This window comes from Mytilus edulis, chromosome 6, assembly GCF_963676685.1.
Source record: "Mytilus edulis chromosome 6, xbMytEdul2.2, whole genome shotgun sequence".
NCBI lineage: Eukaryota > Metazoa > Mollusca > Bivalvia > Mytilida > Mytilidae > Mytilus > Mytilus edulis.
In genome coordinates this window covers 11,200,186-11,272,274 of record NC_092349.1, presented here as the reverse complement: position 1 = coordinate 11,272,274, position 72,089 = coordinate 11,200,186, and the positions used below count along the sequence as shown (strand labels likewise).

General features: G+C 34.4%; 1 protein-coding gene across 1 annotated transcript; it reads left to right on the top strand.

Moving 5' to 3' along the window:
• Positions 1-41,702: 41,702 nt before the first annotated feature.
• LOC139526198 (uncharacterized) lies at positions 41,703-70,130 on the top strand. Its single transcript, XM_071321324.1, has 6 exons — positions 41,703-41,924; positions 44,504-44,919; positions 45,988-46,153; positions 51,608-51,717; positions 60,033-60,238; positions 69,895-70,130. The coding sequence occupies exons 1-5, from the start codon at positions 41,822-41,824 to the stop codon at positions 60,078-60,080; spliced, it is 843 nt and encodes a 280-aa protein (XP_071177425.1). The 5' UTR covers positions 41,703-41,821; the 3' UTR covers positions 60,081-60,238; positions 69,895-70,130.
• Positions 70,131-72,089: the final 1,959 nt, after the last annotated feature.

Below are 72,089 nucleotides of genomic sequence, written 5' to 3'. Positions count from 1 at the left end.
TCGCCTGTTTCTTCTCTTTAAGACGTGTACAGTCATACCCCGTGACACCCCTCATTATTTTTCTCTAGAAGTCCTAGAATAGGCCGACCCCCCTAATTTTTTGACATTTTTTTCAAATTTTGAGCTCTAGTTTCAGATTTTTGAACATAGCGCCCTTCGATACCTAGTGCAAAAGAAGCGCCTGTTTCTCCTCTACAAGACCTATATAGTCATATCCCGTGACACCCCCCATTATTTTTCTCTAGAACTCCTGGAATAGGCCGACCCTACACCCATTTTTTTGACATTTTTTTCGATTTTTGAGCTCTAGTTTCAGATTTTTGAACATAGCACCCTTCGATATCTAGCGCAAAAGAAGCGCCTGTTTCTCTTCTACAAGACCTTTATACTCATATCCCGTGACACCCCCCATTATTTTTCTTTAGAACTCCTGGAATTGGCCGACCCTACCCCCATTTTTTGGACATTTTTTCGAATTTTGAGCTCTAGTTTCAGATTTTTGAACATAGCGCCCTTCGATACCTAGTGCAAAAGAAGCGCCTGTTTCTCCTCTACAAGACCTATATAGTCATTCCCCGTGACACTCCTCATTATTTTTCTCTAGAAGTCCTAGAATAGGCCGACCCCCCTTATTTTTTGACATTTTTTCAAATTTTGAGCGCTAGTTTCAGATTTTTGAACATAGCGCCCTTCGATACCTAGCACAAAAGAAGCGCCTGTTTCTCTTCTACAAGACTTATATATTCATATCCCGTGACACCCCCCATTATTTTTCTTTAGAACTCCTGGAATTGGCCGACCCTACCCCCATTTTTTGGACATTTTTTCGAATTTTGAGCTCTAGTTTCAGATTTTTGAAAATAGCGCCCTTCGATACCTAGCGCAAAAGAAGCGCCTGTTTCTCCTCTACAAGACCTATATAGTCATATCCCGTGACACCCCCCATTATTTTTCTCTAGAAGTCCTAGAATAGGCCGACCCCCCTAATTTTTTGACATTTTTTTCAAATTTTGAGCTCTAGTTTCAGATATTTGAACATAGCGCCCTTCGATACCTAGCGCAAAAGAAGCGCCTGTTTCTCTTCTACAAGACCTATATAGTCATTCCCCGTGAAACCCCTCAATTTTTTTCTCTAGAAGCCCTGGAATAGGCCGACCCCCCTAATTTTTTGACTTTTTTTCGATTTTTGAGCTCTAGTTTCAGATTTTTGATCATAGCGCCCTTTGATACCTAGCGCAAAAGAAGTGCCTGTTCTTCCTCTACAAGACCTATATAGTCATACCCCGTGACACCCCTCATTATTTTTCTCTAGAACTCCTGGAATAGGCCGACCCGACCCCCCTAATTTTTTAATATTTTTTTTCGAATTTTGAGCTCTAGTTTCAGATTTTTGAACATAGCGCCCTTCGATACCTGGCGCAAAAGAAGCGCCTGTTTCTCTTCTACAAGACCTATATAGCCATATCCCGTGACAACCCCCATTATTTTTCTCTAGAACTCCTGGAATAGGCCGACCCTACCCCCATTTTTTTGACATTTTTTTCAAATTTTGAGCTCTAGTTTCAGATTTTTGAACATAGCGCCCTTCGATACCTAGCGCAAAAGAAGCGCCTGGTTCTCCTCTACAAGACCTATATAGTCATTCCCCGTGACACTCCTCATTATTTTTCTCTAGAAGCCCTGGAATAGGCCGACCCCCTAATTTTTTGACTTTTTTTTCGATTTTTGAGCTCTAGTTTCAGATTTTTGAACATAGCGCCCTTCGATACCTAGTACAGATGAAGCGCCTGTTTCTCTTCTACAAGACCTTTATAGCCATATTCCGTGACATCTCTCATTATTTTTCTCTAGAACTCCTGGAATAGGCCGACCCTTCCCCCATTTTTTGACATTTTTTTCAAATTTTGAGCTCTAGTTTCAGATTTTTGAACATAGCGCCCTTCGATACCTAGCGCAAAAGAAGCGCCTGGTTCTCCTCTACAAGACCTATATAGTCATACCCCGTGACACCCCTCATTATTTTTCCCTAGAAGTCCTAGAATAGGCCGACCCCCCTTATTTTTTGACATTTTTTTCAAATTTTGAGCTCTAGTTTCAGATTTTTTAACATAGCGTCCTTCGATACCTAGCACAAAAGAAGCGCCTGTTTCTCTTCTACAAGACCTATATAGTCATATCCCGTGACACCCCCCATTATTTTTCTTTAGAACTCCTGGAATTGGCCGACCCTACCCCCATTTTTTGGACATTTTTTCGAATTTTGAGCTCTAGTTTCAGATTTTTGAACATAGCGCCCTTCGATACCTAGCGCAAAAGAAGCGCCTGTTTCTCCTCTACAAGACCTATATAGTCATATCCCGTGACACCCCCCATTATTTTTCTCTAGAAGTCCTAGAATAGGCCGACCCCCCTAATTTTTTGACATTTTTTTCAAATTTTGAGCTCTAGTTTCAGATATTTGAACATAGCGCCCTTCGATACCTAGCGCAAAAGAAGCGCCTGTTTCTCTTCTACAAGACCTATATAGTCATTCCCCGTGAAACCCCTCAATTTTTTTCTCTAGAAGCCCTGGAATAGGCCGACCCCCCTAATTTTTTGACTTTTTTTCGATTTTTGAGCTCTTGTTTCAGATTTTTGATCATAGCGCCCTTTGATACCTAGCGCAAAAGAAGTGCCTGTTTTTCCTCTACAAGACCTATATAGTCATACCCCGTGACACCCCTCATTATTTTTCTCTAGAACTCCTGGAATAGGCCGACCCGACCCCCCTAATTTTTTAATATTTTTTTTCGAATTTTGAGCTCTAGTTTCAGATTTTTGAACATAGCGCCCTTCGATACCTGGCGCAAAAGAAGCGCCTGTTTCTCTTCTACAAGACCTATATAGCCATATCCCGTGACAACCCCCATTATTTTTCTCTAGAACTCCTGGAATAGGCCGACCCTACCCCCATTTTTTTGACATTTTTTTCAAATTTTGAGCTCTAGTTTCAGATTTTTGAACATAGCGCCCTTCGATACCTAGCGCAAAAGAAGCGCCTGGTTCTCCTCTACAAGACCTATATAGTCATTCCCCGTGACACTCCTCATTATTTTTCTCTAGAAGCCCTGGAATAGGCCGACCCCCTAATTTTTTGACTTTTTTTTCGATTTTTGAGCTCTAGTTTCAGATTTTTGAACATAGCGCCCTTCGATACCTAGTACAGATGAAGCGCCTGTTTCTCTTCTACAAGACCTTTATAGCCATATTCCGTGACATCTCTCATTATTTTTCTCTAGAACTCCTGGAATAGGCCGACCCTTCCCCCATTTTTTGACATTTTTTTCAAATTTTGAGCTCTAGTTTCAGATTTTTGAACATAGCGCCCTTCGATACCTAGCGCAAAAGAAGCGCCTGGTTCTCCTCTACAAGACCTATATAGTCATACCCCGTGACACCCCTCATTATTTTTCCCTAGAAGTCCTAGAATAGGCCGACCCCCCTTATTTTTTGACATTTTTTTCAAATTTTGAGCTCTAGTTTCAGATTTTTTAACATAGCGTCCTTCGATACCTAGCACAAAAGAAGCGCCTGTTTCTCTTCTACAAGACCTATATAGTCATATCCCGTGACACCCCCCATTATTTTTCTTTAGAACTCCTGGAATTGGCCGACCCTACCCCCATTTTTTGGACATTTTTTCGAATTTTGAGCTCTAGTTTCAGATTTTTGAACATAGCGCCCTTCGATACCTAGCGCAAAAGAAGCGCCTGTTTCTCCTCTACAAGACCTATATAGTCATATCCCGTGACACCCCCCATTATTTTTCTCTAGAAGTCCTAGAATAGGCCAACCCCCCTAATTTTTTGACATTTTTTTCAAATTTTGAGCTCTAGTTTCAGATATTTGAACATAGCGCCCTTCGATACCTAGCGCAAAAGAAGCGCCTGTTTCTCTTCTACAAGACCTATATAGTCATTCCCCGTGAAACCCCTCAATTTTTTTCTCTAGAAGCCCTGGAATAGGCCGACCCCCCTAATTTTTTGACTTTTTTTCGATTTTTGAGCTCTTGTTTCAGATTTTTGATCATAGCGCCCTTTGATACCTAGCGCAAAAGAAGTGCCTGTTTTTCCTCTACAAGACCTATATAGTCATACCCCGTGACACCCCTCATTATTTTTCTCTAGAACTCCTGGAATAGGCCGACCCTACCCCCATTTTTGACATTTTTTTCAAATTTTGAGCTCTTGTTTCAGATTTTTGAACATAGCGCCCTTCGATACCTGGCGCAAAAGAAGCGCCTGTTTCTCTTTTACAAGACCTATATAGCCATATCCCGTGACACCCCCCATTATTTTTCTCTAGAACTCCTGGAATAGGCCGACCCTACCCCCATTTTTTTGACATTTTTTCGAATTTTGAGCTCTAGTTTCAGATTTTTGAACATAGCGCCCTTCGATACCTAGCGCAAAAGAAGCGCCTGTTTCTCCTCTACAAGACCTATATAGTCATATCCCGTGACACCCCCCATTATTTTTCTCTAGAAGTCCTAGAATAGGCCGACCCCCCTAATTTTTTGAAATTTTTTTCAAATTTTGAGCTCTAGTTACAGATTTTTGAACATAGCGCCCTTCGATACCTAGCGCAAAAGAAGCGCCTGTTTCTTTTCTACAAGACCTATATAGTCATTCCCCGTGAAATCCCTCATTATTTTTCTCTAGAAGCCCTGGAATAGGCCGACCCCCCTAATTTTTTGACTTTTTTTTCGATTTTTGAGCTCTAGTTACAGATTTTTGATTATAGCACCCTTTGATACCTAGCGCAAAAGAAGTGCCTGTTTCTCCTCTACAAGACCTATATAGTCATACCCCGTGACACCCCTCATTTTTTTTCTCTAGAACTCCTGGAATAGGCCGACCCTACCCCCATTTTTTGACATTTTTTTCAAATTTTGAGCTCTAGTTTCAGATTTTTGAACATAGCGCCCTTTGATACCTAGCGCAAAAGAAGCGCCTGTTTCTCCTCTACAGGACCTATATAGTCATACCCCGTGACATCCCTCATTATTTTTCTCTAGAAGTCCTAGAATAGGCCGACCCCCCTAATTTTTTGACATTTTTTTCCAATTTTGAGCTCTAGTTTCAGATTTTTGAACATAGCGCCCTTCGATACCTAGCGTAAAAAGAGCGCCTGTTTCTCCTCTACAAGACCTATATAGTCATATCCCGTGACACCCCTCATTATTTTTCTCTAGAAGTCCTAGAATAGGCCGCCCCCCCTAATTTTTTGACATTTTTTTCAAATTATGAGCTCTAGTTTCAGATTTTTGAACATAGCGCCCTTCGATACCTAGCGCAAAAGAAGCGCCTGTTTCTCCTCTACAAGACCTATATAGTCCTTTCCCGTGACACCCCTCATTATTTTTCTCTAGAAGTCCTAGAATAGGCCAACCCCCCTAATTTTTTGACATTTTTTTCACATTTTGAGCTCTAGTTTCAGATTTGTGAACATAGCGCCCTTTGATACCTAGCGTAAAAAGAGCGCCTGTTTCTCCTCTACAAGACCTATATAGTCATATCCCGTGACACCCCTCATTATTTTTTTCTAGAAGTCTTAGAATAGGCCGACCCCCCTAATTTTTTGATATTTTTTTCTAATTTTGAGCTCTAGTTTCAGATTTTTGAACATAGCGCCCTTCGATACCTAGTGCAAAAGAAGCGCCTGTTTCTCCTCTACAAGACCTATATAGTCCTTTCCCGTGACACCCCTAATTATTTTTCTCTAGAAGTCCTAGAATAGGCCGACCCCCCTTATTTTTTGACATTTTTTCAAATTTTGAGCTCTAGTTTCAGATTTTTGAACATAGCGCCCTTCGATACCTGGCGCAAAAGAAGCGCCTGTTTCTCCTCTACAAGACCTATATAGTCATATCCCGTGACACCCCCCATTATTTTTCTTTAGAACTCCTGGAATTGGCCGACCCTACCCCCATTTTTTGGACATTTTTTCGAATTTTGAGCTCTAGTTTCAGATTTTTGAAAATAGCGCCCTTCGATACCTAGCGCAAAAGAAGCGCCTGTTTCTCCTCTACAAGACCTATATAGTCATATCCCGTGACACCCCCCATTATTTTTCTCTAGAAGTCCTAGAATAGGCCGACCCCCCTAATTTTTTGACATTTTTTTCAAATTTTGAGCTCTAGTTTCAGATATTTGAACATAGCACCCTTCGATACCTAGCGCAAAAGAAGCGCCTGTTTCTCTTCTACAAGACCTATATAGTCATTCCCCGTGAAACCCCTCAATTTTTTTCTCTAGAAGCCCTGGAATAGGCCGACCCCCCTAATTTTTTGACTTTTTTTCGATTTTTGAGCTCTAGTTTCAGATTTTTGATCATAGCGCCCTTTGATACCTAGCGCAAAAGAAGTGCCTGTTCTTCCTCTACAAGACCTATATAGTCATACCCCGTGACACCCCTCATTATTTTTCTCTAGAACTCCTGGAATAGGCCGACCCTACCCCCATTTTTTGACATTTTTTTCGAATTTTGAGCTCTAGTTTCAGATTTTTGAACATAGCGCCCTTCGATACCTGGCGCAAAAGAAGCGCCTGTTTCTCTTCTACAAGACCTATATAGCCATATCCCGTGACACCCCCCATTATTTTTCTCTAGAACTCCTGGAATAGGCCGACCCTACCCCCATTTTTTTGACATTTTTTTCAAATTTTGAGCTCTAGTTTCAGATTTTTGAACATAGCGCCCTTCGATTCCTAGCGCAAAAGAAGCGCCTGGTTCTCCTCTACAAGACCTATATAGTCATTCCCCGTGACACTCCTCATTATTTTTCTCTAGAAGCCCTAGAATAGGCCGACCCCCCTAATTTTTTGACTTTTTTTTCGATTTTTGAGCTCTAGTTTCAGATTTTTGATCATAGCGCCCTTTGATACCTAGCGCAAAAGAAGTGCCTGTTCTTCCTCTACAAGACCTATATAGTCATACCCCGTGACACCCCTCATTATTTTTCTCTAGAACTCCTGGAATAGGCCGACCCTACCCCCATTTTTTGACATTTTTTTCGAATTTTGAGCTCTAGTTTCAGATTTTTGAACATAGCGCCCTTCGATACCTGGCGCAAAAGAAGCGCCTGTTTCTCTTCTACAAGACCTATATAGCCATATCCCGTGACACCCCCCATTATTTTTCTCTAGAACTCCTGGAATAGGCCGACCCTACCCCCATTTTTTTGACATTTTTTTCAAATTTTGAGCTCTAGTTTCAGATTTTTGAACATAGCGCCCTTCGATACCTAGCGCAAAAGAAGCGCCTGGTTCTCCTCTACAAGACCTATATAGTCATTCCCCGTGACACTCCTCATTATTTTTCTCTAGAAGCCCTGGAATAGGCCGACCCCCTAATTTTTTGACTTTTTTTTCGATTTTTGAGCTCTAGTTTCAGATTTTTGAACATAGCGCCCTTCGATACCTAGTACAGATGAAGCGCCTGTTTCTCTTCTACAAGACCTTTATAGCCATATTCCGTGACATCTCTCATTATTTTTCTCTAGAACTCCTGGAATAGGCCGACCCTTCCCCCATTTTTTGACATTTTTTTCAAATTTTGAGCTCTAGTTTCAGATTTTTGAACATAGCGCCCTTCGATACCTAGCGCAAAAGAAGCGCCTGGTTCTCCTCTACAAGACCTATATAGTCATACCCCGTGACACCCCTCATTATTTTTCCCTAGAAGTCCTAGAATAGGCCGACCCCCCTTATTTTTTGACATTTTTTTCAAATTTTGAGCTCTAGTTTCAGATTTTTTAACATAGCGTCCTTCGATACCTATCACAAAAGAAGCGCCTGTTTCTCTTCTACAAGACCTATATAGTCATATCCCGTGACACCCCCCATTATTTTTCTCTAGAAGTCCTAGAATAGGCCGACCCCCCTAATTTTTTGACATTTTTTTCAAATTTTGAGCTCTAGTTTCAGATATTTGAACATAGCACCCTTCGATACCTAGCGCAAAAGAAGCGCCTGTTTCTCTTCTACAAGACCTATATAGTCATTCCCCGTGAAACCCCTCAATTTTTTTCTCTAGAAGCCCTGGAATAGGCCGACCCCCCTAATTTTTTGACTTTTTTTCGATTTTTGAGCTCTAGTTTCAGATTTTTGATCATAGCGCCCTTTGATACCTAGCGCAAAAGAAGTGCCTGTTCTTCCTCTACAAGACCTATATAGTCATACCCCGTGACACCCCTCATTATTTTTCTCTAGAACTCCTGGAATAGGCCGACCCTACCCCCATTTTTTGACATTTTTTTCGAATTTTGAGCTCTAGTTTCAGATTTTTGAACATAGCGCCCTTCGATACCTGGCGCAAAAGAAGCGCCTGTTTCTCTTCTACAAGACCTATATAGCCATATCCCGTGACACCCCCCATTATTTTTCTCTAGAACTCCTGGAATAGGCCGACCCTACCCCCATTTTTTTGACATTTTTTTCAAATTTTGAGCTCTAGTTTCAGATTTTTGAACATAGCGCCCTTCGATACCTAGCGCAAAAGAAGCGCCTGGTTCTCCTCTACAAGACCTATATAGTCATTCCCCGTGACACTCCTCATTATTTTTCTCTAGAAGCCCTAGAATAGGCCGACCCCCCTAATTTTTTGACTTTTTTTTCGATTTTTGAGCTCTAGTTTCAGATTTTTGATCATAGCGCCCTTTGATACCTAGCGCAAAAGAAGTGCCTGTTCTTCCTCTACAAGACCTATATAGTCATACCCCGTGACACCCCTCATTATTTTTCTCTAGAACTCCTGGAATAGGCCGACCCTACCCCCATTTTTTGACATTTTTTTCGAATTTTGAGCTCTAGTTTCAGATTTTTGAACATAGCGCCCTTCGATACCTGGCGCAAAAGAAGCGCCTGTTTCTCTTCTACAAGACCTATATAGCCATATCCCGTGACACCCCCCATTATTTTTCTCTAGAACTCCTGGAATAGGCCGACCCTACCCCCATTTTTTTGACATTTTTTTCAAATTTTGAGCTCTAGTTTCAGATTTTTGAACATAGCGCCCTTCGATACCTAGCGCAAAAGAAGCGCCTGGTTCTCCTCTACAAGACCTATATAGTCATTCCCCGTGACACTCCTCATTATTTTTCTCTAGAAGCCCTGGAATAGGCCGACCCCCTAATTTTTTGACTTTTTTTTCGATTTTTGAGCTCTAGTTTCAGATTTTTGAACATAGCGCCCTTCGATACCTAGTACAGATGAAGCGCCTGTTTCTCTTCTACAAGACCTTTATAGCCATATTCCGTGACATCTCTCATTATTTTTCTCTAGAACTCCTGGAATAGGCCGACCCTTCCCCCATTTTTTGACATTTTTTTCAAATTTTGAGCTCTAGTTTCAGATTTTTGAACATAGCGCCCTTCGATACCTAGCGCAAAAGAAGCGCCTGGTTCTCCTCTACAAGACCTATATAGTCATACCCCGTGACACCCCTCATTATTTTTCCCTAGAAGTCCTAGAATAGGCCGACCCCCCTTATTTTTTGACATTTTTTTCAAATTTTGAGCTCTAGTTTCAGATTTTTTAACATAGCGTCCTTCGATACCTATCACAAAAGAAGCGCCTGTTTCTCTTCTACAAGACCTATATAGTCATATCCCGTGACACCCCCCATTATTTTTCTTTAGAACTCCTGGAATTGGCCGACCCTACCCCCATTTTTTGGACATTTTTTCGAATTTTGAGCTCTAGTTTCAGATTTTTGAACATAGCGCCCTTCGATACCTAGCGCAAAAGAAGCGCCTGTTTCTCCTCTACAAGACCTATATAGTCATATCCCGTGACACCCCCCATTATTTTTCTCTAGAAGTCCTAGAATAGGCCGACCCCCCTAATTTTTTGACATTTTTTTCAAATTTTGAGCTCTAGTTTCAGATATTTGAACATAGCGCCCTTCGATACCTAGCGCAAAAGAAGCGCCTGTTTCTCTTCTACAAGACCTATATAGTCATTCCCCGTGAAACCCCTCAATTTTTTTATCTAGAAGCCCTGGAATAGGCCGACCCCCCTAATTTTTTGACTTTTTTTCGATTTTTGAGCTCTTGTTTCAGATTTTTGATCATAGCGCCCTTTGATACCTAGCGCAAAAGAAGTGCCTGTTTTTCCTCTACAAGACCTATATAGTCATACCCCGTGACACCCCTCATTATTTTTCTCTAGAACTCCTGGAATAGGCCGACCCTACCCCCATTTTTGACATTTTTTTCAAATTTTGAGCTCTAGTTTCAGATTTTTGAACATAGCGCCCTTCGATACCTGGCGCAAAAGAAGCGCCTGTTTCTCTTTTACAAGACCTATATAGCCATATCCCGTGACACCCCTCATTATTTTTCTCTAGAACTCCTGGAATAGGCCGACCCTACCCCCATTTTTTTGACATTTTTTCGAATTTTGAGCTCTAGTTTCAGATTTTTGAACATAGCGCCCTTCGATACCTAGCGCAAAAGAAGCGCCTGTTTCTCCTCTACAAGACCTATATAGTCATATCCCGTGACACCCCCCATTATTTTTCTCTAGAAGTCCTAGAATAGGCCGACCCCCCTAATTTTTTGACATTTTTTTCAAATTTTGAGCTCTAGTTACAGATTTTTGAACATAGCGCCCTTCGATACCTAGCGCAAAAGAAGCGCCTGTTTCTTTTCTACAAGACATATATAGTCATTCCCCGTGAAATCCCTCATTATTTTTCTCTAGAAGCCCTGGAATAGGCCGACCCCCCTAATTTTTTGACTTTTTTTTCGATTTTTGAGCTCTAGTTACAGATTTTTGATTATAGCACCCTTTGATACCTAGCGCAAAAGAAGTGCCTGTTTCTCCTCTACAAGACCTATATAGTCATACCCCGTGACACCCCTCATTTTTTTTCTCTAGAACTCCTGGAATAGGCCGACCCTACCCCCATTTTTTGACATTTTTTTCAAATTTTGAGCTCTAGTTTCAGATTTTTGAACATAGCGCCCTTTGATACCTAGCGCAAAAGAAGCGCCTGTTTCTCCTCTACAGGACCTATATAGTCATACCCCGTGACATCCCTCATTATTTTTCTCTAGAAGTCCTAGAATAGGCCGACCCCCCTAATTTTTTGACATTTTTTTCCAATTTTGAGCTCTAGTTTCAGATTTTTGAACATAGCGCCCTTCGATACCTAGCGTAAAAAGAGCGCCTGTTTCTCCTCTACAAGACCTATATAGTCATATCCCGTGACACCCCTCATTATTTTTCTCTAGAAGTCCTAGAATAGGCCGCCCCCCCTAATTTTTTGACATTTTTTTCAAATTATGAGCTCTAGTTTCAGATTTTTGAACATAGCGCCCTTCGATACCTAGCGCAAAAGAAGCGCCTGTTTCTCCTCTACAAGACCTATATAGTCCTTTCCCGTGACACCCCTCATTATTTTTCTCTAGAAGTCCTAGAATAGGCCAACCCCCCTAATTTTTTGACATTTTTTTCACATTTTGAGCTCTAGTTTCAGATTTGTGAACATAGCGCCCTTTGATACCTAGCGTAAAAAGAGCGCCTGTTTCTCCTCTACAAGACCTATATAGTCATATCCCGTGACACCCCTCATTATTTTTTTCTAGAAGTCTTAGAATAGGCCGACCCCCCTAATTTTTTGATATTTTTTTCTAATTTTGAGCTCTAGTTTCAGATTTTTGAACATAGCGCCCTTCGATACCTAGTGCAAAAGAAGCGCCTGTTTCTCCTCTACAAGACCTATATAGTCCTTTCCCGTGACACCCCTAATTATTTTTCTCTAGAAGTCCTAGAATAGGCCGACCCCCTAATTTTTTGACATTTTTTTCAAATTTTGAGCTCAGTTTCAGATTTGTGAACATAGCGCCCTTCGATACCTAGCGCAAAAAGAAGCGCCTGTTTCTTCTCTACAAGACCTATATAGTCATTCCCCGTGACACCCCTCATTATTTTTCTCTAGAAGCCCTGGAATAGGCCGACCCCCCTAATTTTTTGACTTTTTTTTCGATTTTTGAGCTCTAGTTTCAGATTTTTGAACATAGCGCCCTTCGATACCTAGTGCAGAAGAAGCGCCTGTTTCTCTTCTACAAGACCTATATAGCCATATCCCGTGACACCCCTCATTATTTTTCTCTAGAAGCCCTGGAATAGGCCGACCCCCCTAATTTTGTGACATTTTTTTCAAATTTTGAGCTGTAGATTAAACGATGACATAAAAGGTGCTATATTTTACAGGGTAGGACTACTTTTACGTTCTAAATTAAAGAAGGTGCATAGGTGGCCCTACACCTACAAATAATCCGTTGATAGATGCAGAGTTATTGTGGTACTGAATATAAGCCGAAAAAGTTATGCGACTTGTTAAATCAATGGATTGGATAAAAATCATTTTAAAGTTGAGTTAAAATTGCTATATTTTAACTGATTTTCTGCCTTTTTGAATATTTTTTTATTTAACGGCCGTTGTTGTCTTATTCTGTTTTTTGGTTTCTCGATATATCGCCTTATTGTTCGCTGGCTTATTGTTCGCTAGCTATTGTTCGCTAGCTTCTGCCTGGTTTTCAATATTTGAAATACAATAAATGTTTTACCTCAGGGGGGTATTTATTACCTAATTGGATTACGTGTTTTTAAATATTCTTCGAAGTTTTACTTGGTTCGAGCGTCACCGATGAGTCTTATGTCTACCTATACCTCTGGTATAATGGCCAACGTGGAGAATCTCTTAGTTTGAAGAGCTGGCAATAATGAGGTTTATTTTTACTTCGTGATATACCGGCGAAACTCATGCCCCTTTTAATTCGTTGCTGATAAACTCGTGTAGATCCAGGACATAAGTGCTATAAGCCATTTATAAGGGTTTGACTACCTCTTCTTCTGGTATAATGGCCTACCTGGAGTATGTCTTAGTTTAGCCAGCTTTCAATAGTTGTTTTTTAGACTTAGGGATATACAAGAGTATTCCCCTTGCCCTCTGTTGACCAACACCTACGGGTCTAGGATATTAGTGCTTCGAGCCATTTTAGAGGTAATGCGATATATTGTAAAAGACATGAAATTTCATGTACAAATCATTTATAATGTGAGTATGGTCTGTATTTAACTCCTAAAAGGACATGGTATTTTGAAGTTCAAAATGAAACCTGCCAAAAATATACACATTTTATATCGGACATAAAGCAAAATTATCGGACAAAAAGCAAAACGGACAAAAAGCAACGGACAAAAAGCAAAAGTTTCGGACAAAAAGCAAAATAATCGGACAAAAGGCATAACGGACAAAAAGCAACGGACAAAAAGCAAAAGTTTCGGACAAAAAGCAAAATAATCGGACAAAAGGCAAAACGGACAAAAAGCAACGGACAAAAAGCAAAAGTTTCGTACAAAAAGCAAAATTATCGGACAAAAAGCAAAAGCGGACAAAAAGCGAATTGCGGACAAAAAGCACCGTATCAGTCGACGAAACGCGTGTCTAACGTAAACAATCGATCATATCGCTGATATCTTTCAAATTGATTTGTTATTCATTATGGTTGTCGTTAGTTGATTTTTATGATTATTGCTTTTGTTTGTAGTTTTGAGCATGAATCAAGCTTGTGGGTATCTAATTAAAATTGTTTTAGAACCTTTAAAGCTTATTATACTTTGTTGGCTCTTGCTTCTTGTTTTAGGCCATACGATAAGCTATAGTTGTTTACCTCAAAGCATTTAGTCTCTGGTATACAGAGATCAGAGTGTCCTTTTAATCATACTTATCAAAGGTACCGGGCATACAAAAAAATGCAATGTGATATCATCAGGCTTCTTTTTCTAAATACGGATTACCAATTTTAAAAGGAATAATGTCAGAGGATCAACGATGACCAGAGACCTCGTTGTATTCTAGACATGGAACAAGTGTGTGCTGTTTAAGAGTTCTATAACCAGTTGGAATTATGGTTGGCGATGCACCATGTATATTGTGCATGTATAGTTTCTTTTTTTTAAATATATATACCTTTACCAGCAGTTCATGCTCTTACAGGTTCTATAGCTCTTCATCTATCTTTGTTCCTAAGAAAACTCTCTTTTAACGCTTTCAAAATCATTAATAGATGGCGGGTCTATCACAAATTAAACAAGGTTCATATTGACACGTAGATCAGTGCTGCAAGAAAACTTTAAAGTGTCCGAAACCAAAAATAAGTATGTATAAGTCTAATCAAGACGATTTGAGCAAGCTACATAATATTAGACTTCCAACCAAAAAGATTGCCTTCGTGTCACGCCTACCACCAATTGCATCATCATTCAAACTACATGTTCTGAAAGCTGGCAAACAAAGATATGGCGTCATAACAATCAAATACGGCAGTATGTTTACCTAAGTATGTGTACGGATGACAAAAGTGGTCTTAATACGTCATACTTTCTTCAGGATTTGATAAATTTGTTCATGTGAAGGAAAGATATATGCATTAGGGAACTTGTACATGTACTGATCAAATCAGTATAAGCATCTGTTACACAGAATTATGTCAGTAACAGCGAAGTATCAGGAATTGTTTCAGTAAAGCAAAAGCTTCACAGGCTCAGTTTTAAAATATGAATTTCGACTGTCTTATACTGTTAAAAATCACAAAATAGAAAATTGCATTATTTGTTATAAATTAGATTTCGTTTCTTTTAAAGATTATTCACAGAAACTCCTCTAGAATGACAAAAAACTATATCCCGCAAATTCATATTAGTTGATAAATATCTATATATATATCTAAGTTTGGAATACTGGTAAGACATTAATGCTTGCATTTTTAACTGAAAAACCTTTTGACTGCACACACATGAGTGAAAATAAATGCAGTGGTAATAACAAAACACGTTAAGAAATTACATTGTTTGTAAAGTATATAATCTCAAATGTCAAAATAAAGGTCACCGTAGGACCTAACTTAAGTTTGTAAATCACCGCATTCTAATTTTGCATCTGGGCTCAGTTACACAACAAATCTTACGACTAAAGCTGGTCGTAAGTCGGGAATAGTTCAGTTTACTTACGATTAATCTTGTCTTAATTGTTTTTGTGAAACCGACATCTGTATCTGAAGTTTAGTAAACCTTAGTTTTGCAGCTATACATGTCGCGGACAGGATTCCATTATGATTGGATTAATATCATAGTGACCTGATTTTAGTTTATGACCATCCTCTATTATATGATGTATATGCATACTTAGTTTGGAAAACCCAGGTTCAACGGTTCAAATGATATGGACCAGACACACACCAGACAAGAACGAATCAAACAATGTTTGAAAACTTAACGGTTCAAATGTCAATGCCAAAGTCAAAATGAACCGATTTAATTTATGAAGAACCACGTGCCATCCCATAATACATCTCTGAACTAAGTGTGTTTAACACCAGTTCTATAGTTCAAGGCAATGCATTTTATATATTTGAAATCATTGGTTTTTGGATGAACTGTATCTCTGTATACATGTACAAGTTACATGATTTAATTCGACACGGGCCACAAACAAGCGGGGACTGACGGACGGACAGACTTAAAATGTGATTCATATATCCTCTTTAACTTTGCTTGTGGTTATATTAAACATGTGAGATAGTGATTTCCGACCTTGACACGGTTTGTAGGCTGTTAACAAACAGGAGACTATTGTCACTGTTGATGTGACAAAGACGTCTACTTTTTACTCTCTTTATTCACTGTGCTTAAACGGCTGTGGGTAACTTAAGTTACCCACAGCCCAAGATGGAGCCGCCTTGCGTCGGTTCGATACTTCTCTTCTATAGAAAAACAATACCACGAATGCATCAATTAAACAACTGAATTTAAAAGTTGTATTACTTAGTAATCGTTTAGGGAAACCCCTAAACTGGAAAGGTGATCAAATTCTACAAAATAAACGATCACAGCACGATTTTAAAAAACACTTAGGCTGTCCGTAACTTCAAAACAACTTGTCCGTAACTTTTTTCATCATACCAATAGAGATGTCCGTAACTTTCAAAGAATCGACATACGTGGATGTAATGTTTAAACTGATGATAGAGATTGCATCGAATACATAATCACAAAACGAAGTAGATGTCTAGTATGATATAATTCATTGTATCGATGGAAGACAAAATTGGAAAAAATATGAAAAAAATCACGATAAATCCGCAAAACTCGGGTCTCATATTGTATAACGTCGGGGTACCCGAATCGCCTAGTTCGGAGGGTTGTTTCCGATCATAGCAGATAAATTGTTGAAACATCATTGTTCTTTTTTATTTTTGAACAAGTAGACTACACAAGTATTTTTTACACATACATGTAGCATGTATACACTTACTGATTTTCTGCCAGCAACGACAAGGGTAGCGTGAATCAGGGATTTTGGAGGGGAACCCAAATTGCCCAGGCATGCAGTGGATAGACTATGCGAGACTTAAGTGCACAAACTTTTTCCATCTTTTTGAAAAAGCCAAAAACACTTTTCTCTCATCCCAACAAAAACAAATCCCATCAGCATTGACAGTAAAATAAAAGGGGTGTCAATCTGGACACACAGGGACGTTGCGCACGGTGATATTGCGGCACCCTGTCCAAGATTTACAGTAAATGGAAAAACTTGAAAAAGGACATTTTGTATAAATGAATAAACCTAGCTAGCTGCATATTTCATTTGTATGCAAGTTGCATTAAATCTCATTAAACTGAATAAATCTAAAGGACACAATAGGTAAAAGTCAGTGACAATAAAAGGAAAAGAGCAGTCAACATAGTGTAACAATTCGACATAGATATAAATAACTACGTAGGACAACAGGGTAATTTGATAGTCTAACAACCCCTGATAACATACAAAGAGAGAAAAAAAAACATACTAAGAAACATATTCAAAAAATCATAACACTATAACTAACTTGTGGGATGTATAAATACCGAGCCGCGTCAAAGAGTATTCATCAAAATACACATAGAAAGGAACAGAAGTGAAGGTAAACCGCAAACATATAATTAAACTCAAAACATTAAAGAGTATGGAAAAGCCTTGGTCTGACAAGCGAAAAACGTCGATAAGACGCACATCAGTAAATAAAAGTTCAAACCATAACCAGGATGGAGTACCACAAACCCCACATAAAACTTCTGTGGTGTAAGTATGATGCGTTAATAAAATCACATTTGGTGATGAATGAGTAGTATAAACGGCCGCGAAGGTTACAAATATGATGTCAATTGTCTTCTGTTGTTGAAATTATAATTCTTAAAATTTTAAATCAAAAGTTACCCACATCTAAAAATAAAGGTACAGACAGTCTGGTTAGTTTCGATCAAAAAGTTACGGACATCTTATGCATTTTTTAAAGTTGACCTTGCGCTTTAGTGAACTCTATATTAACAAATTTATGGTAATTGTTAGTCATTTCTTTATTCAATAATCCTATAAATATTTACATTCTGCATGAAAAACGTCGCAAAAGGTACATTTTGTATGAATTAAATATCAACGGGTTAAGAGTCCGCCATCTTGGGCTGTGGGTTTAAGTTACCCACAGCCATTTAAGCACAGTGTTATTGCGTTGTTTTCTCTCCCCTTTACTCATCCAACTTACAAATATTTCATCATATTTTTTTTATTTTGCATGGCACACCATCAATTATAGTAAATGTCAACACATTTATGGTCAAATATTTGTTAGTATAAGTCGTTTTTTGTAGAAAGTACCGTTTTACCTATAGAAGAGTGAAAACGTCAAAATGACGTCAATTATCGTCAAACCATGAACGATATGCAACTTACAATCACAGAGACGTTTTAATAGTACCGTGTAAAGTAAAATTTGAATTAGCTATATTACCAGCTGCTTCAAATAAGACAATAATACTACAAAAGTGTTATTCTTTCAATTTTTTATGAATGACCTTTGACCCCAATTTAAAAAAAAATGCACCATATTTCACTTTTAAAACCGGGATAAAAGGAATCTACACATTTTTTCCTTTATTATGATACATAATATAGCTGTGTGTTAGATAGGTGCATTAAAAATATTTTTTAGGTCTGAATGTCACTCGCCTATTACAATATACTTTATATATTAATATATAATGTATACCCTTTATGATCCCCAAACACGATGAATGGATATCAAACAATGTCAAATCGACCCACTTGCCAACCGACCCACACTCTATCGCAACTTTATAAAAAAAAACCCTACTCTTGTTTACCGACTCGCCCCACTTTTGAAAAAGTGTAAAATCAAATTGACCAATCAGTCTAAAAACTCACTTATTAACGAAACAGGTTTAAACCCCGCTGAATAAAGGTCTGACAACTCGCCCCAATTTGATAGGTTTCCCACAAGGACGCGGTGTGTCAGTGTAAGATCACCCCGATGGATGGCCGGAGGCCAGAGGGTGATCGAACACTGACACACCAAGTCCGAATGGGATAACTATTTTACATCACAGCTGTTTTAGATTAGACGAAAAAACATTAACAATTCATAAAATCTAGTTTAGAACGCCACACAACCAATACAAAATACTTTATATATTACTTTATGATGTATACCCTTTATGACCCCAAACCCGATGAGTAGATATCAAACAGTATCAACTCGCCCCACTTGCCAATCGGCCCACACTGTATCGCCACTTTATAAAAAAATCGCCCCACTCTTGTTTACCAACTCGCCCCCTTTTGAAAAAGTGTAAAATCATATTGAACAATCCGTCTGAAAACTCACTTATTAACGAAAAAGGTTAAAACCCTATTGAAAAAAGGTATGATAAATCGATATCGCCCCACTTATAAAAAGATCTTGCTTCCTTTAAGTATGTCAAACTACTAATAGTTCGTATCCAGTCGTCCTGGTGTAGTGGTATGTGTCGTGGCTTGATATGTTAAGGTCTTGAGTTCTACGTGAATTTTAATAGATAGTCGTTTCCGTAGAATTAATTATAAGTTTTATAGTGGATTTGACATTCCCGCCAAAAATGTCACAGAACAAAGGAAAGCATGCATAACAAAGGAACTCAAACTGGGGGCATCTGGTAGGGACGATCCGGCTGAGATCACCCCTGTTAGAACAAAGGAGCTGGGATGTAATATAAAAAAGATCTTGCTTCTTTTAAGTATGTCAAATTACTATTTGTTCGTATCCAGTCATCCTGGTGTAGTGGTATGTGCTGTGGCTTGATATGCTAAAGGTGTCGAGTTCGAATACACTGTGTTTTCTCTGTGCTTATGAAGCTATGAGAACAACAATAGGAAGTATGTTGTATTTTGACTTTTATGGCGTGAATCAGATGTGAATACCTAAAAATTCCAAACATCTTTTAGAGTACATACAATCTAACTCTCTTTCATCTTGTAATAGTATTTAAACATTTGACTTTTCTACACTTTACATAAGTATTCCACATTCCAAACTAAAAGACAAATTGAAAGAGTTGGTATTGCTTTGTTTCAAAAAAAAAAGAATGGCCAACGTAGATACATGCTGAATTTTTTAACCTTAAAGATTAATTTGGAGCCTACTGATTTAATTGCCATACATCGCATTCCTTGAAAAGAAGGGGCAATACGACGAATCATTGCCGAAGTAAGAAACACAGATAGGAAAATTAAGATCATGAGGAGCAAAAAACGATTGAAAAACGATATAAAGTTCCATGATGATATCACCCAGAAGAACTTAGAACTGATGTCAAGACTTAACCTAACTGGGAAACTAGAGAATGTTTGGTTTTATAACTGTAGTGTTTATGGGAAGCTCCAGAACAGTAAAACTGGTAACCAAAGAATAAAGTTTGACTTGTTTGGCAATATAGAAGAGAAAATTAGAAAGAAAACAGCTTCATGAGTTGTTTTGAGATATTGATCTTAAGAAGGGAGATACACTTTTAAATTGTAAAAATGTTGGTCTCACCTGTTTATGTTACATGTATATAAGCATAGTTGGAAGTTTTGATGATAAGGGAGATCATTCAAAATATTTTTCAAGATATCACACAGGTGTTTCCCCCTTCAATTCAAGTTACTTTTACCAGGCTACACCTCTGTGACTTCAATAAATAAATAAATAAGCAATCAATACATTCTTTGCTTTAAATCACGATTAGAATTTCTAGTAAAAGCTATAAAAAGCTTTAATTTCGGAACTTCTATATGCAAATGGTTTGAGACTCTCTATTCCGAGGCTGAAAGCTAAATAATAAATAATGGTAATTTGACAAATTTCTTCAATCTTGAGCGAGGCTGTAGACAAGGTGACCCCTATCCCCATATTTATTTATTATAGGTGTTGAATTATTAGCCCTAAAACATAAATCTACATCTTACATCAATGGTATTATTCCTATTCACAACAGAGAATTATTGTTGAGCCAGTATGCTGATGACACATTTCTTGTTTTGGATGGAAAGGAAAAATCTTTAGAGGAGACTTTAAAATGTTTTGATTCTTTTTACAGGATCTCTGGGCTAAACATGAATGCTTCCAAGCCGAAAGTTGTTTGGATTGGAACCAAAAAATATTTAGACCATATATTTTGTCCTAATTATAGTCTTCAATGGACAAATCAAAGTCAAATTTCAAACTTCTAGGAATAGATTTTTCATTAGATTTACAAGCTATGTTAGATATAAATTTCACAAAGAAAATCAAGGAAATGTCATCAATACTCAAGGTTTGGGAACACAGAAAACTTACATTACTAGGTAAAATAACTGTTCTTAAGACTCTGGCATTACTAAAGATAATTCATTTACTCACAGCTTTACCAAATCTATCCCAGATTAAAATTAAAGAGTTAAATACTCTCTTTTATCAGTCAGGGGCGTTACTTAAACAAGTATTTTTTTTAAGTTACTTATATAGGTAATTTTTGTTTTTAAAAACTATAAAATTACTCAAAAAGTTATTTTAAATTTCAATAGAAGCATGGACTAAGTGTAGTTTTTATGAATTTTTACATCATTTCATATCATAAAATAAAAAATTTATCAAATTTGAGAGGAGTATAGAGATAAAGGGGTTCTTTAACAATAATGACAAAAATATTACTTGAATAAGTTATTTTATACATCTTTCAAAGAATTAGCAATAACACTTATTTAAGGAACATATGTAATTGTTTTAAGTTACAAATTATAAATAACTTCAAGTCTTAATTAATTCACAAGTTTCTATCTATTTATATCTGTCTGCCCTTAAGATGTTCAAGGAAAAAGATATTTTAATAGTCCAATCTTTGACCCAGAAGCGTCGATGTGAAAGATAAGTGCGTCAAAAAGGCAATTAGTGTTTCAAAAGGATTAGATTTTATATTCCATGCGAAAAATAACCAGATGACTGTGAAAATTTGTTAAAGCTAGTAAAATCTGTATAATTGGACAACTATAAAAATAATATTTAGAAAAATTATAGAAAAAGTTATATTTAAAATAGCCTCGTTTTCAACATTACCTGTATAGGTAATTTTAAAAATTAGTTGTTTAAGTAACGCCCCTGACTGTTTATAACTTTATTTGGAATGGGAAATTAGAACGTATGAAACGCAATACACTAATTGGGGATTTTATGCAGGGAGGTTTGAACATGGTGCATTTGTCATCTCTTAGTACATATCTAAAATTAAGCTGGGTTAGAAGACTTCTTTTGAATTTAGAGGGATCATGGCAGACATTATTACTGTCTGAATTAACCAAATGTGGTGGTGACAGAGTCTTTTCTTTACAAAAAGAAAAACTGCAAGAAATTCATGGCTATGTTAAGAATCCTTTTTGGAAAGATGTTTTACTTTGCTTACATACTGCAAAGCCTTATACTAAGGCTGTACAAATGTTATAATATCGCTAGATATTTTAAATTGTGTGCCACTTTCAGATTACATTATTTATATGCAATGGAAGGACTTTGGTGTACTGTATATAAAAAACATTGTAAATGGTCAAAACAAAGACTTCTTTACATTTCAAAAGATTAGACATTTAAGATTCTTAAAAATAATTTTCTAAAATATTACAGTCTAATCTCCAATATTCCAAAATTTATTAAAGATCATATAAAAGAATACTGTGATTCTAAACAGATTGAAAATGTCAACATCTCTGATGCTTTTTGTACTCAGATTATTAATATTAGGAAATCAAAATTTGTGTATAAGAGTCTTATTGATCATATATTTCAACCTCCCCTTGAAAAATTTCAGAAATGGAAGCAGCTGAAATTGAAAATTGGCAAAAATATTTTATGCTACTAAGAAAGTCTTGCAAAGATACCTGCTTAAAAAGTTCCTACAAACTCTTTTATGTACAAGATAAAAAAGAAAGATTCTAGTTCATGTAGTTTTTTGGTAACTAGATGACGAAACTATTATACATGTTTTCTATGATTGTCCAATAACATATCTATTTTGGTCATCATTATTACAGCAAATAAGATTGTTTAGCAGGGATTTCGCAATCAGTAAAAAGCAGATATTCCTTGGTTTCTATTTAGAAAGCTTATTCATAAATCTTTTATTTATAGTAGCAAAACATTTTATATATAATTGTAAGTTTAAGGAACTTACTCCTAATATTGTTGGTTTTAAAAACAGAATACAACAAAATCAGTCATATGAATATTATATTGCAAAAAAAAATTAATAATATCGATGTATATGAAATTTTTTGGACCCCATTACAATATATATTTCCGCTATAGAGTATGATATTAATCTGTGAGCAAAAATTTGTATTTTGATTAGATTTTGTTTATACTTTGAAGCATATAATTATAAACAATAATTATGTACATAAGTAAGTAATGTATGTGTGTATGCAAGTAAGAATTGTATGTGTGTATGAGAGACTGAGAGAAAGTGAAAGTGAATGCAAGTGGTTCTCATTTCTTTTTTCTATTTACCCCAGTCTTTACATTGGTATTTCCTGATATTATTCATTTATTCATAAATTTTTACCCTTTCCCTTTTTTTTATATTTCTTAATTATTTTCAGTGTGTTTTAAAGTTTATCTTAGTTATTTTACTTTTTTTTACTTTTTTTTTTATTTTCTTGGGAGGGAGGAAGAGTTAAAATTTAATAAAATCAATAAAACATGTATTGCAATAAAAAAGGGAGGGAAAAGAGACGAAAAAGAAAAAAGAAATGAAATTACTCTTGATTTATAATCTTTGTTTGATACCTTAAAATCCAAAATTAAATTATATCTCATTTATGAAGAATTGTTTATTTTTTTTTTTTATAATAGACATTTATGTTGAACCATCTTGATATTTGTTAGCATTTAACTTACATGTATTTATACCGCTATATTATATATACTAGGCAAAAAAAGAAACGATCAATTGGTTTTTAATTTGAAAATATCACATTAATTTCAAATACTTTCATGATTAAAACTAGAAACCTGAATGATTTATCTATCAAATTTACTCGTTTATAAAAATATCGGAAACGACGTGATGTCATTTTCTGATTTCAAACAAATAACCATTTTTTCAAAAATTTACCTGCAAAGAGTTGGAATCGAGTTGTCCTTTTTGTCGTTTATTGTGTTGAACACGATTGCTAACAAAAGGTTGCATTAAAAAATTGAAAAAGTTACACGTAAAATAATGCCCCGATTACGCCAAATTAAAATGAAAGAGAACGAGCTAGGATGTTGGTAGCAGGAATGACTCATGTGCAGGTTGCAAATCATTTAATGTCTCTAGAATGACTATTGCAAGGGTTAAGACTCGTCGTAGAGATACTCGAACAACAAATGATTGCCCTCGTATTGGCAGGCCACGTGAAACGACGTTTCGTCAAGACAGACACATCCGCATCATGCATCTCCTGAATCATTTGTAAACGCGTCACAAACTGCACGACAAACCCACGGAAGACATAACAACAGAATATATACTCAAACAGTTCGTAACCGATTGCGTCAAGTTGATCCAAGAGCCCGTCGTCCATTAAAGGGACCTATCCTTATGCAGCGTCACAGGATGGCGCGACTTCAATGTACACAGGTACGGATTCCATGGAATAGGCACACATGGAGACAGGTTCTTTTTACAGATTAATCTAAATTCAACATGAAACTTAGCGATGGCAAAGCCAGGGTCTACCAGAGACGCAATGAACGATTTGCTAATGCGTGCTTGCAGGAAACAGATAGGTTTGGTTGTGGTGGAATCATGGTATGGGGCGGAATTACCTCAAAGAACGCACCGAGCTCAAAATCATCGTTGGTAACCTAAATGCAACAAGGTATAGGAACGAAATTCTGGCTCTAGTTGTTCTCCCGTTTCTCCAAAGAAATCGTTTTAAAGCACGTTTTTCAGCAGAACAACGCCCATTGTCACGTGGCACACATTTCGATGACCTTTTTGGAGAATAACCATATTCGTGTGTTGCCTAAACCAGCAATGTCTCCAGATTTATCACTAATTGAACATCTTTGGGACGAACTAGGACGACGTATCAGATATAGCCAAAATCCACCGGAAACGCTAGCCCAGTTCCGAACAGAACTTTTCAGGGAATAAAACAACATCCCTCAAAATTTTAATTGACGTCTTATTGATTCCATTCGACGGAGGTGTCTGGCGGTCATAAATGCAAGAGGTTGTCATACAAGGTATTGACATGTTAACCCGAATTCTGTACTCGTCCTGTTAAATTTGTCCGAAAATGTGCAATATTGTTTTCAATAAAGAAAAATTGTTATTGTTCTCTTCAAAATCATGTAAATAAACTCATCATAGATACCAGGACTAAATTTAGTATATACGCCAGATTGGCCTTTCGTCTACAAAAGACTCATCAGTGACGCTCGAATCCCAAAAAGTTAAAAATGCCAAATAAAGTACGAAGTTGAAGAGCATTGAGAACCAAAATTCCCAAAAGTTTTGGCGAATACAGCTAAGTTAATCTATGCCTGAGGTAGAAAAGCCTTAGTATTTCAAAAAATTCAAAATTTGTAAACAGTTAATTTATAAACATAACCATATCAATGACAATAATGTCAGCACAATAAGTGCTGACTACTGGGCTTGTGATACCCTCGGGGAAATAAATCTCCACCAACAGTGGCATCGACCCAGTGGTTGTAAATAAACTCATCATAGATACCAGGACTCAATTTAGTCTATACGCCAGAAACGCGTTTCGTCTACAAAAGACCGTCCGGAGGCCAGAGGGTGATCTAACACTGACGTACCAAGTCCGATGGGATAACTATTTTACATCCCAGCTTTTTTAGATTAGACGAAAAAACATTTACAATTCATAATATCTAGTTTAGAACGCCACACAACCATTACAAAATACTTTATATATTACTTTATGATGTATACCCTTTATGACCCCAAACACGATGAGTAGATATCAAACAGTATCAACTTCCCCACTTGCCAATCGGCCCACACTGTATCGCCACTTTATAAAAAAATCGCCCCACTATTGTTTACCAACTCGCCCCCTTTTTGAAAAAGTGTAAAATCAAATTGAACAATCAGTCTGAAAACTCACTTATTAACGAAAAAGATTAAAACCCTATTGAATAAAGGTATGACAAATCGCCCCACTTAAAGATCTTGCTTCCTTTAAGTATGTCAAACTATTAATAGTTCGTATCCAGTCGTCCTGGTGTAGTGGTATGAGTCGTGGCTTGATATGTTAAGGTCTTGAGTTCTACGTAAATTTTGATAGATAGTCGTTTCCGTAGAATTAATTATAAGTTTTATAGTAGATTTGACATTCCCGCCAAAATGTCACAGAACAAAGGAAATCAGGCATAACAAAACAACTCAAACTAGGGTGATCTAGTAGGGACGATCCGGCTCAGATGACCCCCGTAAGAACAAAGGAGCTGGGATGTAATATAAAAAGATCTTGCTTCCTTTAAGTATGTCAAATTACTATTTGTTCGTATCCAGTCATTCTGGTGTAGTGGTATGTGTTGTGGCTTGATATGCTAAAGGTGTCGAGTTCGAATCTTATCAAATACACTGGATTTTGTCTACGTGAATTTTGATAGATAGTCTTTTCCGTATAATTAATTATAAGTTTTATAGTAGATTTGACAAAAATTAACAGAACAAAGGAAATCATGCATAACAAAGAAACTTAAACTGGGGTGATCTGGTAAGGGTGATCCGGCTCAGATCACCCCTGTAAGAACAAAGGAGCTGGGATGTAACTAGCCAAACCCAGGCAGGTGCTAAGACTATACAATCATTGTTAACTGCCAAAAAACTTGGAGACTAAAAAGATCAACAAGAAAAACCGCCAAGCGAGACAAACGAACCCATTCAGGGGTGTTTGAGGAAAGTATTGACAACATTGAAATTATGAACATTCACTCAGACTTAAAAGATATTAAAACATCCCTAAAATTTGATTAAGAGTCGTTGGTCAAACAAAGCGACGTAAAAGAACTTGTTTTAGCACATACTTACAACTTTTCACCAATCAAATTGCTTGAATTTGTCTTCTAACTTTCATAGTACATACGTTTTCGTGTACTAAGTAACTACGCATGAATGACCACAAAGGTAAGATTTTATTGTATCGTAATCAAGATATTGAAATACAAATTGCTACTGGCTATTTTGAAAAAAAATGTTGTGTTTCAAATTAAACTAAAGAGTTTGTAATTAGTTTTCAAATTAAGTTTTAAATATCCCACTTTATAATCTTTGGATCACTTTTATACAAATATACCAATAATCTTACTTACACCAGCAACTACAATCTTTTCATTCTGAAGTCAATATCTTACAATGATAATAGTGAGTAGATTTACAAAACTATGTAAATGAGCTACAGCTAGTCAGCCAAAACATATCAATAGACTAATTACAGGATTACTCAAGTTGTAAATATGTGCTAAATTGGATAGTTTATAAAAAGGTATATACTATACAAATAAGAGCTTGGGGCAAAGTATATACCTTTCTATACACTAACCGACACCAAGTATTGTTAGTCAATTATTTAATACACTAAAAGATTCTATCACTGCAGAATTCGATAGTAAGTTAAGAGAAAAAACAGGACAGTTGCAAGACAATGTTGATTCTCTAAACCTGGAAAATCACCTTCTGGAGGAGAAACTAAGGGAGAAAGAAATTAAGATTGAGGAGTTGGATGAAAAGTGGAGGATTGTAATTTAAGAAGTGTGGATGCTTTGAAATCTGCAAATTACAACGTACAATATTCAAGGAAGCACAACATCCGCATTGTGAACTATCTAGAAAAAAACCCCAATGAAAATCTACAAGCTGAATATTTCAACCTTATCAAAAAAGACTTGAAGATTAATTTTGAAAGTCGAAAGTTGTTTGGAACCAAAAAATATTTAGACCATATATTTTGTCCTAATTATAGTCTTCAATGGACAAAGTCAAATTTCAAACTTTTAGGAATAGATTTTTCATTACATTTACAAGCTATGTTAGATATAAATTTCACAAAAGAAATTAAGGAAATGTCATCAATACTCAAGGCTTGGGAGCACAGAAAACTTACGTTACTAGGTACAATTACTTTTATTAAGACTCTGGCTTTACCAAATCTATCCCAGATTAAAATTAAAGAGTTAAATACTCTCTTTTATAACTTTATTTGGGATGGGAAATTAGAACGTATAAAACGCAATACACTAATTGGGGACTTTATGCAGGGAGGTTTCAACATGGTGCATTTGTCATCTCTTAGTACATATCTAAATAAAGGCAACAGTAGTATACCGCTGTTCAAAACTCATAAATCCATGGACAAAAAACAAAATCGAGATAACAAACTAAAACCGAGGGAAACACATTAAATATAAGAGGAGAACAACGACATAACACTAAAATGTAACACACATAGACAAAATCCCACGAGAATAACAAATATAACAAATATAATAAAATTAAGCTGGGTTAGAAGACTTCTTTTGAATTTAGAGGGACATGGCCGACAGTATTACTGTCTGAATTAACCAAATTTGGTGGCGACAGAGTCTTTCTTTACAAAAAGAAAAACTGCAAGAAATTCATGGCTATGTTAAGAATCCTTATTGGAAAGATGTTTTACTTTGCTTACATACTGCAAAGCCTTATACTAAGGCTTGTACAAATGATATAATATCGCTAGATATTTTAAATTGTGTGCCACTTTCAGATTACATTATTTATATGCAATAGAAGGACTTTGGTGTACTGTATATAAAAGACCTTGTAAATGGCCAAAACAAAGACTTCTTTACATTTCAAAAGATTAGACATTTAAGATTCTTAAAAATAACTTTCTAAAATAATACAGTCTAATCTCCAATATTCTAAAATTTATTAAAGATCATTTAAAAGAATACTGTGATTCTCAACAGATTGAAAATGTCAACATCTCTGATGCTTTTTGTACTCAGATTAATAATATTAGGAAATCAAAATTTGTGTATCAAAGTGTTATTGATCATATATTTCAACCTCCCCTTGAAAAATTTCAGAAATGGGAGCAGCTGATAGACTCAGAAATTGAAAATTGGCAAAAATATTTTATGTTACTAAGGAAGTCTTGCAAAGATACCTACTTCAAAATTTTCAATACAAAATAATGCACCAAATAATTCCTACAAACTCTTTTTTGTACAAGATAAAAAAGAAAGATTCTAGTTCATGTAGTTTTTGTTAACTAGATGACGAAACTATTGTACATTTTTTCTATGATTGTCCAATAACATATCAATTTTGGTCATCATTATTACAGCAAATAAGAATGTATAGCCGGGATTTTGCCATCAGTAAAAAGCAGATATTCCTTGGCTTCTATTCAGAAAGCTTATTCATAAATCTTTTATTTATAGTAGCAAAAAATTGTATATATAATGTAAGTTTAAGGAACTTACTCCTAATATTTTTGGTTTTAAAAATAGAATACAACAATATCAGTCATATGAATATTATATTGCAAAGAAAATTAATAATGTTGATGTGTAGGAAAAATTTTGGATCCCATTACAATATATATTTCCACTATAGAGTATGATATTAATCTGTGAGAAAAACTTGTATTTTGATTAGATTTTGTTTATACTTTGAAGCATATAATTATAAACAATAATTATGTACATAAGTAAGTAATGTATGTGTGTATGTAAGTAAGAATTGTATGTGTGTATGAGAGACTGAGAGAAAGTGAAAGTGAATGCAAGTAGTTCTTATTTCTTTGTTCTATTTACATCAGTCTTTACATTGGTATTTCCTGATATTATTCATTTATTCATAAATGTTTACCCTTTCCCTTTTTTTTGTATTTCTTAATTACTTTCAGTGTGTTTTAAAGTTTATCTTAGTTATTTAACTTTATTTTATTTAATTTTGTTTATTTTCTTGGGAGGGAGGAAGATTTAAAATTTAATAAAATCAATAAAACATGTATTGCATTAAAAAAGGAAGGGAAGAGAGACGAAAAAGAAAAAAGAAATGAAATTACTCTTGATTTATAATTTTTCTTTGATTCCTTAAAATCCAAAACTAAATAATATCTCATTTATGAAGAATTGTTTATTTTTTGTTGTTTATATTAGACATTTATGTTGAACCATCTTGATATTTGTTAGCATTTAACTTACATGTATTTATACCGCTATATTATATATACTAGGCAAAAAAAGAAACGTTAAATTGGTTTTTAATTTGAAAATATCACATTAGTTTCAAATACTTTCATGATTAAAACTAGAAACCTGAATGATTTATCTATCAAATTTACTCGTTTATAAAAATATCGGAAATGACGTGACGTCATTTTCTGATTTCAAACAAATAACCATTTTTAAAAATTTTTACCTGTATAAAGTTGGAATCGAGTTGTCCTTTTTGTCGTTTATTGTGTCGAACACGATTGCTAACAAAAGGTCGCATTAAAAAATTGAAAAAAGTTACACGTAAAATAATGCCCCGATTACGCCAAATTGAAATGAGAGAGTACGAGCTATTGAGATGTTGGCAGTAGGAATGACTCATGTGCAGGTTGCAAATCATTTAATGTCTCTAAAATGACTATTGCAAGGCTTAAGACTCGTCGTAGAGATACTGGAACAACAAATGATTGCCCCCGTATTGGCAGGCCACTTGAAACAACGTTACGTCAAGACAAACACATCCACATAATTCATTTCCGGAATCGATTTGAAAACGCATACAAACTGCACGACAAACCCACGGAAGACATAACAACAGAATATATACTCAAACAGTTCGTAACCGATTGCGTCAAGTTGATCTAAGAGCTCGTCGTCCATTAAAGGGACCTATCCTTATGCAGCGTCACAGGATGGCGCGACTTCAATGGACACGGGTACGGATTCGATAGAATAGACACACATGGAGACAGGTTCTTTTTATCGATTAATCTAAATTCAACATAAAACTGAGCGACGGCAAAGCCAGGGGCTACCGGAGACGCAATAAACGATTTTCTGATGCGTGCTTGCAGGAAACAGATAGGTTTGGTGGTGGCGGAATCATGGTATGGGGCGGAATTACCTCAAAGAACGCACCGAGCTCAAAATCATCGTTGATAACCTTAATGCAACAGGGACGAAATTCTGGCTCTAGTTGTTCTCCCGTTTCTCCGAAGACATCGTTTTAACCACGTTTTTCAGCAGGACAACGCCCATTGTCACGTGGCACACATTTCGATGACCTTTTTGGAGAATAACCATATTCGTGTGTTCCCTTAACCAGCAATGTCTCCAGATTTATCACTAATTGAACATCTTTGGGTCGAACTTGGACGACGTATCAGAAATAGCCAAAATCCACCGGAAACGCTAGCCTAGCTCCGAACAGCACTTTTCAGGGAATAGAACAAAATCCCTCAAGATTGTATTTGACGTCTTATTGATTCCATGCGACGGAGGTATCTGGCGGTTATAAACGCAAGAGGTGGTCATACAAGGTATTGACATGTTAACCCGAATTCTGTACTTGTCCTGTTAAATTTGTCCGAAAATGTGCAATATTGATTTTAATAAAGAAAACTTGTTATTGTTCTCTTCAAAATCATGTTAATAACTCATCATAGATACAAGAACGAAATTTAGTATATACGCCAGACGCGCGTTTCGTCTACAAAAGACTCATCAGTGCCGCTCGAATCCCAAAAAGTTAAAAATGCCAAATAAAGTACGAAGTTGAAGAGCATTGAGAACCAAAATTCCTAAAAGTTTTGCCGAGTACAGCTAGATTAATTTATGCCTGAAATAGAAAAGCCTTAGTATTTCAAAACATTCAAAAATTTGTAAACAGTTAATTTATAAACATAACCATATCAATGACAATTAATGTCAGCACAAAAAGTGCTGACTACTGGGCTTGTGATACCCTCGGGGAAATACATCTCCACCAACAGTGGCATCGACACAGTGGTTGTAAATAAACTCATCATAGATACCAGGACTCAATTTAGTCTATACGCCAGACGCGCGTTTCGTCTACAAAAGACTAATCAGTGACGCTCGAATCCCAAAAAGTTAAAAATGCCAAATAAAGTACGAAGTTGAAGAGCATTGAGAACCAAAATTCCTAAAAGTTTTGCCGAATACAGCTAAGTTAATCTATGCCTGAGGTAGAAAAGCCTTAGTATTTCAAAGAAATTGAAAATTTGTAAACAGTAAATTTATAAATATAACCATATAAATGACAATTCATGTCAGCACAAAAAGTGCTGACTACTAGGCTTGTGATACGTATAGGTATACCTTCGGGTAAAAAAATCTCCACCAACAGTGGCATCGACCCAGTGATTGTAAATAAACTCATCATTGATACCAGTACTAAATTTAGTATATACGCCAGACTCGCGTTTCGTCTACAAAAGACTCATCAGTGACGCTCGAATCCCAAAAAGTTGAAAATGCCAAATAAAGTACGAAATTGAAAAGCATTGAGAACCAAAATTCCTAAAAGTTTTGCCGAATACAGCTAGATTAATCTATGCCTGAGGTAGACATGGTAGCATTTAAAAAAATTCAAAAAATTGTAAACAGTAAATTTAAAGTTATAACCATATCAATGACAATTCATGTCAGCACAAAAAGTGCTGACTACTGGGCTTGTGATACCCTCGGGGAAACAAATCTCCACCAGCAGTGGCATCGACCCAGTGGTTGTAAATAAATCCATCATAGATACCAGGACTAAATTTAGTATATACGCCAGACTCGCGTTTCGTCTATAAAAAATTCATCAGTAAGCTAACTATTCTATTAAAATTTTGTTATCAATTTTTTGTTAAAAAAATTAAATGATCTTATTAGTATGTAACGTTTCTTTTTTTTGCCTAGTATATATATATTTAATGAATATTACTCACAACCACTAACTCCTGCATATATAAATATCATTACTAATGTTAACGAGGCCGGGATAAGGTACCGGTAATCGATGTTTTAAACTAACAAATGAAAGATTTCAATAAAATATATATAAATCTAAAAAAAAAAGAAGAAATAAATAAATAAAAAAAATACATGTTATAGGTACAGATTCTCATCAAACTATTTTTAAAAAATTTGGCGGGCTCAGCATATGATTTGCTTGATAAAATACAGAATATATTCTATGTATTGAATATTGTTCACTCCAATATGGCCAAATCCGACCCGCCGCTGGAGGACTCTGCTTTCACTAATGATTGGAAGACAAACCAAGGATAATCCCAGGAGAAAGGAATCATCTAACAAAGATACACGCGGGACAAGAATGTCACACTTTGTCTTAGATACTAGTACAAGATTTTTATTGGTTGTTATTGGCTTTGAACTATCTATCAATAACTGCAAATAGTCTCAGATTCGAACTGTGTGTTTGTGTTGTTGTTAGGGATGTATGAATACAATGTCACGTAAATGTTAAAAGCATGTATCTGATGAGTTGGGCTCTTTTCGACTAATTCATAACCCCGCCATATTCTTAATGTGCATATCCAAAGTCAGTAGCAGCTGGTAGTTTAGTGGTCTTCGTTGGTCGTGTCTGTGATATTGTTTTTACGTCAAAAGTTTTGTGGTTATTCATCAGTCCTTTTTATGTCGTCCCTAATTCGATAAACAAATGTTCTGTACTACGTACTGCGACTTTATGCTGGGAAGATACAACTGGATCATTTGTACATTTATCAATCACATAAATTATTTTTTTAAATTAAATCTAATCCTTTAAGTTAGGGGAGAAATCTGCTTTCAGAATAATTTTTTTTGTAATCTGCTTGACCAGAACATTCCCCCCCCCCCATCAAATTGGTACATGTATCCCCCTGGACGTTAAATGATTGTTCCCTAATGGTTGATATCCATGATCAAGGTTAATATTTCGTGTTCAATATAGAAAAAAGTAGATATGGTATGATAGGCAATGAGACAACTCTCCACAAAAGAGCAAATAACACAGAAATTTACAGCTACAGAGTACCATACGGCCTTCAACAATGAGCAATGCACATACCGCATATTCAGCTATAAAAGGCCCCGAAATCTGAAATGTAAAACAATTCAAACGAGAAAAATAAATGTAACACAAGTCCGTATCTCTAATACAATAAGTAATAGGTCAACTGCATTTCCTCATATGGCCACATGACTACTATATGACCTAGAACTTATTTTAATGATTCATTGGGCATAAAATAGAATACTGTTGGTTTCCCCAATCCCGACTGACCCGGAAAAATTGTCGCGTCCAGAATAATTTTATTGCCGATTTAGTGTAGAATTTTTTTTTATCGAAATTCATGTGGTGGTGGCGTGCTCCTATGAAATTGATGAGTCAAATACATAAGACATAATAAGGAGACGCTGTTCTTCTAAGCGCCTTTGTAATCAGCATAGTTGAAAACGCCTTGATGGCGCGACTTGGCTTTCTTCTTCCACGTGGTCTCGGGTCTTTACCATATTCTCTAGATTGTTCAAACATTTAAATGTCAAAACATGGACGCCGTTCTGTCTGTTTCTGTTGCCGTTTATTCAGCTGGAAACTTTAAGAAAGACTTAGTAACAAATGTGTTGCGCAGATGTTCGACGAAGGAAATATTTGAAGACATATGTGAGGACGTAATAGCCGATTTAGAATTGACTGAAGAGGAGGAGGATGCTCTTGACAGAAATCACATCCGTGTATCCATTTCTGAAAAAAGTGGTTCCACAGAAATATTTAGTCTACACTACGGTGATGACACGAAACTGGCACTAGACTTTAATAAAGACTTTAAGTTTTTGAAAATTTGCATTGACATATTGATGGGACCTCTACAGAAACAGAAGCCTCCTCCTTAAATGTTGTCAAAACCTGTGAACAACCTTCCAAAGCGAAAAGAAGAAGCCATTAACAAGTTTACAGGTATGCATAATGAATGAACGCCCCAACATCTATTTCTCGCAGGTAGACTTTTTTAGGATAAGGAGAGTCTCACCCCTTTGTCTGCATTCTTTTTCTTGTTTTCAAACCCTTAACCTAGATTCCCTATTTAATGATTTCCTTATGCCCTTACTTATTTGACCCGAGGCCTGAAAGCAATTGATTTAAATTAATCATTTGGTCCCTAATAAAAGCAGATCACTCCACACTAGTATTGTAAAAGCAGACAGCCCATGAGCCCATGCATACTTCTCTAAGAAGAAGGCTGCCACAATGGTAACTGTTCGAGAATCCAGAGCATTGGTAGCGTGCTCGCCTCGAGTGTGGTGTATTCGCTCCCTGTCGGGCAAAGTCACTGAACTAAAGGCTTTAAAATTGGTATTTGCTGCTTTTCCGCAAAGCATGCAGTACTAGAGTTAGATCAAAGACTGGTTTCCCGGAATCAGAATAATGTGTCAGAGTAGGGCGACACGTCTTCCTGCAGACTGCTGTCTTATATGTGTGCGTGCACCTTAAAGATTTGGCTCAGCGTGTCTGACTAGTACAAAGTAGGTTTCTTTCCATGGTCATTTCACACATACACTTCGTGTCCATCGGCTAGATATATCCATTGAATTTATGCTGCCCGTGACAAAACAGCAACATTAAATCACTGAATCAAAATAAAGTTAAAGGGGGAAGTGTAATTGGTCAGCCTGATGTTTATAGTCTTGTATATTTGTATGTTCTACTGAGGGGGTAGCAATATGATTCACTGTTTTATATGTGGAAGTCCTTCAGTGCATACTCCTGCATCTCAATTGTTCGTAACACTTTTCTAAGAATCTTTAAAGCACATTAATTTGATATTTAGTATTTGTTTTAATTTTTAAGCATGGCCATAGAAATAAAAACGTCTGATAAAAGCACCTTTTTCTTCCAGAAAAAGACCGCTTGTCCAACAGGGTTGTTGACGAATTTGATATAATGCCAGCACATTCTTCCCAAACTCAACATGCTCAATGTCTGAATATACTGTTGGAAAGCATATCAGTGTGATTACAGCCTGTTTATGGTATTTAGATGGATCAACTGCAAAGATTATGGCAAGAAGTGCTCGTCAATAATGTTTGTCATTTGTCCAATTACATATCTATTCCAGACTTAATTCATAGTGTCAGTAAGGATTTACCAGAACTCCAATACCAAGTGAACGTACAGTTCTGTTTAGCTTTACTCCAAAAAGTGCTCATGCTAAAACTTCAAAACTCTACACCAGCAAAGTTCCTTTGCAGTTTAATGTTCAAACACGCCTGCTGCGGAATGCCCATGTGGATGAGCATTACTGTGCTGCAATGTTTAATTTTTATAAATTTAATAAATACATGTTGCAGTATGCCACCAAGTTCAGAGATCTGGTGACATTTATCTGTGAAGATGACAAATGTAAAGTTGACTTTGGGGAACCAGGACTAGCTATGTCAACTGGTGTACGGGGAAAAAAGTCATTTTTTCCGACTACTTCTGAACTGTCAGCGTTGGGTCATGACCTGGTGAGCAAAAGTTCCCTAATACCAACGGTTTGTTTAGAAGTTAACCTTCTTGAAATCAAAATGGCTCCTTCTACAGAGGTAAAGTCAATGTGACATATAAAGACTCAGTATTCGAACCAAGCACCCCATGGAGACACTCTGTAGAAATCAAATATATCCTACAGGAGAAGCCAACTATGCCGGTGTTGATGATATTTCTGATGGCGGCCCTGATTATCGTATAACTTGTCATTTGGTGAAGTTAGCTTTAATTGTACTTAAAAAGTTAGGGGTTGACACATTAATAGCTGGTCACCCTGCCCCAGGAAATTCATGGGCCAATCCAGCAGAACGGATTATGTCCATTTTAAATCATGCAATCCAGAATATATCTCTGATGAGAGAAGAGTCAACAAGTGCCATGGAACAAGTTTTGCGATCTGCAAATTCAATGAATGACATTCGTACTAAACCAACAAAATACCCAAATCTTAAAGAGGCATGGATGAAGTCTTTGAAACCACTGAAAACAGTTTTAGGGGAAAGAACATCCAGACTGAATCTGAAAGAAGTTCCCTTTACTGTACATAATGCAGCTCCGGATCGTAAAGGTTTCTTTTTCAACCGACCCTAATAGTAAATTGCTAGATGTAAGTCCTAATCAAATGGCAAAATGAAAATATCAAACACTTTAAACGAGTGGATGACAACTGTCATATTCCTGACTTGGTACAGGCATTTTCAAATGTTGAATATGGTGGATTGAACCTTGTTTTATAGTAAGCTAAACCAATCATCTATATGACAGTCAAATACAAATTAATGTAACTTATAAAGAAATTTTAAAATTATCAAAGAAAACTTCATCTTCTTAAGGAAAATAAATCCGGGTCAAATAGCCCATTTTGGTCAACTGGTGATCAAAATCAAATTAAAGTAATAGATAAAAAGTCAATAGAAAATTGCGAAATGATATTTGCTTAGCAACAACCTATTAAATTTGGACGATTGGTCACAATGGTAGCTAATGGTTGACTATGTTAAATTCAGTTGGAGGAAACGGAAATAAATAACCAACGTAGATAATATAATATAAATCGTTAGATCTGAAAAACGAAAGCAAAATTACTCATGGGTAAATTATTTAATTCAATATGATTAAAAAGATAATGTTTTATTAATTATTTATCATTATGTATGTCACCCTAAACAATTTGTGTACAATGATTTACAAGACAAATTACAGAAAATTAAAATATTTGAATCGAATGGAAAATTAAAATATTTGAATCGAATGGAAAATTAAAATATTTGAATCGAATGGAAATAATGAATACCTAAAACAGAAACATCAGTTTTAACTTGATATGGTAAGAAATAATAAAAATGGATTCATACCTCAGCTTTAAGAAAAATATTAAATCTGATGTTAAAATAGAATGCTATGGTTTTACATGTGATAATCAGAGACATTTCGAAGGCGGTTATTGCGAAATGAAACAACAAAGAAAACTAGTTTATGAAAATTATGTTTAATCCGACTTCAAGATATCTAAGATGTTTAAATAATTTGTACGGTGAAGCAAACAGCTACCAAATACTAACACGGAAAAAATATTCTTTGTTGATAATCATGCAGGAACTAGAAATTGATTTCGTCGGTTTTTTGTTCACTTCTAACGAACAATACACTTCGTTTCGGGAGGTGTTATCTTCTTGTAGGAATTAAACAAGGATCTCTGATACAATATACGAAGTACAGCAATGGTCACTAAATGCAATACATATATTTTTAATTGTGATGATCGGTTTTAAAACTCAAGCATATAAGTCACATATTACCTGCTATACAAAGTTAAACACACCCCGTTTTGTGTTTTATAAAATTTAAATGACTTATATGTGTTGCAATAATTTGAAATTGATTGTTTTAGGCGTCAGTAGGTTAGGTGTTGCAAAATAATGGATAAAGTGTCGCCAAAATACAATTACCCAAAAGTGTTTTTTATTCTCTCATTATTTTAATATTTTCTAATAAGTAAATACCCGCTTGTAGAGAATAAAAGGAAACCTTTTTTTTAAATGGATTTTTTTTTCGACACATTGATCCTTCATATTTTGAATTTATGAAGAAAAAGATAAGATAAAAAACAGAATATATACAACTTTCGTTGGTTAAAAGTCAACAATGCATAATGATGTCAAATAGAAAAAAGTAAAAACACAAAAATACTGAACTCCGAGGAAAATTCAAAAAGGAAAATCAAAAATCAAAAGGCAAAATCAAAAGTCCAAACACATCAAACGAATGGATAACAACTGTCATATTCCTGACTTGGTACAGGCATTTTCTAATGTAGAAAACATCTTTTGGAAGTCGTTCGAAAACAAAGATTAAGATATTGTCTGCATGATGTCTAAAATCATTAGAGAAACAGATTCCACCATTAAATATCGTGTACTATGATACATATCCACTCGCGACAGTTAAAGCTGTCTCGAATGGTTAACATATCATTAATTTCACTACAAAAAACGCAATGATAAAGTCTCAATTTGACAACGGAAAAATAAACGCAATAAATATTTTATTATATATCCGATATAAATATTAAAAATCTTCTCAAAGTGATGGTGCATCTTGAAAATTGACAATTAGTGAAGATATGATTAATGCTTGACTCAATACGTTCAAAACAGTAAATGATTAAAAAACGTTACGTTAAGACAAGCAGGTAACTTTTGAGTATCAGTTACAAACATTAATAAAAAATTATTAAAAGGTAAGGGAATTTACCGATAGAAAAATTCATGTTTAACGAAAGAAGGCTATAGAAAGATTTTTAAATACCAACAAAGTACGTCACTTGGTAATGTGTATTTACCCCATTCAATATATTTGTATAGTATAAAATATCAGATTGTACATGTACACTGAAACTGGGTCAGGGTCTCTTTAAGGGTATGTACTACTAAATAAAACCAACAACTGAAAGAAACAAATTATTTCGAAAAAATCTTGTTGCATTCATATCAAATTAAGTTGTCCTTTCAATTCTAGTGATAAAGAAGGATGTGTATCGTACAATGTTGCATACTAAATGACTAAATGCAGTAACATATAAACCCTCAATATCTCCCTCTGTCATAAGAAAGAACGCCATTTTAAGCACTTTATATTTATAAAACTCAACAGATGAAGTTCATATCATCCTATGCCATATGATAATTGATTTGATCGGACCTTAAAATTTGAAAAGTGCAATACTTCAGAAATGGTACGTTAATTATTCTTATTATTCTTTTTGTTACAAACGAAAGAAGGAACAAAAACATTTAAAATATAACAACATCATTCATTCCGAAGCTACCTTGTTTTACAAAGCCTGAAATAACAGTAAACAAAATATTCTAGTCAAAACTAAGTAAGCTAGGTGACAAAAGATAACATAAAACATTTTAACTAAAATCTCATAGAGGTTTCGACCGTAGAAAACACAATTGGAAATCAAATAGGACATACAGCTGTCAATAACAGTCCATTTATTTTTAAGCTGAATTTGTTTTTAACGTTTGCAGAAAATAAATGAAGGGATAAGGAGAAAAAAATTAAAGAAACATTAAAAAGAGAGATTAAACTGTAGAAAAATAAATCTCCCTGAAAAAAATCGCATAATATTGTTTATTTCTGACAAGAAAGAGGTAAACCAAAAAACAACCGATGGACATTCAAACTCATAAGTCGAAAATAAACTGACATCGCAAAGGCTAGAAAAGAAAATGACAGACAAACAACACATTCCCCATTTCCATTCTCAATTTTAAACAAATAGACAGACATTAGTATACAAAACATAACATAGAAAATTAAAGACCCGAACCTCATCAAAAACTGTATGTTACTACTGAGAAATGGAAAGACGGAAGTTGAACAGTTTAAATCATCAACAGCAACACGAATCCCACCCAAAACTGGAGTACCAGGTGCTCCGGAAAGGAAAATAGATCCTGCTCAACATATGTTCCCCATCGTGTGACCTCGATGTTAAAATAATTTGTACGATGAAGAAAACAGCTAGCAAATACCAACACGAAGGATGTGATTGGAGGAACAACAGCTGATCAATAAAGAGATCACACTCTTCGTTGATAAACATGAATTAACTAGAAATCGACTTCTGGCAGTTTGTGTCACGTATGATGAATACCACACTGTTAATTAGTAGTTGACCTATCGTCCGTCTGTCAGATCTTTAAGAAAGGGCGTCTAAGATAGATTGTCACAAATTATATCGAATCCATTCTGTTAAAATGTACATGTATTTGAATGCAATATCTAGATTTTTAGGTGTGATGATTGATTTTAAAACTCCTGCACATAAATCACATATGATCTGTTGTACAAATTTATACACACCGCATATTTTGTCCGATAAAGTTGAAATAACTTATACCGTTAAATTTGCTGTTTTTAGAGATTAGTTTGTTGCTTTAATTTAAAATTGATTGTATATGGCGTAAATAGGTTAGGCCGCAATATAATCGATAAAGTGTCGCACAAAAGGTGTTATTTTCTTCATTAATGTGTTATTGTGTTAGAAACTTACCTGTTTAGTGAGACAAAAAGTATATATTCAGACTTCCGTTGGTTAAAAAAAGTAAAACTACTTTGACAAACTCGAAAGGAAATACCGTTGGGTGTAAGTCAAAGTGTCAGCTACTTTAACACACTTAACTCCTAAATGACAGCTAGAGAACAGTATACCTGTTATGAGCATGACCATTTGATTCAAGGCTAGCCCCTGCGTACACCTCTCACCTAAAATATAACGATGATCTGTTTACGTTGCGGATGGCATTGCATAAACAATTAGAAAATACATTTGTAAAATGATAAAAATATGAAAATCATGAAAAAATCGAATGCCGTTTTCTTTAATTTGTTAAATAGATGTATTGTTGTTCATGCTACTATTCAAAATTAAATGGTTCTTTTTGTCATTTTATTGGGATATAAAATGTTGACTAAAGCACAATTTGTATGAGGCACAGAATAATGAACGCTTTTACAACCCTATATAATGCATAAATGAAGGAAAAAACTTGATTCAAATCACGTATAATTGTAATATTTTCCACATTAAACTGTACTGTTTACAATTAGTGAAGATATGATTAATGCTTGACTCAATACGCAGTAAACAGTAAATGATTTTAAGACAATCAGGTGGTAAGTAACTCTAGACGATCAGTTACAAATATTAATAAGAAATAGTTGATAGGTTAGGGAATTCACCGATAGAAAAATTCATGCATAACAAAAGAATTATATATATGACATTATTTAGATAGATTTTAAAATATTATTTGTCGATTTAACAATTGTGTAATTATTGTAAGACATCATATTTTGTTTTCATCATTGCTATTTTGAAATGTTTGTTTTTACTTTTCCCATTCATATTTGCTCTCTTGTCGTTCATTGTAACATTATGATGTATCTATCTGTTAGCTTTCCGAAAATCGAATTAGTCTATTTTCATCTTATTTTTATACGCCCGCAAAATTGATCTCCAAAACATTGTTCTTTCTGTATAACGTTTTTTTTTATCATTAGTTGAACTTCGATAAGAGTTTACTAATAAAATAAAATGTCGGCAAAACTTTTAATTACCTTCCGCAATTTTCTGTAAGTAAACTTTTTTGCAGACCAGAGTCTTAGTACAATCAATTACAAGCTCTATATTGTTTTCATTAATCCAGTATGGTATAACAATAACAATACAGCTGTAAAAAGGTGTATACATGCACAGATGGAGAAATGGAAGACAATATATAAGATGTTGTGACATATATTAAGGCTGTGTTACTACAAACAACATGGAAGAAGAACCGTCAACTTCAGGTGGTGAAAAGCGTTCATTTCCAAAGGAACTCCTAGATAAAATGGATGAGACAGATGCAAAACTACCACGAGAAGAAGGTATCTATATCGTATTCAATAATTATAAAATGGCATTATCACAATATTTTTTTCGGTCTCATAATGGTATGACGTACTATTCGTCATCGTCTGAAGACATTTTTTTTCACAGACAACGTATGAGTATCGGCATCAGTCCCAAACCATGGGCGTGAAGGGAGAGACTACTTCCTTTATAGAAGGTGATGGGATGTGAAGCTGAAATAGGTCGTATTTTCCAGTTTGAAAACTTATTTATTGGTGGGGAAATTTTTCAGATGTATATGATAAAAAGTAAAATCACAAAAATACTGAACTCTGAGGAAAATCAAATCGGAAAGTTCCTAATCACATGGCAAAATCTAATATATCAAAAACAAATTGACAACAACTGTCATATTTCTGATTTGGTACAGGCACATCCAAATGTAGAAAATGGTGGATTAAAACTGGTTTTATAGCGCTAAACCTCTTACTTTGTACGATAGTCTCATCAAATTATGTTATATTTACAATGATGCGTGAACTAAACAGACATGGTAAATAAAATAGTCAAAATATTGATTTTCAGGGTTATTGAACTTATTCTTCCAATAGTTTTGGAAATAGGGAACAAAAACGGCCAAAAAGGGGAGAAAAAGCATTTTTTTTCATGTTTCAAGACAATAAGTTGTGTAAAAGTATATAGATTCCACTAGGTTTTATATCTCAAAATAAAGTTTAGGATCGATTAGGGGGTTATAGCCCTAACCGCTTAGCTAAATGGGAACAATTACTATATAGATAAAAGGAGATGTGGTATGATTGCCAACGAGAAAAATCTCCCCAAGAGACCAAAATAACACAGAAATTAACAACTCTAGGTCATCGTTACACCTAAACATTTTGAATATTTATACGATGTTACATGTATTATTATTGTCGCCTTTAATTTTTCCGTATATATTGTTCATTCGTTTTATCCGGTACACTTCCGTTAGGTGTCCGTTTTATGCGGTATTCGTCCATTGGATGTACGTTCGTGCTATCCGGTAAGGTGTGACCGAGGCTTAAGGCGAACGGACGCCTGACGGATGAAAAAAAAGAAGTTGTCCGTTGACAAAATTGTTATCCGTTTGGAGTCCGTTGATGCACTGACCGAATAAAACGGACGTGTAACGAATGCATAACGGACATACACCGGAAATGCAACGTACGAGAAACGGAAACGTACCGGACAGAACGGATATCGAACGTACAGCCAACGGACGAGTACCGCATAAAACGAGACCCAACAGAAGCGTACCGGATAAAACGGATGAACAAGATATACGGAAAAATTAAAGACTACAATAATAATAATTGTAAATTGCATAAATATTCAAAATGTTTCTGTGTTACTGGTTTTGGTTTGTTCTTCAACATGCCGCCAAAGGGCAGTGTTTGGCCTGAATAAGAGCTGCTTGATTGTGAAGACGTGCCTTTACTCTAAGATCGATTATGAATAATAAGAATTAATGAACCTTAAGAAATCTGACATACCAATAATTGGCATGTCTGACGCGATATTTTCAATTGGCGTTTATCCGTTTCAGATCCGTTCATCACCCGTTTTATCCGATATACGTCCGGTAGAAGTCCGTTTCTCATTCATTCAACATCCGTTTTATCCGTTAGACGTCCGTTAGAAGCCCGTTGATGAATTTATCTGCCAGACCTCCAACGAATGTATAACGGACAGGTAACGGATACAAAACGAAAACGAAACGGACGAGTACCGTACAAAACAGACGCCTAACGGACGTTCAACGGACATTGTATCCGTTGGACGTCCGTTCAAAGTTTTGAACATGTTTTCAAATTTCCGCCGGACAGAACGGACGTCGACGGATAAAACGTACGCTTAACAGACATGCAACGGATATGGACGGGCGTCTTACGGATAAGAATGGACGTCTAAAAGTTATTCGTTAGGCGTCCGTTCGAGCCATCCGGTAAGGTATGACCGAGGCTTTAGGGATCAACTTATTTTTTTTACATTTCCAGCGCTTGACTTTACATCTCCATCGCTAGACTTTATATTTCCAGCGCTTGACTTCTCATCTCCAGCGCTAGACTTTATATCTCCAGCGCTTGACTTTACATCTTCAGCGCTGGATTTTACATCTCTAGCGCCAGACTTTACATCTCCAGCGCTTGATTTTACATCTTCAGCGCTAGACTTTACATCTTCAGCGCTTGATTTTACATCTCCATCGCGTGACTTTACATCTCCTGCGCTAAACTTTGCATATCTCCAGCGCTAGATTTTACACATCTCTAGCGCTAGACCTTACATCTCCCGCGCTAGACTTTACATATTCAGCGCTTGACTTTACATCTCCAGCGCTTGACTCTTCATCTCCAGCGCTAGACTTTACATCTTCAGCGCTGGACTTTACATCTCCAGCGCTAGACTTTACATGTCTAGCGCTAGACTTTACATCTCCAACGCTAGACTTTACACATCTTCAGCGCAGGATATTTAAAAGACACTTTATAATCTGTGTGAGACCAACAGGGCTCCGTAGCTTTCTGCATTTGTCTGATGATAAAAATTATATTCTAATTCCTTTTTTCAGCAACACCAGCAGTTTTTAATGAGAATCAGAAAAGATACCTGGTTGTTGGAGTATGTCTTCAAAGCGTTATATCACCAGCACTGAGGAAATATGTTGTTCCAATTTTAACTTCACTTTATGAAGAGTTAACTCTCAGAGAGAAGATTGATACGCAAACATTTTCAACACAATACCAACCAACGTATACCTTCTTGAATTACGAAAATATCAACAATAACAAAGCAATGCATGGTTATCAAAAAACAACGTACGACTACACAATCAAGAGTGCTGTTGATCTATCCAAGCTATTTCTACAGACACACATGGCACATTATACAGGCTTCGACGAAACTTGCGACTTATCTGCCTTGTTGGGATTAGTCATCAACATTGATGGCCAGTTCCCTACAGCAGTAATGTCATATGCTGAAAACGTACGTGTAGTATCTATAAAATCTAATATCTCACCGTATATGACCTCCTCTAAAAAAAGGAATAGTCCATGATTTGATTGCTTACATGTTTTTTTTTTTCTAGTGTTTAATATTCCGATGATATTCATTTGTACAACCAATATTCTAAAATTCTAGGTCGTTTTTTTGTAACAATTTGTCGACAGTACCTTTATTTTCATAGATATATAAAACATTTTGTAAAATGTTTATTGGTTGTTCCGTATGATGTGTCTTTGTCCAAACTATCTAAGGATATTTTTACAACGTCTTAGATTGTGGGTTGTAATTTAGTCGTCAGATATTTTAACTACCGAACGTGACTTATTCCAAATTTTGTGACTGTTTGGTGAGTGTGAACTCGCATTGCTATAAGACGTGTCATGGTACCTTTCTATCCCAAATTCATGTATTAAGTTTTGACGTTATATTTCTTATTCTCATCGGATTTTCTCAAATGTCTTAAAGTTTGTAGTTGTAAATCTTATTCATTTTCTATTGTATTCAGATGTTATAGTAAAGATAATTAATCATCCAGTTCATTTATCAGATTGGATCAACGAAATTTATACGATACATTGGGTTTACAATTTGAAAAGATTTTTTTTTTAAATTAGGAGAGAATCTTATTTTACTGAGTAATGTAAAACATTAAAAGATTGTCGTATGGTTATACCAAATTACAACACAGATCAGATTAAACATGTTAAATGCACAATTTGGAACTGGAACATTAATCATAAAAAAATCATCATTTGTAAAACTGAGAAATATTCAATTAGTAACAACATAATAAGGTGCTTGAAATGCTGTAGTATGGGCTAAAAAAATCTGAAATAAAATGTATATGAAGATAAAATTATATCATAATTATAAGCTGGTAAAGCTGTCAAATGTTTAATCTCTCAATGATTATTCAATTTTGCATTTATTTGTGAATAAATGGGATGACCGGTCACTGTAATGTCCTGTTATTGAGATTACAAAGAAATTTATTATCATAGACTTTAAATACAAGTTATACATGTAATATGATTTTTTTTATATCAGGTACGAGATGTATGGAATGAATGGGCTCATTGTGATCCCACTATTTGGGACGCTGTAAAGTATTCCGATTCATTCAAGCTGATGACGAACCTTGTCAAGAAACTCCGTCTGTGTTCAACTGAGGAAAGTCAAACCTTACTAGAAATAGAAAAATTGGAAATAGATGGTAAGGAACTTATAATTTTAGGGTTTTGATGGAGTCTGCCAAGTTTCCTCGTGGGGAATAATACATACACAACTTCACCCTTCACTCATAGATATCATTATAAATCCATTATGATCGTATTTGCAAGCAAAATATTAAAAAGAAAATTTGTATTAAAATCAGGGGTGTGATTAGAATAAAAGGATGAAAAGAACATGAAAACTTATATAAAGGATATGGTAACAATACTGTTGTCAGGTCATTACAATTTGTATAGTTTGGCTTAAATATTGACTCACTGATAGAGTCTTTGCATTGGGATTAAACACATTTATTTAAAACCAGTTGTTGTCATGACACGGGTTATGTCACTCTCATATACTTTATGATGATATGATAATAAACCCCTTACGTTAGGGATTGTGCCTGATATTCATATGATGAAGACATTATCTTTCAATCAGTTAAATTGAGGTCTGAAGCTGGCATGTCATTTAACTGCTAGTATTGCCAATGTTATTTCAACTGATCGGGCGTAGCTTACGTTTTAATTTGCATAAGGACAGTCTATTCGAAGATGTGTGAAAAGTGTGATAGCCGTTATAATTATCATTGTTTTCTAATTACCTATCAGTGTCACCAAACGAATTTACAATGACTATAACCACGGGTAGTAAAATCATCATATCGATGGTCATTTAGTACAGTGATTTTGTCATAGTTTGGTTAAGTTAGACATGGTTGTGTTAAGAGTTTTAATTGACAATCAATGACACAATATAAACATTCGGATTTTTCGCTAAATGAACCTCTGAATATACATTCAAGCTGGTAAGAATCTTTGTTTATTGCTAATATTTTAGTACATTAATTTTTTTATCATATAGTTATAATTTGACACAGAATACAGCTTGCGTATTTCAAAATGTATAAGTTGTTGTTCGTTTCTAATGCAAAAAGTGGTTATGTTTTTACTGTCTGTTAGATCCAATGTTCTGTTATTGTATCAATCTGCTGTGAATTATTAAAAAAAAAAAACCAAAACATTTGCACATAATTTAAGATTACAGAAAATTCGATGTCATGGTTTGGTTCGCTAGTGTCATGGTTAATTTCAAATTCGACATAGTTCAGTTATGAGATTCCTGTCGTGAATGATGGAAATGTTATGATCAAAATAAACAGACTTTATGTACAACTATTAAGATACTGTTTAAGAATATTTTCGCTGATAATAGTTTTCGAGTTTAACCCATTCTATCCTATTCTAAGTCAATATTTTGTCGCTATTTTCTAATGCTGTTGTTTTGTTCCAAGACGAGTAGATCTGTGTTTTAATGTTTTAAAAGGAGGCTCGAGGGTATAACAATTTCGGAAAAAAAATTAAAAAAATTATTTATTACCTTTATTAGTTTTTACTCTATCATATGGTACAAACAACATTAAACAAAAATCAATTTGTGATGGCTCCTGATGACTTCAAAAGTGTATATACCGTTAAAATTCAAATTACATCCCTTTGGTGCAAAAATGAAATTGTTTTACATTAAACATGTTAAAAGTGAAATTGTTTTGCATTAAAAGTGAAATATTTTTTTAACGCATCGGTGACCTATATTTTTTATTATTATTTCCAAAAACGCTGTCCAAAAACTAAACTTTATTAAACTTTGAGCGATTTCTGTAATTCAGTTCTTTTTTATTTCGAAATTGCTTTTTTTTTCTCTTACATGTCTTATTAGTTCAACAGGAAAAGAAGTAGCTTTACAAAAATGTATGCTTCTTTCGAAGGCAGATTGTGAGTGTAAATGAACGATGACACATCTTTTTTTTTGTTATTAAGTATAAGATAAAGTTCATTTGTGGACAAATATAGCAAAACCCTATATTAAAATAAAATTTTGATTTAGACCCGCGAGCCACCTTAAAGATGATCTTTTACTCGCAATAATTCACTAAAATAAGTCATCTACAGTAAAAATAAGATATTATCATTATAACTAACATAATTATAGAACAAGCACATATATAGAGACCACTAAAGCAATAAATTAATGAATTTCAACAATAGCAACTTTTTTTAAATATTGGGGTACGCAGAATACACTATGACATAAGAAAACACATAGTAATATACAATAAGTAAAAACAGTATGATTTCCGATGAGACAACTATCCACCCTAGAGCAAATACCTTTTAGCAAGTGACTTAAGCATGTCTTCACTATCGAACATCTCTTATTCAGGTACGACTGAACTTAAATGTTTGAAATATAAACCTTATAGTTGTCGAAAGGATAAGAAGGATAAGACAGAGGAGGTGGGCTACATCAATGCTTAGTCATGAAAGATATGTATTATAAATATCGCTCAGTTTGATTTTCCGCTTATCTTGTTCATCCTTTTTATCCAGTACGCTTCCATTAGGTGTCCGTTTTATGCGATACTCGTCCGTTGAATGTACATTTGACGTCCGTTCTGTCCAGTACGTTTCCGTGTCTCGTACACTGCATATTCTGTAAGTGTCCGTTAGTCATTCATTGCCCGTCCGTTTTATTTGGTCAGTTTACCAACGGATACTAATTTTGTCAACGGAAAACTTATTTTCATCAGTTCGGCGTCCGTTAGAGCAATCCGGTAAAGTATGACCGCAGCTTTAGATAGTAGAATAATAATATTTCGGTACTAATTTTCAAATCAGTCCAAACAATTGTTGATATCAACCTATGATTCAACTTACAAACAATTATCTCTTCGTAATTTTACGGACGCCATCACGAGTTGGTTGACCGTTATGGAATAACCGTTTCACAAATGATATCGGATATGTTCCTTACGTCGTAACTACAATCCCCTTCCCTTTCATAAATGTGACCTACCGAGTTAGACTATTTACTGAATTTGTTATCTCATAAGCACAGGATAGGTGCCACATGTGGAGCAGAACCTGCTTACCCTTCCGTAGCTCCTGATATCACCCCTAATTTTTGGTGTGGTTTGTGTTGTTTATTCCTTAGTTTTCTATGTTGTATCATGTGTACTATTGTTTGTCTGTTTGTCCTTTTGAGTTTTAGCCATTGTGTTGTCAGTTTATTTTCGATTTATGAGTTTGACTGTCCCTCTGCTATCTTTCGTCCCTCTTTTACATAGAATTTGGGTATGAATTGTACATATGAGAGCTAGCGCGCCTAAAATGCAGTTCTCCATATCATTATATTTCTAAGGGACACAACTCTTTTCACACTAATTTTGAATTCGTCCTAGACATTGCTTATATAAACCTATGATGTAAATTTTGCCAGAATGTTATGGCATTTACATAATGTAAGTTCCATAAAATTCTGGCAAGAATTGTACATTTAAGAGTGCTAACAATGCAATTTTGAACAAAACTTTTATAAAAAAAACTATGATATATTAAGTTTCATAATAATAAAAAGCCGGCAAGAATTGTAAACGTGAAACCGAACGGATGAACGCACAGACGGATGGTCAAAAATACGAACGCCGAATATTTCCATTGACCCTACAATGCGTTACGCGGGGTAAAACAATATATAAATGTACGATTAATCCGGCCTTTTTGCCGTTTACGCCCAGCACATTTGGTCAAAAGTCTTTTTTCATCTTTATTCAATTAGTTAAGTATGTTACTTTAAATTTTCACAATCGCATTCAAACAAACTATCAATATTAAGGTGCCACAAAGATGTATTAATTTTAATTTAAACCATGACAAATGTAGGCAAGACCATGACGAATTTCTAGACTCTTAACTTAACCATGTCTATCGCTTAACCAAACCATAACAATTTGGATATCTTGGTTATCCTGAGTACATTTCTTTAGAACAACAATTTCAATTTAGATAGTTTGACTAACAATATAGATTCAAACATTTGCCTTTTATTTGCTCATTTAAGAAGAACTGAGGCATTCGTTTTGGAATGTTACATTACTTATCTATGACCAACTTAACCAAATTATAACAAAATCACTGTACTTAGCGCTCCTCGAAATGACGACCTTACTACCCGTGATAACTGAACACCTTATCGATGAGATTTTCCAAAAACATCTATCAGTAGATGGACTGGTCAATAATGAGCAACCGTTTTGACTGCGCCGAGTCAAGTGAAATAAATCAAGTAATAGTATGTTGTTATTTATGTATTATTGTCATTTTATTTATTTTCTTTTTTTACATCTTAAGAAATCGAATTCGGACTTCTCTTGAGCTGAGTTTTAAAATACGTATTGGTATGCGTTTATTTTCCCTGATTAGCTTGAGGTATAGGGGGACGGTTTAACCCCGCCTATTTTTTTTACCCGTCCCAAGTCAGGATCCTCTGGCCTTTGTTAGTAGTGTATTATTTTTAATTTGGAGTTTAGTATGACGTCCATTATCACTGAACTAGTATATATATTTGGGTACAGATGAATGACGCCTCCGGTTGGGGAATTTCTCAATGCATTGAAGACCTATTGGTGACCTTCTTCCGTAGTCTGTTCTATGGTTGTTGTCTCTTTTACACATTCCCCATTCCCATTAACAATTATATATATATATATATTTTATAAAACAATGGAAAATATTTTACTATTTTAGAAATACTTCTTCTATCCCTCAATCTAAAACAGAAGCACTGATTATATATATATATTTACTGAAAAAAGCATTAGGTATTTTAACTTAACCGCTGTAATATGACAATGATAAAAAAAAATTGATATGATTTATTACACACAAAAATCAAGTTGTCATTAACTGACCAATTCTGGCAAATTAAACAGTATCATTATAACGATGCACGATCATATACATATTACCTATATATAAAAAAGAAGATGTGGTATGATTGTCAATGAGACAACTGTCCACAAGAGACCAAAATGACACAGACATTGACAACTTTAGGTCACCGTACGGCCTTCAACAATGAGAAAAGCCCATACCGCATAGTCAGTTATAAAAGACCCCAATATGACAATGTAAAACAATTCAAACGAGAAAACTAACGGCATTGTTTATATTAAAAAATGAATGCACATATGCATTCGCTTTAGTTATTTTGAAGGAATAAGTTATGTTAAAGTAAAATTGTTATAACAAGAGATAATCGAGCTGGCCTTGTGATCTAGTAGAACAGCATGTTGTGGGTTGAAAGGAACTTCGGTTCCCTTATAACCGTATTTAGATCGAGAACAAAGATGAACAAGTCCTGAGTATCAATAGAATTGACTGGCTCCTTTTGATGTTTGAGGTTCACATTTGGTGCATGTCAATGATAATAGTTAACAAAGGTACCAGGACTATAATTAAGTAATTTTATAAATCTGAAAGAAGGATCAAAAGTAGTAGTTGGATTTCAAATTTTGAACTCATTTAATTGTGGAAGAACTTAAACATGTTTGATACTTTATAAATCTTTCAATCTTTTAATGTTGAATAACTGCTACGCTATAACCTTTCAGGTCCAAGTTCTTTGAATGATAAAAACAAGATTTGCCGACTTCTACATGGTTTAGTTAAAAGTTTAAAACATGTAGCAAAAGAAACAGATAATACTTCTGCAAAGATAAAAGTAAGTAAGAATTTAGTAAATTTATTTGAGATTTGTTTTACCTTTGGATCTTTTTGAGTGCAATTATGAAATGCGTACATTTAAAAAATCAACGTACAAAATATTTCAACTGTTTATTGTTTCTGACTTTAACAAAACTGGTTGATAACATTAGATTTTTTCAGTTTTTATTAACCTTCCCGTTTTTACCACACCTGGCCTCACGGACGAAGAAAGCTTTACTCTGCATTTTGTCGTACGTCGTCATCATCGTCCTCCGTCGGCGTTGTCATCCATCGGAGTCATTTAACTTTAACAAATATATTTTTATCAGAAACTACTGTGCCAACTGGAAACCAACTTTACTAAGACCCTGTCTACTAAACAACATAGCCGACATGACTAAAAATAGACCAAAGGGTTAAAATACAATGTTTGGCAATTATCGTGAAAACATAAAAGAAAGAGTAAATCTGAAAGGGGCAAGCATATTCAAAAGAGTTGTAATGGAGAGAAAGAAACTGTAAATGTAAATTGTGAAAATGATCAGCAAGACATGATCTTTAAATAAATTAACCGGATTGAGATCGAAAACATATTGTTTCGATTTGTACCATTGTTTTGCTTTATTTTGCTTATTATTTTGTAACCTAAGTAGAGAAAAATACATGTTTGATAACAAAAGAGACCAGCAAGACAGGATATATAATCTGTTAGTTCGACTGAAGTCGTTAATCGACTTCTTCCTGAAGTTATTGCACTTTCCTAAATGTTTTATGTTTGCCTATTATCGTTGAAACTATAACAGAAACATAGAACTTTAAAAGCATAAATGATCAGTAATAGAAGATTTACAAATAGTCAATCATAGTTAAAATATTCAGTTGTATCTTGATTAGAGTTATCGTCCATTAACGATAAATACAGCCCGTAACAAACAAGTGATCGAATTGATGTTTCTTTACCGTCAAAATTAGCTACTTTATCGACAAACTTAATTGAGTAGTGACCGAACTATTGGTACTTTAACGTTAAAAAGATTGAAAATGCTGACAAACTTTCATGTCTCGATAATCAAGTTTAATACCGATAATATTGAAAATAATTCTAATAATATGTAACAAAATATGTCCATGCACCATTTCGATTGGGCGAAAAGTAGTCATTTCTTTAAAGTCAGAACAGAAAAAAAAGATTTATGGAAGGACGTCTTGATAGTATTATTTCCTTTACAATTTTACCCAAAACTAAAAGAAATATACTGGTAAACAATTAAAAAGGTGTTTGATAGGAATGAAGTCCTTTATTCTTTCGGACTACAATGTGTACCGTATGTGTGATGGATTTGAATTCAATCAATAACTTTGACATGTTTTCTCATATGTATACACAAAAGGGAGGACTGGTATTTGTACTTCTGTTAGAATATGTCTTCGTCCGTTTAACATGCCAAACTTTTTTCTAGTACATTTTAAACGAGAAAATTTTGTTGAGAATTTTTTTTAATATGACAAAATAACGAGCAAAACTATTTCTTGCAATGGCACACACAGCATGCACAGAGAATATTTTTTTTAGTAAAAATCAGTAAAAAAATATTTCTCCAAAATAAACCATGGCCAGGACCTGACAGTTTATAGCAGTGTACAAATGAAATTCGTCCGGAATACTGCGCTTGCTGTCATTTTGAGGGAACATGCAACATTTCACCTATTACCCATAAACAGCATATGTTCTCAATTACTAAAAAAAGTTCTAAAAGATAATTTCAAATCAGAGTAAACATATTAACTTCCTTATATCCAGTCGAACTTGTCTATAGGTTACACAAAGCTGGTTCGTTAAACGTTTGTATCAGGGAAAACATTTTTCTTTGACTTTTTAAACATGTAGGGGAAACGGATTTCCTAACCATTCACATATAATATTCCGTATTTCTGATTTTTTGTTCGATAACGTAAATTATACGACTTTTTTTATGACTACGTGAACTTGTGCCATTTATTTTTGCTGGTCTTTAGGAAGACAATTTACAATTGTGCAGTGAACGGAGGCACTTATACATAACCTTATAATTCTGCTTGGAAACAAAAATAAATTCCCAATATATAAATATACATGTATGAAATTATTGCTGAAAGCCTGTTCAGGGTTTCTTTCTTGTGTATGATTATATAATTTGTCACGTGCCTGAACTCATTGATGATAATGTAAGGTGCCCTATTAGAAAAAAATGGATTTCTAGTTCGAGTTTGAAAAAGAAATTTCGCCTTTTCTTGAGCCTGTTTTGTATATTTAGTTTAACAGATATGATCCAATGGAAATGTTCACATGGAACCTTCGGTAAATAGGAAAATGAAAAGATATGGGGTAATTTACAGAGAGACCACACTCCATCCATGAGAAAAACGAAGGGAATTTAAAAATCTAGAGGTCTCCACGAGGCATTCAACAAGGGTGGAATCTCACTCCTTCTGAAAAACTCTTAATCGCGCCAACGTGTACATACGTTTGGTCATCAAGAGATTCTGGTTTCTCTTTTTGTGTTATAAACATTCAATTCGGATTTGAATTTAAATTACCGAAACATTTCCGTACATTAAATCTTAGGACGGTCAGAACATTTTAAGGAGGCAACAGGTCGAAGTACAATTTTAAGTAGTACATAGATGTGCAATAATTCAGCTTCCTGTACATGTTCATGAAGTTCTAAATTTTGAATGTTGATTTCTTTAAAAAAAAAAACCCACCATTTTTTGACAATAAAAAATCTCAAAATGTCCGTTAACAATGAAAAAGTGTGACCATGAAAAATCACATATCTTAGTAAAGCTGTCGTTTAATTGATTATAAGAAAGTTTCAGTATATCATGTTACATTTCTTTAATTTGAGAGTTTTCCTTTAGTTACATGAGACAATATCTGAAATGTCTAATTTCTGGCAATAAGAAAAAACAAAAAATAAATCTTTAGACCCGGAATTTAATAGCACAAATCGAAGAACACACATTGGGGATCTAGGAACTGTTGTCTGTAATTCAAACAATTGTTTAATAAGGAAACAATGGCAATTTTAAAAATGGTACAAACAAAAATCCAGTTCTTTCCTGTTACCAAAGTGAATCAATTTTAAAAAGTTTCTAATGGGAATAAGGAATAAGTTTTAGACACTATTTGTGGTTTACTAGTATATCCTGCAATAGTTTATCAAATACCAATTATTGATTTTAGCATTTGCAATACAAAAGGTTTAGAAACATACTTAAATATAGTCAGATATGTCGGTAACATGACAACGGTAACAGGACTGAGTTGGTAACAGAAAGGATTTTTCTGCTTTATTTTTAAGTTTAAGAAAAATACATCATCTGAGATTGGTCACAATTGGAAGATAACAGCAAACATTGTCATTTATCCTTTGAAACTGCATTTGCAAGATGAAAAATCTGCCTAGGTTATGAAAAATTCTAAAATAAATTCCTTTCTGTTACTATCTACTATACTAGAATTGCACAATATTTTCTGCTGTTATCAAAAGCAAATAACCTATTTTTTTATTCAACTTACTGTATATTATTTTGAAATTTATTTGATATGGTGGTGATAACTTATATTAAATGAAATGGTTGGCATATAGTAGATTAACTTTTCGATGCCTCAGTGAAATTGTCTTGAACATCCTTCCTGTTACTGATGATGGCTATGCTGTTACTTTTTATCAGGTAACATGACAGAACGTAACAGAAAGGAATTACGCGATAGTTTTTTTCCTTTTTATCACATTAAATGTAAGTGTATTTCCTGTGACATATAACTTTTAAAAAGATGATATAAAAACACACTTAATGTTGTGGTGCACACTTAAGAATATTCCCAGAAAGTGTAAGAAAAGGCTATAACAGGATAGAACACCAATAAGTATTTTTCTATAAATTCTTATCTTGGATGGGCTGGAATTTTCAAACCTGGCCGCCTTTCCAACTATTTCTTTGTACTAATGCATTCAGGAAATGATGCTCTTCACAATACATAATGAGAAAATAACTCTTGGTCTTGTAACGTTTCCACAGGTAAGAAAAACCCAGTGGTAATAGGAGGGAAATCACCCCTGGGGACAAATTTTTTTTCTCTTAAAATTTGCAAAATTTCATTACATGCTATAGTTATAATATAATAAGACAAATAGGGACAAGTTAGTTATATACTATATTATATCATATACATGTATGTGAGAATCGGACGCCTGTTTAATTAATTTGGATATTATTTGAATGATTTAGTTTTCAAATAAACACAGGGGACAACATGATTTTAGGGGGGGGGTGAACATTTAAATTACAATATTTTATTGGAAGAAATATAAGAATGAGTGTTTAATCGGCAGGATTTGGTTCATTATACAATAAAGTTTATACTGAAAATTAAAATTTTCAAAAAAGATGGTTGAATAAAAAAATAATTGCTGGTGAAGTGCGGGACATGGAAATTAGACTTTTTCAGATATTGTCTCACATATGTAGCTCCATGTCTGATGGTGAAATAAAAATAAATGTCTCAGAAAGTGGTGAATTAGTTTCAATAAATGACAGATGAATCGGGCCAAGCTTAGTAACTTACAGTAAACAGACTACTGTAACATTGACGCACTCGTCGAACTGTTTAAAAGATTTGTGCTTATGACCAAAAATTTATATACAACTTCATTAATAAATTAATCTGAATTTCATAGCGCGTCGTCACGATAATGAAAGTTATAAAAAAAAAATCTATAACCAGCAGATCTATACTTCTATGAAGAAAGTATCTATTATAAAATGGTCCTATAACTATAGAATAGATAGTTTACCACAGAAATCTTAAACAGAAGTTTCGACAATTTTAAGCAGAAGAGATTTGAAAATAAATTTAACTTTAAATAAACACTGAAATAATTTTAATACCTCGAAGGTGTAAAGAATAAACCAACAATCTCAATCTTTAAAAGTGTCTTCATTGCACTAACCGACGAGTTCATGTTTACTGTAGAAACAGTGGATGTAACTCCAATAAATTCATTATCATTGTAGTCATGAATATTTATCGCTTATATTAAATTGATAAAGATTTTATCGAGGTCGCACCAACTGTTTCTACAGCTAAGATCAGTTACATGAAACATGATCTCGTCGATTCGCACGACGAAGCCATTGTTTATAACAGAACACACATTCTAGATTATGTATTTTTGTTTTCGTCAGTTCGAAAGTATTTGATCATTTCAACTCCTTTGTATTTCATAATATGTGTCATGAACAAAGACATATGTTCGATTGAATAATGATTTCCTCGTAACAAATGATAGAAATTTCGGAGATCCCTTATTTTATCCTTTACCGTTAAAATGAAAATGCCAATGACATAGGTTGATTATAAAAAATGTTTTACTGTGTTAAAAAAAACTTCGACCTAAACAATGAAAACTTACACGTTGGACATGAAATATTTTGTCGATGAAGAAAATTAAATTATGTCACTTCTGAAATAAGTTTGTCGATAACGTAACTTACTCTGACAGTAAAGAAACGTGAATTCGATCACTACTCTGTTACGGGCTGTAGAATCTTTAAAATAGAAAAATGTTTAGGAGGATGAAATATACAAAAATGTCAATATTGTCGTCAGTTAACTCTTAATATTTGTTTTAATGATGTTAACAAACAGCTTTAAATTTAATTTACCATGGAGTTCAGTATTGTTTATATGATTAGTCTTTCCTCAACTGTTTATTTGTGACAATTAACACCTGTACAATAAGTTATGTGTAGACAACATTAGTATTTAGTCCTTAGCAATTTTTGGTATTTTTACTTGTAACTTTTTACTCTTTTACTATTTACAAATACATAATCCATATTTAGCACAACCTTTTTTTTTGGAATTTTGCTTTTCAACTTTGTACTTGTTTGGCTTTTTAACTATTTTCATATGATTGTCACTGATGAGTCTTATGTAGACGAAACGCGCGTCTGGCGTATTTAATCATAACCGTTGTACCTTTGACAACTATTTACGTAAAGTTTCTGTAATACTGAAACCAAAATCTTATTTAGCTATGGAATCTTATTTCAATATAAAATTAAGGATTTATGGAATAATCATCTAAGAGACCACTATTTATCACGGCTGATACAAATATATATATATCACTAAGATGTGAAACCGGTTGGAACAAAATGAAGTGAATTAAAGGACTTTAAGAGCATTTTGAAATTTGGTCTTTTGGAAAATGTTGTTTGTGCTGTTTTTAAACCCTTCTACAACGAAATTTGTTTTACATGCACACGTATAAAAATTGCGGTTTTTATCCAACGCAATCATACGTTTGAACGTAGTTTTCAATTTAGACTCGTATATATATGTATAAGTACGTCTGAGTCAGTGACAACTCTACGACAGATGTATCCATCGGATCGCCATCAATGATGGTGATACATGGCTGTGTACATAATGTATATACAACTCGTCTAAACATCAACCCAACAATGTTAGATCTGTAAATTTGCTTTCGCAAATTTTTGGTTCATCCCTCGCCGGGATTCGAACCCATGCTACAGTGATATCGTGACACCAAATCGCCTGCACTGCAGCCGTCCCGCTAGTATATAAACATACTAACAAATAGGGACGAAAGATACCAGAGGAAAAAATGGAGGAAGAGTCCAGCTCATAAATATAATATAAAGTGACAACGCCATGGCAAAAAATAAAAAGATAGACGGATAAATAATAGTACATAAGACACAACATAGAAAACTGAAGACTAAGTAACACGAACCTCACCAAAAACTGGGGTGATCCTATATAGATTCAAATGTAGATTCAAATATATTGTTTACGAAGGGATAACTGATTATTTGTACAAAAACACTTCGATTCAAGCAAATGTACTGTTTTAAAAACTGACATTGTCAAGATGCCTGATTGTCAACATACCAGTATTTGTAACATTTTGGAAGATATGCTTCTTTTTACAAACAACAGACAGGTCCATGATAACCTATTGTGCTTCATTTATTGTTGGCTTGTTCTATTATTCATACGAGTCAGAAGACTTCTATACAATTAATTCAAAGTATAAAGGTTATGCATTTTTCCCTAAAAACATGTATCCAATGACCCCGCTCACGGACAAAAAGGACAGCAAGACTTAACGTAGATCTTAGGGATGAAATACATGTTTTTTTCGCTTATATCACTGAAACTTAGATAGCTAGAGATAAACTTCAAACAGCAAACCTTTTTAACAAACTGAGATCTACAAAAATAATTAAAGCTAACATGACCGAAATTGTAAGTAAATGGATCCCTTTAGGAGTAATTGCTCTTGACTTCACCCATTACCAACATGGCCGTCAAAGATAGAATACGAAGAGGTAAAATGCATATACATATTTATGTCTCTGAAACTAAAGCATTTACAGCAAAAGTTTCATCTTAAAATATTTATCAGGTCAACCTGAACAAAATTAACCCCTTACGAAATGATTGCCCTTCAAAGTGTCCATTGTCACTATTTATCGTAGATATTTTAAAGTCTTTAAAAAAATCTACTCCTCTTCATCTACTTGGCCAAAAAGATTTAAATATAGACATATTCATATTAAGATTGTACTGTTTGAAAATGTAATCGAAGACCCTGTACTACTAAAACATGGTTCACATTGGGTAAAGATAAAACATAAGGGTTTGCTATATACTTATTTTGGGAAAATGTGAAAAAAACAATTTCAAATGGTCACAACTTGAAAACTAATTTAAATAATGATAAGACTACAATAGGAAGACTTGATGTTTTTCCAGGGAATGGAATTTTATTCACGGGAGGGCGATATATTTCATTTTCAGAATTATTAAATGTTAATTATACTGTAAATCATTCTATGTATATTTTTTTGTGTCAGCATAACTATATTGAGTGATTGCCCCCAGACCTGTTTGGTTAGTCGTGGACAATTGAATCCTTGCCAATATTTGTTTTAGCTCATTTCTAGGGTACATGCATCAATTAAATTTTGACTTTATTTTACATGATTTTCAAAACTAGAGTAGATATAAGTGCGCAACCCAGACTTTTGTTAGCTTTTTGGCCAATATTACAGAAGATTGATTCTTTTTTTTAATCTAAAAAATCCTCATATGAGTTTGGATCCTTATAGAATAAGTTTTACCCATTTTGTGCATGTTATGCATACGCTTTAAGTTAGAAAATACAAACAGGCATCTTTTTCAGCAATTCAAGATTGACAAGTTTAATGCTTTATAATAGGAATCACATATAATATCTTGTTTCTTTGCAGAGGTTGCTGGATAAAGTGGAAAATAAAGACACATTATTAGGTAGGTGATTAACTAACATTTCATGCATTTGTTGTTTTTTAGTGTTTCAGAAAACAGTGCAACTAAATTCTTTTAATGTGTGTCACAATTTTAGAGTGCAATTTGAAAAAGTAAATTGAATATTATTTCCGATTTAAAGTAAAAAAAAAGTACCCAGAGAATAATAGTACTGCAACTGACCGCAAAAAAAGACGCTTAGTTAAAGTGTTTAATGTTCCGGAATAACACACGGCTGAAAATTATTTTAAATGATAGAATAATATATATATTTTAATTTCCGTCTGGTCGTAAGACGTTTCTATGGTCACATTTTTGTATTTTAGTTCTTTAATGGGGTATCACTCAATTTACTGTTTTTGGTAGTCACTTTAAAATAAAAAAAGTAAGTGTTTTTGTTAAATTTCTCGCTATTTTCATAATCATATCATCAAGGAACGTCGGAATGATGAAGACATAAATATAATACCATACACGAGTAAAACTTTCAAACCTAAAGTTTGCTGTTTTTCTGATTGAAATTTAACGCGTTTTTCTTTAAAAACGAGAAATCATATGGTAAACAAAACAGTATTTGACATTTGAAAGGAGAAAATATATTATTGTAATACGGCATGCAAAATTTGTTGGACAAGTTCCAACCAATTTTATCAAAAACTCAAATATAAAAACATCATTTGTACCTTTTTTAATTACGTAATAGGAAATTTCCTATCCGTCAATCAGCTCCACCATTTATGTTTCTTAACAATGAACTTGGTAGTTTCGATGTGATTATGTGCATTTTTTAGGATAAGTTCATTTATTTTTGAGAGATTTGAATGTATGAAGTAGTTCTTTCGTGTATTTTCTGTAAACAAAAGTTATATTTTAGTTAATAAAATTTTGACTTTTTATAAAAGTTAACCAAATCCTTCGGATCAGATGGTTTTCCGGATAATGACTTGTTGATATTGTGTGGAAAAAAATCATTGTATGTCAATGTTCAACCCCAGAGCATGATTTATGCATGCAAGCGGTCGTGAAAAGAGTACTTTTAAAGTTTCGCAGATAATTGTTGTGTGACAAGGTGATGCTACAACTAACATCTCTTAATATTCTGTTTTCCTTGGGCGAAATAGTTGTGAATCATCAGTGATATTAAAAGACTTACACCAGTAGGGGAAATTGTTGTGTCTTTTAAATTAAAAGCAACAGAAAGCCATATATGTGATCAAACTGGTCTACATGTATCCTCACAACCTGACACATTTATTCGATCTCACGCTCAGTTTCCTCATTGTAGTTTGGATATGAAAACATTTTTTTGTGTAAAAGCACAAACTTTAAAAATGACAGAAAATTACACAAAAATGAGTCGTCTGAACGTGTTGACAGTCTTTTGAGGTGTGCTAATTTGAGCAATAATTTATCCATGCATGGCATGATAAAGATAATTGCGAGTACAGATCTTTTTTCAAATGCAGTCTACCTTTCAGCATGCATTACCAAGTACTTATTGAAATCAACACCTGTGCAGTCAAGTAAAACAGTTACTGAAAAAATTAAACTTACTGTCAATTCATAACAAAGCGTATATCATGTAGCACACTCCACGACATATACCTATCACATTTACCCAAGATTGTCTCTGATGCTTACCAAACTGCCAAACTCCAGAACAAACCAACTAGATATTGTGACACCTTACAACTCAGACACATCGGAGCCAAGGAATATCAAATATTGAGTTTAGCTCTTAACTCAATATAGGGGATGCCATATCTGCTGCGAAAACATTGAATTCTGTGCTAAGACTTTCAGAACTACACCAAGGTGTGTTTGAAGATATCAAGGAAACATAAGGAAGAAGAACAATAATTTCACTCTGCCGGCAGCTGTCTTATGAGGTACAGCCCGTAACAGAGAAGTGATCGAAGTGATGTTTCTTTACCGTCAAAATTAGCTACGTTATCGACAAACTTAATTGATGAGTGACCAAACTATTAGTACTTTAACGTTAAAAAGATTGAAAATGCTGACAAACGTTCATGTGTCGATAATCAAGTTTAATATCGATAATATCGAAAATAATTCTAATAATATGAAACAAAATATGTCCATGCATCATTTCGATTTGGCGTAAAGTAGTCATTTCTTCAAAGTCAGAACAGAAAAAAAAAGATTTATGGAAAGACGTCTTGATAGTATTATTTCCTTTACAATTTTACCCAAAACTAAAAGAAATATACTGGTAAACAATTAAAAAGGTGTTTGATAGGAATGAAGTCCTTTATTTTTTTCGGACTACAATGTGTACCGTATGTGTGATAGATTTGAATTCAATCAATAACTTTGACATGTTTTCTCATATGTTTACACAAAAGGGAGGACTGGTATTTGTACTTCTGTTAGAATATGTCTTCGTCCGTTTCACATGCCAAACTATTTTCTAGTACAGTTTAAACGGGAAAATTTTGTTGGGAAATTTTTTTAAGATGACAAAATAACGAGCAAAACTATTTCTTGCAATGGCACGCACAGAGAATATTTGTTTTAGTAAAAATCAGTAAAAAAAATTTCTCCAAAATATACCATGGCCAGGACCTGACAGTTTTTAGCAGTGTCCAAATGAAAATCGTCCGGAAAACTGCGCTTGCTGTCATTTTGAGGGATCATGCAACATTTCACCTATTACCCATAAACAACATAGGTTCTAAATTACTAAAAAAAGTTTTAAAAGATAATTTCAAATCAGAGTAAACATATTAACTTCCTTATATCCAGTCGAATTTGTCTATATATTACACAAAGCTGGTTCTTAAAACTTTTGTATCAGGGAAAACATTTTTCTTTGACTTTTAAAACATGTAGGGGAAACGGATTTCCTAACCATTCACATATAATATTCCGGAATTTAGGACTCGAAAAAGCCCGCCGGAACTTTGGTTTTTTCCATGTAGAACGGTGTGAATTATTCAGCTTGAAGCAAGAAAACTCTTCGATCAAACGAAGGAATCTCTGGTGTTAATTTACCAATTTTTGTCGAAATACATATACATTTCTGCTTAACCGCGTTAATTGAACAACTTAGTGCTAACACACATCTGCTAAGGCACGAAACATTTCATTTTCAAGAGGGGAAAAAGGGGGGGGGTATATACTTATATATCTCAGAATATTTTAATAACCGCTTCGCTGGTCAGATTTTTATGCCCCCGCCTTTAGGCGACGGGGCATTAAGCTTTACCCTTGTCTGTACGTCTGTACGTCCGGTCTATAAAATGTTTGTCAAATATATATCGGCTTGTGTATGTCGGATTGGTTTGAAATTTAGTCTGAAGCTTTATCAAGGTGAATTGTACCGTGTCTCCCCTTTTCAGGTCTGTTATTTGTCTACTTCCTGTTTGGCGGGGGCATCTGTGTCTCATAGACACAATTTCTCTGTTTTCTATTACAGTTTATACAGGGAAGTTTTGTTGACAAATTTTTTTTTCATATGACAAAATATTGAGGGAGCAGATTTTTTAAGTCAAAATCAGGGTCAGAATATTGTTTTCTAAAAACTACCAGGCCCCTTCCTCCATGAAAGTTGTCCGTGGCAAAAATCAAAAATTCCCACATGGTCAACTTTAAAATTTGACCAGATTCTATTCTTAACTGTCGGATAATATATATACTAGGATAACATAGAAAATGTCCTGTATGGGACGATTCTGTACTCATACTTCACGCGTAGTTGAGCACAAGTGTCCGCGTACATGTAGTGAACGCACCCGACTACGCGTGCAGTAAAAAGTGTACTCTTAATTTTTCACATGCCTGAACTCATTGACGATAATGTAAGGTGCTCTATTAGAAAAAAATGGATTTCTAGTTCGGGTTTAAAAAAAAATTCGCCTTTTCTTGAACCTGTTTTGTACATTTAGTTTAACAGATATGATCCAATGGAAATTTCCACATGGAACCTTCGGTAAATAGGAAAATGAAAAAATATGTGGTAATTTACAGAGAGACCACACTCCATCCATGAGAAAAACGGAGGGAATTTAAAAATCTAGAGGTTTCCACAAGGCTTTCAACATAAAAAGCTCTAAATCGCCCCAACGTGTACATACGTTTGGTCATCAAAAGATTCTGGTTTCTCTTTTTGTGTGTCATAAACATTCAATTCGGATTTGAATTTAAATAACCGAAACATTTCCGTACATTAAATTTTAGCACGGTCAGAACATTTTAAGGACGCAACAGATCGAAGTACAATTTTAAGTAGTACATAGATGTGCAAAAATTCAGCTTCCTGTACATGCTCATAAAGTTCTAAATTTTGAATGTTGATTTCTTTAAAAAAATCACCATTTTTTTACAATAAAAAATCTCAAAATGTCCGTTAACAATGAAAAAGTTTGACCATGAAAAATCACATATTTCAGAAAAGCAGTCGTTTAATTGATTATAAGAAAGTTTCAGTATATCATGTCAAATTTCTTTAATTTGAGAGTTTTCCTTTAGTTACAAATGTAGCTCCATGTCTGATGGTAAAACAAAAATGAATGTCTCGGAAAGTGGTGAATTAGTTTTCATAAATGACAGATGAATCGGGCCAAGCTTAGTAACTTACAGTAAACAAACTACTGTAACATTGTCGAACTGTTTAAAAGATTTGTGTTTATGACCAAAAATTATATACAACTTGATTTATAAATTAATCTGAATTTCATAGCGCGTCGTCACAATAATGAAAGTTATAAAAAAAATCTATAACCAGCAGATCTATACTTCTGTAAAGAAGGTATTCTTGTACAAAAGGGTATTTATTATAAAATGGTCCTAACTATAGAATAGATAGTTTACCACAGAAATCTTAAACGGAAGTTTCGACAATTTTAAACAGAAGAGATTTGAAAACAAATTTAACTTTACACTAATATAATTATAATACCTCGAAGGTGTAAATAATAAACCAACAATCTCAATCTTTAAAAGTGTCTTCATTGCACTAACCGACGAGTTCATGTTTACAGTAGAAACAGTGAATGTGACTCCAATAAATTCATTATCATTGTAGTCATGAATATTTATCGCTTATATTAAATTGATAAAGATTTTATCGAGGTCGCACCAAACAGTTTCTACAGCTAAGATCAGTTACATGTAACATGATCTCGTCGATTCGCACGACGAAGCCATTGTTTATGACAGAACACACATTCTAGATTATGTATTTTTGTTTCCGTCAGTTCGAAAGTATTTAATCATTTCCACTCCTTTGTATTTCATAATATGTGTCATGAACAAAGACATATGTTCGATTGAATAATGATTTCCTCGTAACAAATGATAGAAATTTCGGAGATACCGTATTTTATCCTTTACCGTTAAAATGAAAATGCCAATGACAGAGGTTGATTATAAAAAAATGTTTTACTGTGTTAAAAAACTTCGACTTAAACAATGAAAATTTTCACGTCGGACATAAAATATTTTGTCGATGAAGAAAATTAAATTATGTCACTTCTGGAATAAGTTTGTCGATGACGTAACTTATTCTAGCAAAGAAACGCGAATTCGATCACTACACTGTTACAGGCTGTATGTCCTCGTTGGGTGTTTCTATTTAAAAGATTCCCACATCGCTTCTGAAGTTTATTTGTTAGTTAATTGATGAAAAATCACACAAAGGTGCCTCAGAACCGTATATTGTCCCTAAAGATAACAAAAAATCGTAAATGTATGGCTATTACAAAATAAATCGTTCCTGTAGCAACATTCGCCCTCTTACATTTGGGATTGGTCTTGCAGTTATATCATGTATATTACGAATATGGGAACATGGGTCACGAACATTGAGAGAAACTTTGTACTCACATGGCTTTTGTGTTTCCAATGCAGAAGTAAGTCAATACCTGACGGGCATTGCCATGCACGAATTTGACCGAATCAAGACGGTATTTACGCTCCAGATGGCATTGTTTCAAATCGCCAAGGGGGATGTTTGAAACAAAAAGGTGCCGACAATACATTCACCAACACGGAGACAATTGATAGTAAGGAACATTTCATTCCATGACACGAACAGATTTTCTGGTTTCTCGCTGCATTGAAGACCTATTGATGACCTTCGGTTTTCGTCTGCTTTATAGACGGGTTGTTGTCTCTTTGGCACATTTCCCATTTTCATTCTCAATTTTATTATCAATCCACAATTGATTTCGAATTGGTCAGATGAAAGTGAAGAGAGGTCAAGATAAAACTTTTCAATTGACTGACAGTGCATCATCGTTGGATGCTGTATAATTATACCAAAGGTAAGAGAGGTCCTGTTCGTGTTTCGAATTATTTAAAAAAAAAAAATCGGGAAGACAAAAATGGAAAAACCCCAACATTTTCTATTGGGGAAAATGCCATCAGATTGCTTACAAGATTGACTTTGTACCTGCACAGGTAAATTTGTGTGCCCAAAAGCTGTGTTTGCTTTGAACAAACTCTGCGCCCAACTTGTTCGTGTCAAAAAAGGGAAGCGTGTTGTAATGCTAATACGCATACTGATTCCGCATATGATGACGAAGAGATTGATTCATATCCCCATTTAATGAAGACTAGAGCTATTGTATGTCACTTTTAAAAGACAAGTTATATAAGGGTCATGACTGGTTTTGAATTACAACATAGCAAATTTGCATTACATTGTATTATTTTCTATCACTTCCCTAAAAAATTTGACGAATCTTCCCTTTTTTAACTATCCTGATGATAATCCCACTAGAGGTTTCCAGATTTGCTACGTATCAGGTACGGTTGGTACGTAACACAACCGTTGGTGCTGTTTGGGAGGTTTCATTTAATGCATGAGATTATTGTTTGTATCATGATAAAAATAGAGAAACAAAATTGCATATCAGTGATAAAAACCGTTATCTTTTATTTTATTACGATTTCACTGCTTCTAGAAAACCTTGCATGTGATTTTATACGATAAAATATATTCTGTGCCCAAGAGAATGAATCAAACAGTCCTTACAGGAACTGAGTTGCCTCGACCTTTATATTCTAAATATAGATTTGCGTTTCTGTATAGCTATTCTGTTTTTGTATATTAAGAAAAGGATTAGAATAAAATCTAATACTGAAATATAAATTGGAATAATTAGAAATTACTTAATAATATCTTACTTGAATCTTACTGGTGTCGTTAATGGCTACATAGACGGATCCAGGGGAAGGGGGCTTGGGGACCTCCCCCCAATTTCGGGGATAAAAATGGTTGATTATATAGGGAATCACTGAAGCATGGATGGAGCGCCCCCCCCCCCCCTTTATGAAAAGTTCTGGGTGCGTCACTGAACTAGTACACGTGCTAATGGCAAAAATGAGTTCAAAATTGTGTTGATTTCTCATTAAAATAAATTTTTATTAATTAAGCTATCTTTTCGATCATTTGAGCAACATTTTTTCATAAAACGCGACACACATTGTAAAACTATCGATCTATCTTTTTACTTATATTTTGTCACTGAACTTTTAATAAAATTGTTGATTATATTAATTGTAAGAATATAAATTTTATGACACTAACGAAAACCATTTTTTGAGTAGAAATATTTAAAATCACGATGTTACTTCATCGTGTCAGCTTATTATTATTATGTCACTAGATATTGTTATTACATTAATATTTGTAAATATTGTCGCGAGTAAAATTGCACATGCCTGCGAGTAGTATAATATAATCTACGAGGGGTAATATTAAACCAATATCCATCCATTAATCCTTTGGTCGTACAGCATTGCCAGAAAAACTTCATACAACACAGCGTATTTTGTTCACTGATAACAGCCATAATTTGACGCTATATTTACACTTAGTCTAATGCAATATGAATATGTCTTTCTAACTCTTCGTAATGTTCTACGGAAAATACTGTGTTGCTATATAATGTCTTCTGCACCATTTACAACTGATTTATGGACTCAAAATTAAGGATCATTTTCATCGGTTGGTAAATGTTTCTTGTAATTTGGTTCAGGTTTATATGTACTAGTATCATGAATAATATTACTTTTAAAAAATAGTTTAACTTCAGTTTTTCTGAGTTTTCTCTCTTGGCTTACTGCGAAAAAGATATTAAAAAGGGCATGTTTCTAAAATTTATAGAGCATATTGATTTTATGAGGGTTTTTTTTTTATAAAGAAAAACTTTAAGCCCGACGGTAAAGATAATTGTCCAAAAAGGAAGGATGCCAAGTAAATACGATATCAGCCATATCTCTATGCATAATTGTTCAAATTGAAGATGTAAACGACCTTGTATTTTTTATAACTTCATTCCGGATGTCTGATTTTTTTTTTATTATCTTTATTCAATTCTTCAACATATATTTACAACAGATATATTACATATTACACAAAATTATCACAAGGCAATGTTATTAAGTATAATGACATACATAATCAGTACAGAAATAAGAAATCATGCGTTTTGACACCTTCGGTTTCTTATAACAGAGTATAAATTTTTTTAAAGTATGTCTGATTATGTCTCTCTGGACTTTTTTTATCTTGATTCTTATATCTCTTGACAAGTGTAATAGACCTGTCGCGCACTGACAGAACAGTGATTTGGTTTTATATTAATTTTGTCATTTTTCTTTTGTTATTAAGGTCAATTTATTTCGTTCAAATACATTTTATTTGATCATGTTTTCTAAAAACTTACCAAAATAAATACAAAACTTTAACATTTTATAATGATACATAAAGTTATTACAAACAAAATTTATAAAGTTTTAAATTTGTTTTGTAATTTAGCTCCTTTGTATCTACGTAGTTTCACGGGGAAATAACTCTTAACTATAAACCTTTCGTACCGACGGTTACTTGCAACGGTTGCTTGAAAGCATAATCGAGTGCACACACTATTGTTTTCTACGAATACAAGAAGAAACCACATGAAATTAGTCCCAAATTACAGCTAAAAATTCTCTAAACAGTTCTGCATATGATTCCTAAAACATTTGTTGATATAAAGTGTATACATCAATAATTTTCAAAAGTTGAATGACGGCTCCCACTTCGTCCTACGGTTGGTACGGTAGCAAATCTGGAAACCTCTACTAAGACAGTGTGCATGCACTATACTGACTCTGTTTAACACTCAATTAAACGCTAAATCAATGCAAGTGACACTTATGTTTTTTTTTTACCTCGCATTGGTCTCGGTTAACTATGACATTTGTGGTGTTATAACTGATCTGTACAGACTTTGCAAATACCCAATATGTATTTATCTATAACTAGATACTAATTTTCACAAAATACACAACCTTTTAAATGCAAAATTAAAAACACTGTCAAAGATAGAAAAAATGTTGAAATAATTTGATAAACTCATTACTGGTGTTTTATAGTTTAGAAAATAGTTCTGCAATATACTGTAGTGAAAAAGTATAAGCAAATGAATATGAAAGTGGATGTGAAGAGGTCAAGGCCACCTCTTCTTTTGCTATGTCATAAATGCAAAAACAGAAGGTTCCAAATCAACCCCATTTTGTAATGGCAGCTCTACATATAACATGTATAAGTAGCCCAATATGTCGTTTTAACATCGTTTATAGTATATGCTTATGATTGAATCGTTTTTGTATCATTCTATTGCACAAATATCAGAAAATTTCTCCTTTTTGTCCTTGATTTTGAAATATTGATATTTTTAGGTTTGACCTTTGACCTCAATTTAAGAAAAATGTGACCACTGTGGATTTTAACGACCTTTTTTTCTTATTGTACACTTTTTTCTCTTTCCATCGATATATAATTTAGGTATGTGTTCTTCCGGAACATGAAAGTTTTAAAAAATGAACTCTGAACTACAAGTGATATCTGTTGAAATTCAATTATAAGCTAATGTAAATGTTAATTGGATCTGTATAATATTTGAAATTTAATCTAATCGCAATTATGTAGTTGTGCTGTTGTCTTTGTTCCATTTTCTTTTTCTTTGTAGTTGGATTTATTTGTTTAATAGTAATTTAGATTATAACGCACACTAGTACTGTTGACTGCTTTATCCTTATTATTGATACATGTACTTTACCTTTTATTTCTGGGTATTTTTGTGAACACATTATATTTGATAGAATGAAATGTTGTGCGACTGTATTACACGAGAAAGGTATAACCAGTACTATCGCACTTTAGCGTAGACCCTCGCATTTTAGTGTAGACCATCGTATTTTGCGTAGACCATCGCATATTGTTTTTAACGTAGACCATCGCATTTTAGCGTTGACGATCGCATTTTAGCGAAGACCATCGCATTTTAGCGTAGACTCAGCACTTTAAGTAACATCATACATATTTTTCACTTTTTCAGTCTTTTTGAAAATGTTGTTTGTGTCACCCTTTTACCAAGATGCATGCACAAGTATATAAATTGCGGTTATTATTCAACGCAATCAAAGGTTTGAACGTTGTTTTCAATTCAAACTTGATTATATTTTTTCGTTTAAGTTTGTGTTATATTTACCTTTCGGATTCATATAATACGTTCATCCCATTTAGACTTTCTGTAAATTCAAGAGTGTATTTCTTAATTGAGGTAAATTGTATAGCCTTCAAAATACCGTTTTGATTCATAACATTTCAAACGAGAACAACCAACAGGCTTATTTATGTGCAGCAAATGAACAAAACAAAAAACTAATATGTAACACATAAACAAACGACAACCACTGACTTACAGGCTCTTGACTTGGGACAGGCACATATATACAAAATGTGGCGGGGTTGAACATGTTAGCGACCCTCCCCTATAAACCTGGGACAGTGGTATAACAGTACAACATAAGAACGAACTATAAAATCAGTTGAAAAAAGCTCAACTCATCAAATGGACAAAAGTAGTTTTCGCTTTAGACTTGAATATACAAGGCGGGTTCAATATCTCTGGTAGATTCCAAATCTATGGTATCAATGACGTCATGCCATCCCCAATCTATTGCAGATTTCATAAAATCCAAATTTTTGCCAAGTTTTCTTGTGACGGATTTTATGGCTGACGTAATAGTGTCTGAACATATGCCATGATCTGCCTGCAGCACCCGTCGTAATAGCAAAAAGTTATAAAAAAGTCGGTTGTAAAAAAAAGACAAGGAGTACGACAACGCTAGCATATTGACAATCATTTGTAGAATATACCTTCCATTATGGTCAACCAAAACCTAATATGGAAATCTTAAAACATTGTTGTGACGTCAAGCTATTGTTTGACCTGTTCTTTATGTCAGTGATTGAACTATCAATTACCGGTAAGAAACCATTATGTCACCTTTCGCTGTCCAATATTTGTAAGAATAGCCCTCTTCTTTCTTGAAAATATTCGACAGCAAAAGGTAGCATAACTGTTTCTTACAGGTTAATGATAGTTCAATCACTGAAATAAAAAAATCTATGAATTACCCTCATTGTTTTCATCATGTAAAGAAAATACAACCAAAGAACAAATGACAATTGAAAAAACAACATTTTATTAAAGTCAACTTCGAGCGTCACTGATGAGTCTTTTGTAGACGAAATGCGCGTCTGGCGTATATACTAAATTTAGTCCTGGTATCTACTGGATCGATGACACTGCTGGTGGAGATTTATTTCCCCGAGGGTATCACAAGCCCAGTAGTCAGCACTTTTTGTGCTGACATGAATTGTCATTGATAGGGTTATATTTATAAATTGACTGTTTACAAATTTTTGCATTTTTTGACACACTAAGGCTTTTCTACCTCAGGCATAGATTACCTTAGCTGTATTTGGCAAATTGTTTAGGAATTTTGGTTCTCAATGCTCTTCAACTTCGTACTTTACTTGGCCTTTTTAACATTTTTGGATTCGAGCGTCACTGATGAGTCTTTTGTAGACGAAACGCGCGTCTGGCGTATATACTAAATTTAGTTCTGGTATCTATGATGAGTTTATTTATTTCCAATACAATTTTCCTCATGTTGTGGGGTTTCTTTTATTCAAAAGATTTATCTTTGGCCGTCTT

Coding starts and splice junctions, on each gene's coding strand:
- LOC139526198 (XM_071321324.1), top strand. CDS start 41,822: ATGGAAGAAGAACCGTCAACTTCAGGTGGTGAAAAGCGTTCATTTCCA. Junction 44,920..45,987: donor TAATGTCATATGCTGAAAAC/GTACGTGTAGTA, acceptor TTTTTATATCAG/GTACGAGATGTATGGAATGA. Junction 51,718..60,032: donor ATACTTCTGCAAAGATAAAA/GTAAGTAAGAAT, acceptor GTTTCTTTGCAG/AGGTTGCTGGATAAAGTGGA.